The following is a 71,829-nucleotide window of genomic DNA, read 5'->3' on the forward strand; positions in this document are numbered from 1 at the left end:
CACACAGACACACTGTCTCTCACACAGACACACTCCCTCTCACACACAGACACATTCTCTCTCTCTCACAGACACACTCTCTCTCTCACACAGACACACTCTCTCACACAAAGACACATTCTCTCTCTCACTCACACAGGCACTCTCTCACACACACACGGACACACTCACTCTCTCTCACACACACACGGACACACTCTCTCTCTCACACACGCACAGACACACTCTCTCTCTCTCTCTCTCACACACAGACACACTCACTCTCTCTCACACACACACGGACACACTCTCTCTCTCACACAAACACAGACACACTCACTCTCTCACACACAGACACACTCTCTCTCACACACAGACACACTCTCTCTCTCTCAAACACACAGACACACTCTCTCTCACACACACAGACACACACTCTCTCTCTCTCTCAAACACACAGACACACACTCTCTCTCTCACAGACACACTCTCTTTCTCACACAGACACACTCTCACTCTCTCACACAGACACTCCCTCACACAGACACACTCTCTCTCACACACACACAGACACTCTCTCACTCTCTCACACAGACAATTTCTTGCTCTCTCACACAGACACTCTCTCACACAGACACACTATCTCTCTCTCACACACACAGACATACACTCTCTCTCTCACAGACACACTCTCTCCCTCTCACACAGACACTCTCTCCCTCACACACAGACACACTCTCACTCTCTCACACAGACACTCTGTCTCTCACACAGACACTCTCTCTCTCACACACACAGACACTCTCTCTCTCATACAGACACTCTCTCTAACACACAGACATTCTCTCACACAGACACACTCTCTCTCTCTCTCTCTCTCTCTCTCTCTCGTGCGCATGGACTGAGTGAGTGGGCGGAGTCCGAGCGGAAGTGAGTGAGTGTGTGCGGAGCCGCTGCTCCAAAGTTCGCTTGTTCATTTTTCTATCTATTTTTTCTTAAGAAATACGATTTCCTTTAGGTCTTTGGTTTCTGAGAGAGTTCAATTTACTACTGTTTGTTGTGCGCGCGCGCGTGTGCGTGTGTGTGTGTGTGTTTGTGTGTGTGTGTGTTTGTTTGTGTGTGTGTGTTTGTGTGTGCTTGTTTCCGTGGTGTTTTGGGAAACATGGCTGTCCCAGGTACCGGGAAATATGATTCCCTCACGTGGCGGCATGCTATTAAAGTAGCCACTACCGCCAGCGTTGAGGTGTGTCTGTCTGTGGGGGAGAGTGTTGGACACGACAACATTCTGTCTGCGGCCTGGATGAATAGTGCTGTTGTGCTGTTTCTGAAAACGGTGGAGTTAGTAAACGACATGGTGGACAGTGGAGCTGTGATTGATGATGTGTTCCACTTAGTGCTTCCTTTGTCAACCCCGTCAAAAAAAATAATCCTGTCGAATGTTCCTCCTTTTATTAAGGACGAGGTTCTGTCCCAAACTCTATCCCGCTATGGAAAACCGGTCTCTCAGATCAAGAGGATTGCAATTACAAGCAAATCTACTCATGTAAAACATATTGTGTCTTTTAGACAATTTGTGTACATGGTTCTGAAGGACAATAATGATCTGGATCTGACACTCAATGTAAAGGTGGAGGATTTTAATTATGTAATTTATGCCACTACTACTACAATGAAGTGTTTTGGGTGTGGTTTATCTGGTCATCTGGTGAGGGCCTGTCCAGAAAAACAGGTAAATCCCGAAAATAGTGATAATGCTAACGTAGCCGCTGGTAACGAGGTTACTGCTGGAGAGGGTGTTGGGGTGGATGGGGCCCACACACCGGGAGAGGGAACAGCAGCACCCTCTCAGGTGGAGGCACCTGAAGCTGGCCCCTCTCACCAGGGTATCAATGTTCAACCAGGTGAAGAAGAGAAGGCTGAGGGTGAGCCTGAGTTATGTGGTAAGGATACACAGGATAGTACGGTGTCAATAGATAGTGTGGATCCGTCCCTTGGTGATGAAGTTGTGGATGATAGCTCTCATATGGAGACGGAAGAAAATGTGTTCAAGGTACCCCAGAGAAAGAGACGGAGAAATCGCCCTCATGCACAGGCTAAGAGGAAAGATGGCGTAGAGGAGCTGAATTCTGGGGAGGTAGAGAGTGAGAGTGAAGCCTCCGATTGCAGTATAACATGTAGTGTAAATCTAAGTGGCTTTTCGAGCCATGAATATAGCGTGGACAACATCAAGGTGTTTCTGAGAAAGACTAAGCATGCTAGGAATGTAAGGATAGACGAGTTTTCCCGGATGTGGAACAGTTCATTAAATTAAAAAAACAAGGGGGTTTATGGGAGAAGGGGGTTTCACTGATCAGGAGGGATACCGTCTAAAGAAAATCCTTACAAAAGTCAATGTAATGTTAGACAATAACGGTAGTGATAGTCAATCCTAGACATCATGTATGTAAATCTGTTATTTTTCCTCATATTTATGAGTGAGTTTCGAGTTGCTTCGTTGAATTTAAATGGAGCAAGGGAAAGAAATAAAAGATTTTTGTTGTTTGAAACGGTGAAGCAAAAGAAAATTGACGTAATCTTTGCTCAGGAAACCCACACAGACGCTAATAATGCTGCGGACTGGGCCAGGGAGTTTAAAGGGTTATCCTTTTTAAGTCATAAGACATCTACCAGTGGGGCAGTAGCTATTTTATTTTCCAATAATTTTATCCCCTGTTCTTATCAAGTTGATGAAATCATAAAGGGTCGACTGTTAAAGGTTAGAGCTCAATATGAGAATAGGTGGGTCGTTTTTGTTTGTGTTTATGCTCCGACCACCGCCATTGACAGAATGGTATTTTTACGAAACCTAGATAATGTCCTAAAAAATTGTGACTCTGATGATTTTTTGATTCTAGGGGGGGATTTTAACTGTACAGAGCTGGATATGGACAGGAATCATGTAGAGCCCCATATGCCATCACGTAGAAGGCTAGTCGAGTTAATGAATTCCTGTGACCTTGTGGACATTTGGAGAAATTTCCACCACATGCAGAAACAATATACCTGGGTGCACTCCTATAATAATATGCTCTCTATGGCCAGATTGGATAAATTTTATGGTTTTAAACACCAGTTAAGTGCTTTTAGAAGTTGTGCAATTATACCGGTAGGATTTACGGACCATTGTATGGTTCTGTCTACTGTGTATTTAAGTAATGTTGGTTCGAATTTAGCCTATTACCCGAAAACATTTAAAATTCAACTTAGAAGCCAATACTCACATCTACCTCTGAGACCAGTTGGAGATAGAAAAAATACACCAGCCATGAGTGAGAAGAAGCAAGGGTCCAGCTTTATTGTTCCATTCCACCACACGAGATCCACACCGATGAGAATTCTCAGAAGTGATCCCCCCTACCCTGAGCTTAAGCTCCAGTATTTATACTGTATTTACACACTAGATAACCCATAGGTTTCCAGAAAAGGCCTATTTCACTTACCCATAGAATTGAAACCCGGGGTTTTACTTTACCCAGGAAACAAAAACCCAGTGTCTCTATTTACCTAGGTTTTCAAAAACCAGGGTTCTCTTTTACCTAGGTCTTCAAAAACCAGGGTTCTCCCTTACCCAGGTCTTCAGAAACCATGATTCCCATTTCCCTAGGTAGTAAAAATGACGTAAGCAAGACGACTAAACAACCGGGAGGGACCTTGGTCTTATCGTTATCTCGAGGGGGGGGGCAGCCACCCTTATAACTGGCTTTCTTCATGGTTCTCTAAAAATTAAGGCTTTCCTTGCGAGACGAGAATCTTCACCATCTGAATCATGAGTAAGTTATATTTTCCTTTTTTCCCCGTACTTCTCATTTATAATTTATTTTCATATTTGCACTATATTTCTTATTTTATATATATTTATACTACTTGAAAAGCGGTTTACTGTACTTCCAACTTCTTAATATGATTACAGTTCTACTGTCCTGCATATCCTACTATTCTGTTTTTTTATAGAGTTTCTCTATTACTATAAGATATTATTAAAGTTATTCATGTGTGTGTATGAGGAAGAGAGAGTGTGTGTGTATGTATGTTGTGTCTACTTGCCCGCCCTTGACTGTACGAGTGTGTGTGTGTGTGTGTGTGTTTTTAGCACTCCTTAGCTCGTACACTTCTTTTTGACTTTTTTGACTATTACTGATCTTAAATTGCTCGTAATTCCAATTCCTTCTTCTCCCTTATGTTTATTTTATGACATTTTTTATCCACAACAGTAAACTCAAGCATAAGAGTGCGTATTGGCATTTTAACACCAGTTTATTGCAAGACGGTCATTTTAAGGACGTGTTTAAGTATTTTTGGAGTGATTTTAGAACAACAAAGCATTCTTTTAAATCAGTGCAACAGTGGTGGGATTTTGCCAAAACGCATATTAAACAGCTGTGTCAACAAAATACCTCCAGTGTCATGAGAGACACAACTCTACGCATGAAATCCTTGGAGGATGAAATAATGGCGCTAATGGAGCCAATGAAAAACACAGGACGGCAGGTATGCATAGAAAATTTAAGGACAAAGAAGAATTTATTGACCAAATTGCTAGACGTTACCGCACAAGGAGCTCTGGTCAGGTCGCGATTTCAGACTGTAGAGTGTATGGATGCACCGTCAAAATTCTTTTTTAATTTGGAAAAAAAGAATGGTCAAAATAAGATGATACATGGCCTGTTTTCTGATGATGGGACACTTTTAGTGGACCACAGAGAAATTCGAAAGAGAGCAGTCGGGTTCTACAAGGAACTGTACATGACTGAAATCTCCATTGAGCAGGCACATGATAACGTCTTCTTGGAAGATCTCCCTCAGGTGTCAGAGGTAGCACATGCAGACCTCGGAGGGGAGTTGACCCTAGAGGAACTGCTACGAGCCCTCCAGGGTATGGAGAGTGGCAAGGCACCAGGGATCGATGGTCTACCGGCTGAATTTTATAAGTCCTTTTGGCCTGAAATGGGTGCAGACCTACTGGAAGTACTGGGTGACAGTTTAGTCACGGGGCGGCTGCCGCTCAGTTGTCGCAGAGCAGTTTTGACTCTGTTGCCCAAGAAAGGAGATTTACACGACATAAAATCATGGAGACCTGTCTCAGTTCTCTGTGTAGAATACCGGCTGCTCTCCAAGGTATTGGCAAACCGACTTAGTAAAGTCATGGAAGAGGTGATCCATCCGGACCAGACCTACTGTGTGCCGGGTCGATTTATTCACGATAACATTTCGTTCATTAGGGATGTTGTAGAGGTCGGAAGGATTTTTAATTTGGAATGTGGTTTGGTTTTAATTGACCAGGAAAAGGCTTTCGACAGGGTTGAGCATACATACTTATGGAACGTTTTGTCTGCTTTTGGTTTTAATTCGGATTTTATCGAAAAAATAAGAGTTCTGTACCGTGACAGTGAAAGCATACTGAAGGTTAATGGTGACTTGTGTGCTCCTTTTAAAGTTCATAGGGGAATAAGACAAGGATGCCCACTATCTGGCATGTTATATTCCCTTGCGATTGAACCTCTTTTAACTAAACTGAGAACAGAACTACAAGGTATAACAATTCCAAAGTGTGAGGGTGTTTTTAAACTATCAGCATACGCTGATGATGTGGCGATACTTGTTGGCAGCCAGAGGGATGTTGATACGATACGGAAGATCACTGACGATTTTAGAATTGTTTCTTCTGCCAAGGTAAACTGGGAGAAAAGCGTGGCGTTTTTAATCGGGGGATGGTTAGGCGGCATCCCAAACCTCCCAGACCGCTTACTATGGTGCAGAGGTGGTTTTAAGTATTTGGGGGTGTTTTTAGGAGATGAAGGGTTTATGAGGAAAAACTTTGAAGGGACTGTCGAGAAGGTAAAGGGTCGGTTGGAGAAGTGGAATTTTTTAGTTAAAAAAGTGTCCTTTAGGGGGCGGGTACTTATAATTAACAACCTGGTAGCATCATCCCTCTGGCATAGGCTTGCGTGCATCGATCCTCCAATACATGTTTTATCTAAAATCCAGTCAATTTTAGTTAATTTTTTCTGGGATAGTCTACACTGGGTTCCACAGAGTGTTCTGTTTCTCCCCAAGGAGGAAGGGGGACATGGACTGGTGCACCTGCAGAGCAGGACTGCAGCCTTTCGGTTACGTTTTGTGCAAAGGCTGCTACAAGGACCTGTAAATGCAAACTGGAAGGGTGTAGCATGTGCCATTTTACGGACACTTGAAGGGCTGGATTTACATAAACCTCTTTTCTGGATGGACCCGAAAAAGATGGACATCAGGAAACTTCCTGTTTTTTACCGTAATGTTTTTAAAGTGTGGGGACTTTTAACAGTGCAGAGAGTACAATGCTCAAGTTCTCTCTACTGGCTGCTGCAGGAGCCAATCATAAATGGTTCCATTTTAGATGTATCTCAAAGAAAGCCGTTTCCTGCACTTACGGAGGGGTTCCGCAGGGCTGGAGTCGTCACTCTGGGTGACCTACTGACCTTAGCAGGACCGGAGTTTAGGAATGCAGTGGCAGTTGCTGGACACATAAAGATGAGGTCAGTCCGTGTAGTCACGCAGTTCCTTGTGGAATGGAGGTCCCTGTTGACTGAAAAAGTCTTGAAAATGCTGGAGGAATATTCCGGAGGGCTAATTAGTCCCAATGACCAAGATCCTTTACCGGATTTTAGTATCTTGGCGAATGTACGTGAGTGCTCAGGTGTGTTTTTTAAATCTGAAAAACTAAGTGGGTCCCAAGTTACCATCTGGGAAAGAACTGTACAAAATGTTTGTATTATCTCTAAATAAAAAGTTTCTGGACAAAAGAGTCGACACACCTTGGCGTTCAGTTCTACAAATAAAGGAACATGTAAAGCCACAATGGAGGGCTTTGTACAAGTCACCATTAACAAAAAAGTGTGGGGATTTACAGTGGAGGATTTTACACAGTGCAGTGGCTGTTAATTCTTTTATCTGTGTTTTAAACCCTGATGTGAGTTATGAATGTCCTTTCTGTGCTGTGAGAGAATCTGTTTTTCACATGTTTATGCACTGTGTAAGATTGAAGCCTCTTTTTACTGTTTTACAGAGTCTGCTTGGCCATTTTAACGAGAGTTTTACAATCAAAACTTTTATTTTTGGTTTTAAATACTCTAAAAAAAAAAAAAGGTTTAAGTGTCAGTTGATAAATTTTATCATAGGGCAGGCAAAGATGGCCATATATGTCAGCAGGAGAAACAGAATTGAGTCAAATTCAGGGGACAGCATTTTAGTGGTTTTTGTGATTCTGTTAAAATCTAGGATATTAATCGATTTTAAGTTTTACCAAGAGATGAAAGACCTTGTATCATTTGAGAATATATGGTGTCTGGAAGGGGCATTATGTGTGGTTGCAGAAGAAAAAGTGAGATTTCATCAACTTTTACAAGACTGTGTACATACTGGTTGAAACTTGTTTGCTTTTTTTATATTCTTTACTCCCTGTGGGTTTTAAAGGCAACTGGAAGGAGAATTATTTTAATTATCTATATATATATATATATATATATATATATATATATATATATATATATATATATATATATATATATATATATATATATATATATGTGTGTGTGTGTGTGTGTGTGTGTGTGTGTGTGTGTGTGTGTGTGTATATATTTATTTGACTTTTTTTCTTCTAGGGTCATTTGCAATGACTCTGTGGGACCGAAATAGGACGATGTAGCTTTTAAAAGCTTGTAAATAAAAGGCTTTTGAAATTCAATTCTATCTCTCAGACACTCTATCACAGACACTCTCTCTCTATCTCTGACATTCTCTCTCTATCTCTCAGACACTCTCTCTCTATCTCTGACACGATCTCTCTATCTCTGACACTCTCTCCCTCTCCCCCTCTCTGGTGTACGCCGGCAGTGGGTGTGGTTAGCGTGAGAGCTGCGTGTGTGAGAGCGTTTGTCTTTCCTTAGACTCTTTAATCTTTATTCTTTTTTTTCCTCTATTGTTTCTCTCTTTTTGAGTGAGTGTTGCGAGTGAGCGTGGTGAAGTTTGTAAGTTTTCTGATCCCCTTTTTTTTCTTAAGGTGGGGGTTTATTTGTGTGTGTTTGGTGGAGTCGGCGGCTGCCGGCGTGGCCGGTCAGCATGGCGGCAGGTGAACAGTTTAACTTTCACAAACTGACTCGCCGACACGCCATTAAACTGTCTCCACCTGACGGGTGCTCGGTGGAGGAGTGTTATTAAACTGTCTCCACCTGACGGGTGCTCGGTGGAGGAGTGTTATTAAACTGTCTCCACCTGACGGGTGCTCGGTGGAGGAGTGTTATTAAACCGTCTCCACCTGACGGGTGCTCGGTGGAGGAGTGTTATTAAACTGTCTCCACCTGACGGGTGCTCGGTGGAGGAGTGTTATTAAACTGTCTCCACCTGACGGGTGCTCGGTGGAAGAGTGTTATTAAACCGTCTCCACCTGACGGGTGCTCGGTGGAGGAGTGTTATTAAACTGTCTCCACCTGACGGTGCTCGGTGGAGGAGTGTTATTAAACTGTCTCCACCTGACGGGTGCTCGGTGGAGGAGTGTTATTAAACTGTCTCCACCTGACGGGTGCTCGGTGGAGGAGTGTTATTAAACCGTCTCCACCTGACGGGTGCTCGGTGGAGGAGTGTTATTAAACTGTCTCCACCTGACGGGTGCTCGGTGGAGGAGTGTTATTAAACCGTCTCCACCTGATGGGTGCTCGGTGGAGGAGTGTTATTAAACTGTCTCCACCTGACGGAGCTCGGTGGAGGAGTGTTATTAAACCGTCTCCACCTGACGGAGCTCGGTGGAGGAGTGTTATTAAACTGTCTCCACCTGACAGAGCTCGGTGGAGGAGTGTTATTAAACTGTCTCCACCTGACGGAACTCGGTGGAGGAGTGTTATTAAACTGTCTCCACCTGACGGAACTCGGTGCAGGAGTGTTATTAAACTGTCTCCACCTGACGGGTGCTCGGTGGAGGAGTGTTATTAAACTGTCTCCACCTGACGGGTGCTCGGTGGAGGAGTGTTATTAAACCGTCTCCACCTGACGGAGCTCGGTGGAGGAGTGTTATTAAACCGTCTCCAGCTGACGGTGCTCGGTGGAGGAGTGTTATTAAACTGTCTCCACCTGACGGAGCTCGGTGGAGGAGTGTTATTAAACTGTCTCCAGCTGACGGTGCTCGGTGGAGGAGTGTTATTAAACCGTCTCCACCTGACGGGTGCTCGGTGGAGGAGTGTTATTAAACCGTCTCCACCTGACGGGTGCTCGGTGGAGGAGTGTTATTAAACCGTCTCCACCTGACGGAGCTCGGTGGAGGAGAAGTATTAAACCGTCTCCACCTGACGGGTGCTCGGTGGAGGAGAAGTATTAAACCGTCTCCACCTGACGGGTGCTCGGTGGAGGAGTGTTATTAAACTGTCTCCACCTGACGGGTGCTCGGTGGAGGAGTGTTATTAAACCGTCTCCAGCTGACGGTGCTCGGTGGAGGAGTGTTATTAAACTGTCTCCAGCTGACGGTGCTCGGTGGAGGAGTGTTATTAAACCGTCTCCACCTGACGGAACTCGGTGCAGGAGTGTTATTAAACTGTCTCCACCTGACGGAGCTCGGTGGAGGAGTGTTATTAAACTGTCTCCAGCTGACGGTGCTCGGTGGAGGAGTGTTATTAAACCGTCTCCACCTGACGGAGCTCGGTGGAGGAGTGTTATTAAACTGTCTCCACCTGACGGAGCTCGGTGGAGGAGTGTTATTAAACTGTCCCCACCTGACGGAGCTCGGTGGAGGAGTGTTATTAAACTGTCCCCACCTGACGGTGCTCGGTGGAGGAGTGTTATTAAACTGTCCCCACCTGACGGGTGCTCGGTGGAGGAGTGTTATTAAACCGTCTCCACCTGACGGAGCTCGGTGGAGGAGTGTTATTAAACTGTCTCCACCTGACGGAGCTCGGTGGAGGAGTGTTATTAAACTGTCCCCACCTGACGGTGCTCGGTGGAGGAGTGTAGTCTAGCGGTCGGTGAGATTGTTGGTTATGAAAGTATTAAAGCTGCGTCTAGAATGAACAGCGCTGTTGTGATTTTCTAGACAATATGGAGAAAGTAAATCAGCTACTTGTGAACGGAATAGTGATTAAAGGTTCCTATGTATCAGTTTTGTCCCTCGTAAATCCAGCTAAAAAGGTCATTATCTCGAACGTACCCCCGTTTCTAAAAAAAGAGCTTTTGGAAAAAGAGCTGGAGCGATACGGTAAACTAGTGTCTCCGATAAAGATGATTCAAATCAGCTGTAAATCTCCTCACCTTAAACACGTCGTGACTTCCAGGAGACAGGTTCATATGATTCTTAAAAAGAGCGATGAAGAACTGAACTTGGTGTTTAAGTTTAAAATCGATGACTTTGACTACACCGTGCATGTAACGTCAGAAACGATGAAGTGTTTTGGGTGTGGCACTGTAGGACACGTGATCCACTTGTGCCCGGAGAGAGCCGGTGAGAGCCGGCCAGCTGCTCACGCAGAGGAACCGCCGCCCGTTAGAGCCGAAAGCAGGGCCTCGGTACCGGACGAACCGCAGGGAAGTGTGCAGGCCTCGCAGGAGGAAACCCGAGACCATAGCGATCAGGAGAATGAGGTGACGGGGAACTCTGAGGGAGAACAGAATGAACAGGGTGGTTTAGAAGTGGAGGTGAACGTTGGTCACACCGCGACTAGAGTAGCAGAGTCAGTGTTGGCTAATGAGGAGGATGTTTTCATTGACGCTGACCTCCCTAAATTCTCCACCAAGAGGAAGAACCCAGAAAATAAATCAAACACTGAAAAAACTGCAAAAGTGTCAAAGATTAATCCAATGGGCTGTTCATCTCAGTCAGAGGACGGTTTTACAAACACACAAGAGGGTGAAAGTGTGGAAAGTGATGTAGGTGGAGACTCACAGATGGAGGTGGAGGGTGCTTACCCTTCCACTGAAATTCAGTCGTTTTTAGACAGGACAAAAGGCATGTGTTTCGTTAAAGTTGAGGATTTTTTCCCAGATTTAAAATTGTTCCTTGATTCTATTAAAATGTTTATGAAAAACACGGAAAGCACCGACCAACCAACTTTTAGTGAACAAGACGGTTATCGTCTCAAAAAACTGATGACAAAAGTTAGAGAGAAAATAGTGAATGATGGTTAAGTGTCTCGCATTTTGTTTTTCCCTATTTTGTATCAATCTCACATTTCTGTTTGAACGCAGCTTAACATTTGCTATGTGTGACATAAAGCTGGGATCCTTGAATATTAATGGTGCTAGAGAGGATGTGAAGAGAGCGTCCCTTTTCAGCTTGTTTAAGGCCAAGAAGCTAAATGTCATATTCTTACAAGAAACACATAGGACAGCTGATAATGAAACTGCATGGAAGAAGGAATGGGACAGGGAAATATTTCTCAGTCATAAGAGCAGTAACAGCGGTGGAGTTGGCATCTTGTTTTCTAGAGACTTTTTACCCATATCGTGTGTAACTGAGGAAATCATTGAGGGTCGTTTGTTAAGAATATAAGCTGTATTTGAAAATGTCAAATTGAATTTTTTCAATGTATATGCTCCAACTGTAAGCACAGAAAGAGTGTTTTTTAAAAAAACAAACATTTTAAATGCTGTTATTAGTAATTGTGGTGATGACGGATACATGTTCCTGGGTGGTGATTTTAACTGCACTGCAAACGCAGTGCTGGATAGAAACCACCCAGAGCCATATGGAGCCAGTAAGGGATGTCTGGTTAAATTAATCGATGCGAATGATCTATGTGATGTTTGGAGGCTCTTCCACACCACTCAGCGTCAGTATACTTGGGCTCATGTAAAGGATAATTCTTTGTCTTTGGCAATGCTTGATGGATTTTACTGCTTCACACATCAAAGCAACATACTGAGAAGCTGTTTAATACACCCAGTTGGTATTTCAGACCATTCCCTTATACAAGTTTCCATCTTTGTTAAGGATGTGAAATGCAGTGGCGCCTACTGGCATTTTAATGCGTCTCTGCTGTCTGATAATGTTTTTAAGGATGTTCTTGTGTATTATTGGAGAAGTTATACAAAAACGAAGTCTGAATACACTTCTCTACAACAGTGGTGGGACATAGGGAAGGGTAAGATCAAACAGCTGTGCCTACAGTACACTCTGAATGTCACAAGGGACATGACGAGGTCTATGAAAGATTTGGAGAGTGAAATAGTGAAGCTGCCAGATTTGGCAGACTCCACTAGAAAAGGAGAACATTTAAAAATTCTCCAGAGGAAAAAATCAGCTCTATCTAACCTGTTGGGTTTCTCTGCCCAAGGTGCTCTGGTTTGCTCTCGTCATCAAAACGTCGTAAAAATGGATGCACCCGCTCACTTTTTCTTTGGCCTTGAACACAGGAATGGACAGAGGAAGCTAATGCACTCTCTGCGGTCCAGCACCGGGCAGCTGCTACAGGAGTCTGCGGAGATCCGTAAGTGTGCAGTTGCTTTTTATGAGAAGCTTTTCAGGAAAGAGTTCCAAGAGAAACCAGAGGTGGCGCAGTCCTTTTATGAGGGATTAGGGTTAGGGTCTCCGAAGAGGTCAATGCAGAGCTGGAAGCTCAAATCACTGCTGCTGAGCTACTTTCTGTGTCGCAGAGCCTAGAGAGTCGTAAGGCACCCGGTATTGATGGTCTTCCTGTGGACTTTTAGAAAGTGTTCTGGCCTGTGATCGGAAAAGATCTACTGCTTGTTCTCAGAGATAGTTTGAACAAGGGTCGACTACCACTGAGCTGCAGGATAGCAATCCTTACTCTTCTCCCTAAAAAAGGAGATTTACAGGAGATCAAAAATTGGCGACCAGTGGCTCTTCTCAGCACTGACTACAAACTTTTATGAAAGGTGTCGGCCATGAGGCTGAGAGACGTTATGGAGCATGTCGTTCATGTCGATCAGACTTATTGCATACCCAACAGGTTGATATCTGACAACATCATCCTAATTCGTGATGTTTTGGACCTCTCCAAGTCATTGGGCTGTGAATTCTGCTTGATTTCTCTAGATCAGGAAAAGGCCTTTGACAGGGTTGAACATCAGTATTTGTGGCAAATGCTAGATGCGTTCGGGTTCAGCTCGGGTTTTATAAACATGGTGCGAGTCTTGTACAGTGACATTGAGAGTATTTTAAAGATCAACGGTGGTTTAAGCGCTCCATTTAAGGTTCAGAGAGGAGTCAGACAAGGCTGCTCACTATCTGGCATGCTGTACTCCTTGGCCATAGAGCCTCTTCTACACAGATTAAGACGGTTTCTTTCAGGTGTAAACCTTCCTGGATGTGAAACGGTTTTTAAATTATCTGCTTATGCTGATGATGTCGTTGTCATCAGCAAGAAACAAGAAGATACTGACACCCTTGTAGAAAACATTGAAGATTTTGGTGTAGTGTCCTCTGCAAAAATTAACTTGGGAAAAAGTGAAGCCATAACAATCGGCGATGAGTTGAGCAAGAAACTGGTTTTACCTGCTGGGATGAGTTGGAACAAATGTGGTTTTAAATATCTTGATGTTTATCTTGGTGATGATACTTTTGTGAGAAAAAATTGGGACAATGTTTTACAGAAGGTTGAAGGGCGTCTAAATAAATAGAAATGGATCTTACCACACATGTCTTTCAGGGGTTGCACACTTGTGATTAACAACTTGGTGTCATCTATGCTGTGGCACCGCTTAGCATGTTTAGACCCTCCAGCACAACTGCTGGCTAAAATACAAGCAGTATTGGTGGACTTTTTCTGGGACCGTTTGCATTGGGTCCTGCAGAGTGTACTTTTTCTACCCAAAGAGGAAGGAGGGCAGGGACTCCTTCATCTCGCCAGCAGGGGTGCCGCCTTCCGACTACAGTTTATTCAGAGGCTCCTTGTTGGGCCCAGAGACCTTGTCTGGAGACCCTTGACCAGAACCATATTGACCCGAGGCCGGAATTTGGGTCTTGCTGAGTCTTTGTGGCTGATCGACTTGACTTCTCACAAACTTCACAATCTCCCAAAGTTCTACCAAGGACTGTTTACTGTGTGGGGGATGCTCCACAAACAGAGAAGACCAGGCTGTGAGACCCTCTCGTGGCTGCTGAAGGAACCAGTGGTGCATGGGACTCGTTTCAACGTGGAGCGCGTAGCAGGACCCTTTGTGATGCAGTTGTTCTGTTCAGCTGGGATTGTCACGCTAGGACATGTGGTCGAGCGATGTGGACCTGGTTTGATCAACGCTGCAGGCTTAGCCTCTCAAGTGAGAGTTACTTCCACCAGGGTCTTAAGCCAACTGCTCAACACGTGGAAGCACAAACTCACCAAAACGGAACTGTCTCTGCTGAACAACTACTGTAACAGATACTGTCACCCAAATGCTGACGAACCCTTCCCTGAAGTGACTCTCCTTCCTGATTTTAAAGACTGTACAGGACAGCTGTTAGAGTCCAGAGGGACTCTCACAAACAGGTTGGAAGTCATGGGGGGAAATCTTATGTATTCTTTATTTGGAAAAGTGTTAAACAAAAGTAAATTAAGTGGTAGGGCTGATACTCCCTGGAGAGCTCATCTAGGGCTTGACAGTGAGGTCAGACCTGTGTGGAGAGCGCTATATAAACCACCGTCGACAAAAAGGGTTGGAGATTTACAGTGGAGAATTTTACACGGTATCGTGGCAGTAAACGCTTTTATTTCTGTTATTAACCCCAGTGTAAGAGATAACTGTCCTTTTTATTTACAGAGGGAAACGGTCTATCACTGCTTTTCAGAGTGCACCAGACTACACACCTTGTTTCAGCTGTTACAACAAATGTTCACGATGTTTGGAGAAAAGTTTTCCAAGCAGTTGTTTATTTTTGGTTTTAGATACAGTCAGAAGGGGAGAAGGAAATGTCAACTGTTTAACTTTGTACTAGGTCAAGCAAAAATGGCAATTTATCTTAGTAGAAGAAACAAAGTTGAAGAGTCATTAGATTGTGATGCAAACACGGTTTTTGTTAGAATGGTAAAGGCCAGATTAAATATCCACTTTGCATTCTACAGAACTACAAATAACGTAGAGGAGTTCATAAATATATGGTGTCTCAAAAATGTTTTATGTCCAGTAGTGGAGACTGTGTTGGGTTAAATCATGTTTATGTGTTTATATGTATGTATGTGTATGTACATGTGTTTATGTATATGTGTATAAATATATGTATATATGTATGTGTGTATATGTATGTATATATATATATATATATATATATATATATATATATATATATATATATATATACATTAGAGCATCAAGCTGTAAATAACCCTGTTTTCTCACACTCTCTCTCTATCTCTCAGACACGCTCTCACTCTCTAGCTCTGACTCTCTCTCTCTCTCTCTCTCTCTCTCTCTATCTGACACTCTCTATTTCTCACACTCTCTCTCTCTCTCAGGCACTCTTTCTATCTATCAGACACTCTCTCTCTATCTGACACTCTCTTACCCTCTATCTCTCAGACACACACTCTCTATCTATCAGACACTCTCTCACTCTCTATCTCTGACACTCTCTCACTCTCTATCTCTCAGACACTCTCTCTCTCTATCAGACACTCTCTGTCTATCTATCAGACACTCTCTCACTCTCTATCTCTCAGACACTCTCTCTCTCTCTCAATTGCTTCCCACCAGTAAAGAGTGTGAGACATCACAGCGATTACGCTATCAGAAGGAGGGACACGTTCAATCTCAGTCTTTAATTAGATCTCTGGCAACGAAGGGGTGTGTGTGTGTAAAACAATAACATGCATGATGTATATTATGATCAGATCGTATACGTGATTATAAGCAGATTATTCCTCTAATCTTATAAGGGACTAAAAATGGAAACCGAGCTTCGGCACATCAGTAATAATAATAATAAGTGGTATGACGTGATCAGTGGATCGATGAGGCTCTCTCTGAGTCACTCAGCATTTTGTCTTCTCTCCACACCGTCATGTGTCTTTCCTTTTCTCCCGTCCATGGCTCTGAGACGTGCTGACGTTCAGGTCTGGCAGGATGTTCCATGATGGACACCTCCAGGGGAGTCAGGCTGATCGAGTACAAAGTGTTTATATGTGCTAAAGGAAAGATCTGGTGGAAAGTCAGAGTTATAGAGTTATAACGCTGAGAAATGTTTGTAAAGAAAAAACAAATATATATATAAAGGTTTTTATAAGGTTTTCATTTCTTTGATTCACCCTCGTATATTAATGCACTTTTTCTAATATGTTATCGTTCCTATAGTAGCTGATAATCAAGGATGGGGTTGTGTGATGCGTTACCATGACCACCTGTTATTGTTATGCGTATGTACATAATACGGGAATGCTTTAAATGACCATTCCCATAACTTAACATTTTAAAAAATGGTATTATCTAATAACACCAAACCATAAATCTTAAACTTCCATGTAAATAAGCTATAAAAACTATCAACAAAGTCATTAAAAAGTTAGGACATGTTACACTAATGTTTATACAATTCATTACTACAAATACATGACAGGAGCTAAACTGTAAACTGAAACTGAACTGAAACTTTTTTTTCTTAGATCATATCCATTATTCGTTATGAATTCATTTGAATAACATTTCTTTATTTGGATTAATTGGAGAGGGGCGTGGTGGGTTAGTGGTTAGCATGTTGACCTCGCTTCTCTGGGGTTGGGGTCTGGGGTTCGAATCGAGATTTAGTGCTTCAGTGCTGTGGTTCGTGATAAAAGCCTAGTTTATGGTTTCTGAGGCCCTCATTGTATCTGCATTATTATAACGTATTGCACTGGGGAGCTGTTTACCAAACAGTCAGTAAACCCTGCTGGAAGTGTCTTTTTTTTCTTTTATCCCAAATCACTTTCTGTGCGAGGGTGGGTTGAGTGTTCTCAGTCCCGTCTCGGGCTAAACCATCACAGCTCTATTAAAATTGTCATCAAGTCTGAACATTAGAACCCAGCTTCCTTTTTTTTTCTTCAAGAACACACTATGGCCAAAAGTTTGTGGACACCTGACCATCACACCCGTACAGTATACGCTTGTTGAACATCCCATTCCAGATGTATTTCCCCTTGCTGTTACAATAGAGTCCACTCTTCTGGCCAGTAAAGTTCTTCTGCATCAACCTTAACACACTGTGTCTTCATGGAGCTGGGTTTGTGTACAGGGGCGTTGTGATGCTGGAACCGGTTTGGGTCTATTAGTTCCAGTGAAGGGAAATTGTAACGCTACAGCGTACAGAGATGTTCTATACAGCTGTGTGATTTCAGCTGTGTGGCAACAGTTCAGGGAAGAGGCACATATTTAATCTGTATTACGAGTACTGTACAAGTTAGAGGAAGAGAACGTGTAGCTTTACTGTTCATTGGAACTTTATTGTTTATTTGGATCTAAACTCTCCTGTTTCTATACCTTTGGCTTATAGTGTATATGACTGCTCACTGTCATAAACCCATACAAGGAAATAAACAGTAATCATTTTGACTCCAGATCAGGAGTGGATAAAGACATACTGGTGATCTGATCTATATTATATATATACGTACTTTAGATAATGCCTCTCTGAGGGCCATGTTGGAATGTTCCCAAGTCAAAGTACTGTAGAACTCCTCAGCATTAGATCACCTCATTATATTCTTTCCATACCATCATGCTCTTTGCCTGACAAAGCAATTCACATTCTATGTCAAAACATATTTGACAGTTGGGGTCTAATTCTAAAATCACCAGATACCAAATGTACAACAGTTTTGTCTTTCTGCCATCACAAAATAAAAATGTTTAAACCTTAACTAAAGTAGTCACGGGGGTGTGTACATTTTTCACAATACATTAATGGTGGGGATCCTTATAGACTGTGGAACAAACTTTTTTTTACCATTATGGACGAAACACCCATTTCTTTTAAAACATCATCTTAAAATGTCTTTCTACCTCCTAAAAAAACCCTCGGCCTTAAGACACGATCTTTGGAGTTGTTGACGCCCTGCTCAGGGTTAAACAACAACAACGTCTTTACAATATCTTCATGAATAAATTGCCAAACTAACATCTTGGGTTTTTTTTTTCTTGGAGCAGAAGTCAGGTCCTCTCTCATTTCAACAGGTCCTCTTGTTGGTGAATACACAGCAATCCTCTAGGGGTATTAGGATTTCTCGGAGCAGACATTGTAACAGAAAGTTGCAGAGATTCTTCTGTTTTAACTACAACTTTTTAACCATTATTTCAGCACTGAGACGCACGTCTCTCTCCTTAATTCGTTAACATATACACATTTGTAAGCATTCTGGTCAGCAAAACCCCCAGAAATCACATGTCTCTCTCACACACAGACAGACAACTGCCAGGAAAGATCACACATTCAGATCAAACAGTGTTACAGAGGGCCTAAATGTACACGACTTGACTGTCAGCCAGTGGGGACATGGGATGTCAAAGCATAGACAACATCATATGTATTTAACGGCAGTTCTGTGTAAGTATCCTCGTTGGCGAACCATTTTCCAAAATCTTGTTTATAGTTGAAACAAAACGCACGATTCTTTTAAACAGCACTTTTAAACGTTTTACCTCCTAAAGGTTTATGTTTAGAATATATGTAAAAGCATTTTTTTACATTTCTTTGGCCACATCGATGGTTTATCTGTTTCAGGGGTTTTATTTCAGTAAATGTTTATTCAAAGTCACGCCGTTCTCCCCAACACGTAATCAACAGTTGTTTTCATTTATTTCACAAGCAAACATTCTGCTCATATATATTCACATTCAACCATCATGCTTTTCTAACAATGTGTTTACACAAACAAAATAACCCACACAGTAACAAAAACACACGCCCATATTAAACATTGATATTCTTTTCAGACATATTTCACCTAAACCATCCTTAAGCTTCAAAATAAAACAATACCACAAAAGTAAGTTCAGAAACAAACATTCTCTTATACCACAAAAAGGTATACATTTGTGTGTGATTTATTCCGGGAGAAACACGTTTCACAACAGTGTCATTAACATAAACACATTTGTTGGGGGAGATCCCCCACAATACACAAAACACACACCCCCAGGAATAGAAGGACACAACCCAGACATACAGGTGCCAAAAAGACCCACTGATACAGTGGATAGGGTTACCCCCACCACCCCCACCACCCCGGTCATAAATTAGGTGTACCTACAGAACTGTCGGTCAGGAAAAACACAAACCATAAATTAGCCCTCTAGTTCTACCGCCGTGATTGACATTTTGACAGAACGTACTGGCTACGATGAAAACACATGTGTGGGTGTGTTTAGAGAGAGAGAGAGAGATAGAGAGAGAGGCGGGGTTTAGCGAGAGGGAGGTGTCTCAGTTTAACTTCATTACTGCTTAACACAGCGACTGGAAGACATCTCTGGAAAAAACTTATCTCCTAGTTTAAACATCTTTTAATCAGCACTTTAACATTTTTACCTCGTAAGGATCTTTGTTTAGAAGTCGTGTAATACGCGCTATTCTTTTTAAACAGCTCTTTTAACCATTTTTACCTCCTAAAGTTTTTATGTGTTTTTTTGGAAACCTGGTAATACGGATTCTTTTTAAACAGCTCTTTTAATCATTTTTACATCCTAAAGGTTTGTGTTTAGAATGTATGTAATACAAACGATTATTTTAAACAGATTCTTTTTTTTTTTAAAAAAAGACGCTTTAACTCCTAAACTTTTTATTCAAAGGTAAACCGGGATCCCTAAAAACATAATCAACAATTGTTTTCATTTATTTCACAAACAAATATTCTACTCATATATGTACACATTCAAACATCATGCTTTTCTAACAATGTGTTTACACAAACGAAATAACACCACACAGTAACACAGACACATCCCCATATTAAAAACATTCTTTCTTTTCAGACGTATTTCACCCCACCAAAAACCAAACTCATTAACATAAACACCTTTTGTTGGGAGGGGGACTATTCCCCCCCAGCACACACCTCTCCACAACACCCCCAGACACAAAGGAGCCAGATTGACCATCTGATAAACTCCATAGGGTTACCCCCCTCACCACCCCTACAGACCTGTCAGTCAGGGAAGCACAGAGGGTCATAAATTATCACACACAACACTTTGATTGACAGTTTGACAGAAAGTGTATGATATAACTACTGGTTTCAAAATTGACAAGGAGCATCCTAAGGCTCTTGTATATTTGAGCAACATGGACTGTGTCTGCTACCCTTTTTTGGACAGAATTGATAAGGCTTGTAGAGTTCTTTGGGTGCAGGCTCAATATTCAAAACTCAGTCGTGAGTCGGCCGGGAATCGAACCTCGGCCTCACGCGTGGTCGGTCAGAATTTGACCACTGAACCACCAATGCTTATCTTAAAGGATTAAGGACAATGCAGAGTGTGCTTTTCATTAAGTATTGTTCTGATTAAACAGTTTGGTTTCAAAATAGAAAAGGAGCATCCTAAGTCTCTTGTATATTTCAGCAGCATGGAGTTGGTCTAGTTTGGGCAGAAATGATAAGGCTTGTAATGTTCTTCTGATGAAGGCTTAACTTTCAAAAGTCACTTCTGCATTGGCCGGAAATTGAACCCGGGCCTCCCGCTTGGCAGGCGAGATGGAGGCAGTGATGGAGAAGTTTTTAAAAAGGAAAAATGCAAACTCCGAACTGGGCCCTGGACAAGATTGTGACCCAGGTGAAGGGCCTAGTATGAGTGGTGGTAAAAAGAAAGCAAAGACTGTGAGCTCGAGGCAATACAGCGAAAGTTATCTTTCGTTAGGATTTACTTTCACCAGTGATGAGATGACCCCGACTCCATTATGCTTGGTGTGTGGCGAGAAGCAGTCCAATAGCGCCATGGTGCCAAGCAAGCTTAAACGCTATCTCCAAGCGAAACACCCGTCGCTTCAAAACAAGCCGATGGACTATTTTGTTTGCCTGCGTGAAAACACCGAAACAGGCAACATTAATGAGAAAAACCACAAAGGTAAATTAGAAAGCCCTCAAAGCTAGTTGCTGAACTTGTAGCTAAATGAAAAAAGTCCCACACTGTGGCAGAGACGTTAATACTACCTGCCTGCAAAGACACTGTCAACGAGATGCTCGGCCCTGACGCGGTTAAAGACATATCTAAACTCCCGCTCTCAGATAACACAATCGCCAGACGTACTGATGACATGTCTACAGACATCGAAAGCCATGTTTTGGAAAAAATACGCATCAGTAGGAAATTTGCGTTGCAACTCGATGAGTCTACGGATATTCTCAGCTCTTGGCCAATGTGCGTTTTGTGGATGGAGATGCCATTAGAGAAAACTTCCTATTTTGTAAGGCACTGCCAGAAAAAACAACAGGAGAGGAAATTTTTTGGGTCAAATCGGAATATCTTGACCAGGGAGAACTTACGTGGGAAAATTGCACAAGTGTTTGCACTGATGGAGCTGCAGCCATGGTCGGGCACACCTAAGGTTTCGTTAGCAGAGTGAAGGAAAGAAACCCAGATCTTATTGTTACACACTGTTTTCTGCACCGTGAGGCCTTCGTTGCAAAGACTTTACCAGCAGAACTAGTTCCTGTGGTGGATGATGTTGTGTGCATAGGGAACTTTGTAAAGACACCACCTTTGAAAAGGTATATTTGCATCTTTGTGTGAGGAAATGTGAGCGGAGCATAAAGCCGTATTGCTCCATACGGAGGTCCGATGGTTGTAGCGTGACAAGTTGCTGGCCCGTGTGTATGAGCTGCGGGAGGAACTTAAAGTGTTTCTGACAAATGAGAGATCTGATTACTCAAATCTGTTTGCAAGTGATGAGTGGTGTGCAAAGCTGGCATACCTGGCAGATATGTTTCATCATCTGAATGAACCGAACACACGGATGCAAGGCCGAAATGAGAACCTGCTTACAAGCATGGATAAAATAAATGGATTCCATTTAAAGGTGCACCTCTGGCAACAACATGTGCAAAGTGCCAACCTTGAGATGTTCCCACTCACAGAGGAACGGCAAGATCACCCTGCTGCACTGTGCGAGGTAATAGGTAAAGATCTGAAAACTCTTGAGGAGAAGTTGTCATTTTATTTCTCTTCAGCCTCCACTGAATGCCTTGACTGCTGTTGGAAAGGACATGACTTTACAGGAGCAGGAGGAACTAACTGAACTGAAACAAGATCGTGGTTTAAAACTAAGATTTGCTGAACTTCCTTTGGACAGTTTTTGGTTGACTGCTCCCAAGGGGTTCCCCATTCTGGCCAACAAAGTTTTGACATTGCTCCAATTTTCCACAACATATGTGTGTGAGCTGAGCTTTTCAAGCCTAACTGCTATAAAAACTAAAAACAGAGAGAGATTGAGAGCTGTTGAAGAAGAGCTTCGTGTATGCCTTTCTTAAATTCCTGCCAGGATATCGGCTTTGTGTTCATCTAAACAGGCCCAGGTTTCACACTGAGTGAGTATAAATAAATTGAGAAACTATATTGTAATTATATATACTGTATTAGGCTACAGAGTGCCATTCTGTAACATTTTTGTTTGGTGGTGTGCCACAAGATTTTTCCAATATAAAAAATGTGCCATGGTTCAAAAAAGATTGAAAAACACTGCGTTACACTACACAATTTAAGAAGCTACACTTACTTCTGCTTCCATTGTAACACTTTTCAGTTTTGGAGCAACAACAACAGCAACAACAACAACAACAAAAATGTGTTGGAACAAAATGAATCTTATTTTCCATTCCAGGTTGCAGGTATTCGCGGGTGCAATGCAACACTGTTCCATACACAAATAACTCTTTTGAATGTTTAAGTGACTAAAATCAGAAAGCGCTACCAGCATATCTGACAAAGATGACTAATGAACCGATTCTTTAATCACTAGCTGAAAACGACGTTTTGAATTTACACAAACGTCAAATAACAAATACAACATTCTACTTTCTCATGAATATGGTATAGTGCATTGCTTAATCAGCAGTTTTTCTTAGAAAGACAAGATATTTAAATTGAATGAATTTAATGAAACCACACATCAAGCTGTCTTTTCTAACAGAACATTAAATTTAGCATTAGCTCCCAGTTCCAGAAAGTTCTAGCCAGACATTCAGGGGGAAAGAATCAGAACAAAATGCAAAATAAAAAAAAGTAGTGAAAGATGAAAGTGAAGGAATAAACGAGGGGGTTGTGTCTTAGTTGTTGAGTAATTAAAAACTAAAAAAAAATCTGTGAAATTCAGCGTTTTGTCACAACGATGCCAAACGCTCTGCGTCTCCCGACTATTTCTTTGGCATTGTTCCCAAACTGAGAAATCAAGGTTCTTCAGTCATGCTTCCCCCACAATCAAGCTTTGGAGTTGACTCCATATTCACAATGACTATAGAGTCGACTCCAAAGCTTGATTCCTTTGAATCGACTCTATTCCCATTACCTGGTATCTACGAATTGACACCAGGTATTAGGAATCGCCCTGTTAATCATGATAATGATCCTATGTACTTAATACTGTGGGTTGTTCCCCTAACCTTTAATTCGAGATTTGTGCTGAATCGATTCTTGGAACAGACTCACTCAGTGTTGCAATCGATTTCAGAATATTAGCAAGGGTTTGAATCGTTATCATTTCCCTTGCGTCCATTTGTAGGAAGCTGCATTAATCACGATGAACCCAGGCTACGCAGGCAGGACTGAGCTCCGGGACAACCTGGAGGCCGCTTCAATCCAAGTTACTCAAGGATGACGCAGAACTTAAAATAAAATAAACTGATAAATAGTAAAGAACACCAAAGTTTACATTTACTCCAAATATTTCTTTACTATCAAAGGTCATTATCACAGGATGCCTGGCATCAGGCACTAGGAGGAAATTCCAGGACAAATTAGGAAATAGAATTAACTGACATTTGCAAATTCTTTGCAACTAAAAAGCTGTAATCATATACTATATAACTTTTTTTTTTTAAAAACATTTAAAGTATATAACATTAGCACCTTGTAATGTTATACTAGATGAAAAGTAAAGAATCCTGGAACATCTGAACATCCATAATCTGAAAATCTTGAACCTAGTGACAATCGAGTCAATCCAATCTTTCCTGTGTGCGTTTAACGGTATTCTGTCGGACCTCTTTCCTGGTGTGGGCGTCCCCGAGCACGACTACGGCGCGCTTCAGTCAAACATCGAGGCAGCTCTATGCACCCGCTCCCTGCAGCCCTTCTCCAGCATGACCGCCAAGGTGATCCAGCTGTACGAGACCATGCTGGTGCACCAGGGCGTCTTGCTGGTGCGCTACAAGAGGCGGTTAGACCACGGCGTACCGTGCCCTCGCTGACGCACTGCGCACCCTCCACAAGACAGAGGGCTGCGAGGTGAATCCCTTATACAAACCCATCGAGACCGACGTGCTCAACCCGCAGTCAGTGAGCATGGACGAGCTGTATGGTGAAGGTGACCCTCTCACACTGGAGCGGAGTGCCATCAAACCGTCCCTCGGCAGTGACACCGCCAACACGCACAAGTGGGTGGTGAGTGACGTACCTGTGGACGTGCCTGTGGATTGAGAAAATTACCGCCGTGTTGGACAACAACAAGACACTCTGTCTGGCTAACGGTGAAAGGATCAAGCTCACACCTTCTACACACGTTATTCGAGGTGTTACCCATCAGACACAGATAGCACCGGTCCTAAAAACCATCACAAACAAGCACAAGCATGTCATTTCCAAGAAGATTTTTTTTTTACGCATAGTATTTAAATAAATATTATTATAATAACATGCACTACACTACATTATGAATTCTTAACGTATTGTTAACACGTCTTTACTGTGAGCGGGATGATGACCAGACGCAGGCAGGCTCCCGGGTACTCATATCCGTAGACGTACTGATACAGAGCCATTCTGGCCACGCACTTATCCAGATCCACGTCCCAGTATTAGCACAGCTGCTTCTGCTACTTAAAGTTACTGCTCGAGTCCACCTACGTGAACACATACACAAAGACGTGATGTATATACGGTCTCATTGTATACGAATTGGGCATTCTCACTGACGATATAGCGTGGATAGTTTATAATGAGTGTGTTCATACTGTATAAACCTGGGAACTGATTTGCATATGCACTGCTGTCAGAGCTGCAGTTATTTTTAAAAGATTTATTAACAGCTTCTGACCAATCAGATCTGACCACACCCATGATTCCCTTCGCTCTGAAGAGAAGGTGTGTAGCCATCTGTACCCTTTCATTGACGAGCTCTGTGACGATGTCTCTGGCTGTCCATCTACAGTAATGAGAGCTGTGATGATGCTCTGATGTATTTTGGGTAAGTTACCCAAGAGTGGCCAACACATTCAGCCTCTGTATAAACACACACACACACACAGAGTAATACCCGTACATTACCACATATTACACCATACACCATTATGTCATGTAATCAGAGAAGGAAATCTGAACTACAGTTCCCAGCAGCCACTGCATCACAGTCACATGACCACCTGCACCTGGATCATATTCCTGGTAAGCACTTGTGTATTTAGCCACAGTTTTCACTGCACTCTTTGTCTCACGTTTGTCTTTCTTTACCTTTGCCCTGGTGCTGTGTTTTTCTCTTTGGTTTATGTTTAGTCTTTGCCACAGTATTTTGCCCCAATGTCAGTGTCTTTTGTATTTTGTTTAGTTCTTTATTAAACTTGAAAAATCTGCACTTGCATCCATCTCAATCTCCATATCGTGACACAAAAATATAAACATAATATAATATTATATATAAATGTGTGTGGGGGTATATATTAATAGAGAGAAAGGCATTTCTTCTCAGGGGAGAGGGGAGTAATCAATAGGAAGAAGGATCTGAGAGGGAACATGGACAAAATTAATGGAACTTTTTCCTGGTTCGGCCCTAAATTTGGGCCAGATTAAATTTCATCTGTACAAGTTGGACAATAGGGATGGGGAACATAGATCCAGTACCCTTAAACCCAATTAGAACTTCTATTCCAACCATTAAAACCATTTTTTATCTTGAAATCTAGGGGCTTACCCAAACAATAAACTCTAATCACCTAATTTTTAACCAATAAAAACTCCTTTTTCCAATGTTGAAACTTAGGGGCCAACCCTAACCCTGAACTTAACCATCAGAAACAAATAATATGTTCTCTAAACTGATCCTCCAACCCCCAATAATTAACCTCACCTAAAACGTCTTACATTTAGACAGATTTTTTAAAAAGTCTTTAATTTATTTATTCATTTTCATATGGTTCATTTACATGTGATTCATTTACATATGATTCATTTTCATGAGATTCATATTCAAGTGATATATTTTCATGTGATTCATTTACATTGATTCATTTACATGTGATTCATTTTCATGAGATTCATATTCAAGTGATATATTTTCATGTGATTCATTTTCATGAGATTCATGAAAATTCATTTTTTTTAAAGTGGCAGAATTCATTTTTAACACAATATATAGATTAAAAAATATATATAATTTCTTTTCCATTTTTTTTATACAACTGATATTTTCTCATAGAATGTTAAATACATATAGAGAAATATATACAGAATGAAGGACAAGGTTTTGTGCCTGTGCCACCACCCACACCAAGTGGGAGGTGTTGGGTTGGGTTGGGTTGAGTGTTGGGTTGAGTGTTGGGTTGAGTCATCCCCTAACCTAACCCTGCCTGAGCCTTTTTATTAAAGGTGTTTAATTTAGTTTGATGTGGTTTAGTTTGCTAGAATGTGAATTTATCCGTTAGATGTAGGCTAGCTAACTGCGTAGTTAACTAACGTTAGTCAGCTGAGAAGAAAAATATCAGACTTTTTCCTCATCCCCTGCCTGTCCAAACCCTGCCCCCTCTACATCAGATACTGACGATGTTGAGACCAACTCGACCAGTGAAAGTTCTCAAGTGACATTTGAGTCATCCCAGCCCGTTTCAATCGGTGTGCAATCTTTTATAGATGATGACAGCCAAGCGCAGCGAGTTGAGTCTTCTCCCGTCCCTGCGGCCCTCATCCCGACAAGACAGTTTAAATCAGCTTGGCTACAAGAGTTCGCCTGGTTACGTTATGACAAAGGGAAAATGTACTGCACCTTTTGTGCTAAAGCAGGACAAGATATTGCTGGTAAAACAGAGTTCATTACCAGTTCGAGTCATTTTAAAAAAGAAACCGTAAAGAAGCATGCAGACAGTACAAAACATGAGAACGCCAGGGATTGTGTCATTGCTAGGTCTGCCCCTCGTGCCACCCCAATCGTGAAAGCAGTGCAACGTGCTAGTGATAAAGTCGCTGAAAAAGAGATGAGGGAATTGAAAATAAAATTCAATGCAGCCTACATGACTCTGAGCCTGAATAAGCAGGAATTGAATAAAAAAGTGAAAAAAAGAAACAAATGACTGCACATTTAAGTATTTACGGTAATATGATTCAAGATGGGGGCAGCACTGCCACTGTTGGGCCTTGAGCAAGCCCCTTAACCCTCTCTACTCCAGGGGCGCTGTATCATGGCTGACCCTGTGCTCTGACCTTCCTAACAACCTGGGATATGCAAAGAAAAGAATTTCACTGTGCTGTAATGTATATGTGATCAATAAAGACTCATTATTATTATTATTATTATTATTATTATTATTATAATATGACGTACTGAACATTGCACATATTGCACACTGCGTCTACTACTTTTATCTACTATCCACAGTCCAAAGGCCGTGGAGCTAGAAGGCTACGTGTGTGAATGACAAAATATTTTAAAAATAAAATAAAAAATGTATCAATACATGAAATTAGATTACACAATGTAGTTGAGGTTTACATGAATAAGCAGAAATGTAATCATGCTTATCTTTCCTATAGCACAAATGAAAAGCCCTCTCTAGATGAGCAGATTTGTCAAATGAAATTTTTTCCTTCTTATCCACTGCTACAGTAAACTAAAGAGTAGATATTCAAATGACACTGCTAAATATGACTAGCGTTAGCTACGTGTACTAGTGCAAAATAGTCCATCAAATGTATTAGCAGGTGTAGCCTATACACGAGTCCACTATTGGTCATATCACTATTGAGAACATGCCCCAAATTCATTGCTGTAGTAGAATTTAATTGTAAGTGAAATGATAAATTGTAATGTCCTTAGTATTTGTGCAGTCTACAGGTCCTCTAACACTCTGTTAAATGAATAAATGTAAATGTACTATGAGAGAGATAAAAGTAGTAGACACAGAGTGTTTATTTTTTGTCTATATTGCTCATTTCATTCAGTGCTTTAACGTCTATAAATCCTGCAGAGATGTTATGTATGAGATTTGTAATGTAACTCACTGGATTTTACTTACTATTGTTATACAACTTAAAGGCAGTCATTTTTCCTGGTTTAAAAGACTGCATTCTACTGCAGACAATCTAAATGGAAAAACGTAATTTTAAAAATGATTGTCAACGTAACAACTTGTGTTCATAATTATGGTCATTTAGTAAATAACACTTAAATTCCTTTTAAATAATGTGAAAATAAAGTGTGTTTGTGTGTGTCATATTTTTGTTTGGATGTCTGTGTGTAATACACATGGCCATTCCATGTATAGTAACATTTGTGTCAGGAATGGATGGGATCCCGATTTAACATAACTATATATATTTTTATGACCTACCACAGAGTGTTAGAAAGATCACGTGTGCAACGTGTGTGGGGTGGAAAACACATGGCTGTACCATGTATGGTAACGTTTCTGTCACCAATGGATGTGATCCAGATTTAACATAACTATAAATATTTTTATGATCATGACCTTTGATCTAGATATAGAGAGTTAGAATGTGTATCTTTTTGACCTTTGACCTATACCTGTCAAAACTAAGGGTACATTATATACAAACTATTTCTCTCTCAGGAGGACTCGGGCCCAGAGAGCAGCACAGGAGCTGGTAGAGAAAAACAGTTTACAGATGATGATGAGGGGGAGGAAGAGGTCACCCTAGATCAGCCGACTACCTTTATGTTTTCCAAACAGCCACAACATAGTGTTGTGATGCAGGAGAACCAGACCGCAGCGCAGGAGCTACAGGAGGAGAACCCCTCACAGACATGGAGGAGGATGTGGTCGAACAGCCAGGATAATTTTACACCATAGAACAGTTAACCTGGTTCTTGGAGCAGATTTTAGGACAAGATGATGTCGTACTAACAAACTACTTTCCGGATAGAAAAAAATTCATAAAATCTGTGGAGCACACAACAACAGGTGAGAATCTGGGCGTGCTGTCACCAACGAGATGCTTCAGATTGGGGATATGGGCATCAGAGGCAGAGTTTAAGGAGGTGAATGAAGCAGGATCAGGTAACCCACCTACTTCAAACTTTTCAGAACAACCTGAAGAACTGTACACCACAGAACAGTTAAACTGTTTTCTAGACTTAACAAAAGGAAATCGTAACGTCTTGCTAACTAACTACTTCTCGGGCAGGGAAAAAATATAATTCAATCTGCACAACAAGCAATAAAAACTGAAAACCTGGGCGTGCTGTCACCACGGAGACGGTTCAGACTGAGAAAATGGACATCAGCCGCAAGAAAAGCTATAATATGAATAGCACTGTGGACATTTGCACACTATATGACTACAATGGACTTGTAGTAGAACTGAAAGGGTTGGGGTTTTCTGGGTTGAGGGTGGGGGTGGGGGGTCTGAGGGGGTTCTTCTCTCTTCTTGTTTTTAAAAAAATGAAACTAATTATTTTAAAAATGTAGATATGTAAATATACCAAAATTGAATACATTAAAGGTGTCTTAAAGTAAAAAAAAGTCTCTCTCGCTCTGTCTCTCTCTTGCTATCTCTCTCTCTCTCACTCTCTCTGTCTCTCTCTCTCTCTCTCAGGATTGTGGGTAGTGGGAGGAGTCGAGAGTTTTGCGGCACACTTTTGAGAGTTTGTTACTTTTAATCAATTTCTTAGTTCTTTTTTAAGATTCATGTAAAAAAAAAAAAAAAAAGATTAATCTTAGACATAAAACTTCTTTGAGCGCCGACTTCGGTCGGAAAACTTTGACAAATGGGGTGAAGGGGAGATTTCTCACGCTTGACTCTGAGACATGGATTTAAATGTACACCTGATGACTCCGTATCTGTGGAAGATGTGCTGGTTGCAGTCAGTGAACAGGTCGGTGGTCAAATATCCAGTCAGCTTGTAGGATGAATAAAGCTGTTGTTGTTTTTCTCGCCGAGGTTCAGATGGTAGATGACCTGGTTAAATGCGGACTCGCGATTAATGACACGACCTGATTCCACTCGGTCTGAAAAATCCGGATATCAAGCACGTTGTGTCGTTTCGGCGATTTACGAACATGATTCTGAATCAACAACAGGATCCGCTCAATCTGGCTGTAAAGCTGACTAATGAAGGCAAACATTACACAATCTTTATTAGTTTGGATCATATGCTGTGTTTTTTGTGCGGAGAACTAGGACATGTCAGACCGTCTAATCTTCAAACAACTGAGCGACATGCCAGACAAAATAACCATAATAATAATAATAATAATAATAATAATAATAAACTTCATTTTATAAAGCGCCTTTAAAGCAGCTTCTCAAAGCGCTGTACATAAAATCACAGTCAACAGAAAAATAAAACAAATAAAGGTTAATAAGAATAAAAATAAAAACATTAATACTAATAAAAATAATTATTAAACAATCGAAAAAGACATCAGCAGTCGAATGCAAGTTTTAAAAAGTGTGTCTTGAGAAGAGGTTTAAAAATGCCAAAAGTCTGGGCTTCCCTGAGTTCAGGAGGAAGAGAGTTCCAAAGTGAAGGAGCATAGACAGAACCATCTCGTTCCAGATGTTAAAACAGCACCTAAAGGGAATCCTGATGCAGGAGATGTAGAAAATCATGATTACAACGAGGAGGGGGTAAGTCAGGCAAGTAGTGGAGAAACATTGACTCAGATAGTAAATGAACATGATAAACCATCAGAAAAAGAACAGACAGAAATAGAAAGTAATAAAGGAGATGGTGAAAGTGAAGCAGCTGTAGATATTTGTACTCAGATGTCCACCATGAGTTCAGAGTATGCTCACTCTGAAAATGACTCCGATGTTGATCTAGAGAGCATAGAGAGTTGTTCTGATATGGACAACGCTGAAGGAACAGAGTCTCTCAGCGCTAGACTGTACACATTAAAGCAAATTAATGACTTTCTAGATGAGACTAAAGGAGCTCGGAAACCACAAATTGAGACTTTTTTCCCTGATTTAAAGCGCTTTTTGGTGTCGTGTAAAATGGCGATGAATAAAGCAACTGACGAAGAGCTTAGCATTCAGAAGCTTTATCACTTCAGGAAAATAATAACAAAGGTAAAAGGCATGATTAACCATAATGCGAAGAAGGTTTGAATATGTTGTAATGAAGAGAGGAGATAATGAGACCTGTGTTGAGATGTCATTCGTCATTTATTCAATAGTCAGCATTATGGCATCCTTAAACTTAGGATCTTTGAACGTTAATGGATGTCGTGGTGCTGAACAATGATTCGCTTTGTTCGATTTTTTTAGTTGGAAAAAAGCAAGTGTAGTTTTTCTGCAAAAAACACACACAGATATGGACAATCAGGTGCAATGGCTCAGTGAGTGGAAGGGTAAAGCCTTTCTTAGCCATGGTTCAAACGTGAGTGCCAGAGTAGAAGTTCTTATTTCATCGGATTTACAAATTCAAGACAGTAGAGCTGAAGAAATTATACCTGGCAGAATGCAAATTATAGAATTTACGCTTTGAGTTACCGCTCTCTCTTATTAATATTTATGCTCCGAATGATGGGGCAGAAAGAGCTTCTTTTTTAAAAAAATTAAAAGACGTTATTTCAAAAGTTTCACAGAATAGAATAATAATTTTAGCTGGTGATTTTAATTGTACATTCGATTACACTATGGATCGGAATCATGTTGAACCTCATCCAAATTCGTCTGAGACTCTCAAAACCGTTGTTCAGTTTCATAGTCTTGTAAATGTATGGAGAGAAGCTTTCCCTGGCAGTCAACAATATACATGGGTGAAAATGAATTCTAATACAGTTTCCGGTGCACGACTCGATAGATTTTATGTTCAGATGAACGACAGAGGAAGATTTTCCAATAGTGATATTTCGCCAACACCATTTTCGGATCACCACTATATTGCAGTAACTATGACTATAACAGAGTAACTCATACTATAAGATTTGGCGTTTTAATAATAGATTATTGCAAGATAAAGTTTTCATACAATTAGTTGCTCAGTTTTGGGGAGAGTGAAGAGAGAGAAAATCACAGTATAATACTTTAAGCCAGTGGTGGGATTTTGGAAAAGTACAGATCCGGCTCTTGTGCCAACAATACACAAGGAGTCACCTGACTGAACTAGGAAAAGGTTAAGTTTTTGGAACAGCAGATTCTGAAGCTAAGCAGCTCCACTAGTGACGGTGAAGAGACGGAAACTGCAAAAATGCTTGACGAGTACAACATGACTTTGAAAAATTTGTATGAAGAGAGAAGTCATAGTACATCCATACGGGGAAGATATCTTCAGTTAAACAGCATGGATTCTTCAACAACTTTCTTTTTTTCATTGGAAAAGAACATCAGAGAAAAAAAGAATATAAATCATCTTAAATTGTTAAATGGGAAAGAAATAATGGAAAAGAAAGAAATTTTTTCGCAAACTCTATCTTTTTATGAAGAATTATATACTGCACAACCCTGTGACCTTGGAGCAATTAATCTGCTTTCAGATGGACTGCCGCATCTTGGACATGAAGATAAAGCAGAGCTGGAGAAACCTCTGTCCTTTCAGGAGTTAATGGAAGCTGTCCAGCAGCAATCTTCGGGAAAATCACCAGGATTGGATGGCTTGACTTCTGAATTTTATAAAGCCTTCTGGTCCCTCATTGGTCAGGATTTGTATGAGGTGTTTCTTGAAAGCTTTGAGTCAAATATCCTACCCCTCAGTTGTAGAAGAGCTGTAGTGACTCTTTTACCCAAGAAATGAGATCTTGGTTTATTGAAGAACTGGTAACTGGTCTCTCTTTTAGGAACTGATTATAAAATATTGTCTAAAACTCTGACAAATCATCTTTAAAAATCTATAGCGTCCATCATCCATGAAGATCAGTCCTACTGTGTACCCTAGCGATCTATATTTGACGATCGTTTTTTTTGTGCGGGACTTGGAGTACTTAACGGAACTGCATAAATTAGATCTTGGTCTTGTGTGTTTGGACCAAGAAAAAGCCTTTGATAAAGTTAACCATGAATACCTGTTCAAAATACTTGAAAGCTTTGGCTTTGGGAATCAGTTTATTTCATGGATAAGGCTTCTTTATAAAGATGTCTATAGTATGCTGAAAATAAATGAAATTTTGACCAGACCTTTTTCTGTAGGTAGAGGTGTGACACAAGGGTGTAGTTTGTCTGGTCTCTTGTACACGATTTCCATTGAGTCAATGTTGAGGATGCTGAGAGAGAAGCTGCAAGGATTTACAGTTCCAACATCTCACCTTCTTCCATGTGCTTCTTCCGCACGGATCAATTGGGGGAAAAACTGACACTTTATTGTTAGGCCATTGGTCACACCAAAATCCACCTCAGCTTCCACATCAGCGCCCTTGGAATAAAGAGGGGGTTAAGATACTGGGGCTGTTCTTTGGGACTGAACAGCACATGAACAAGAATTGGGAAGGACTTGTAGAAAAAGTGACAGGCAAGCTCCAGAGATGGAAGTGGATTCAAGCCCAGCTTTCCTACAGAGGCAGGGTGCTGGTGGTGAATAATCTAGCCACCTCAATGCTGTGGCATCGTCTAACCGTGTTGGACCCTCAGAAAGAGCTTTTGTCACAACTTCAAAAAGCCTTTGTAGACTTCTTTTGGGGTGGTCATCATTGGCTTCCCCCGGGAGTACTGTGTCTCCCTACAATCGATGGTGGTCAGGGATTAATTCATTTAGCCTCTAAGGTGAAATCCATGAGGTTGCAGACCGCCCAAAAACTGCTTTACTCGTCGGACTCTCTACCATGGATTAGCTTTGGCCTTGCCATTCTACAGGGAAAAAACAAGATGGATTTTGATAAACAAATGTTTCTGATTTCGGGAAATGTGGTAAAAGACATGTTTAAGATAAGGTTTTATGGATCGGTTCTTGAAGCTTGGGGTTGCTTTAAGTCGGAGCGGAAAGAACATTTTGGTTTTGATGAACCACTTCTGCACAGTCCTTGGTTTTCTAAAAAATGCACTATGTCCAACACCGAAATTTCTAACTTTGTTTTAGCTGGGATAACTAAAGTTGGAAACCTGTTTGACTTGTCGAATAGAGAGTGTTTTTCAGTACAGAATCTAACTAGAAAGATTAATTCAATTCAATTCAATTCAATTTTATTTGTATAGCGCTTTTTACAATAGACATTGTCTCAAAGCAGCTTTACAGAAATATCAACATGGTATACAGATATTAAAGGTGCAAATTTATCCCAACTGAGCAAGCCACTGAGTGGCGACGGTGGCAAGGAAAAACTCCCTAAGATGTTTTAAGAGGAAGAAACCTTGAGAGGAACCCGACTCAGAAGGGAACCCATCCTCATCTGGGTAACAACAGATAGTGTGAAAAAGTTCATTATGGATTTATATGAAGTCTGTATGGCCTTAGGAGCAGCCGTAATCACACGAGTTGAAATTCATGTTAGATGCTCTGTTGTCATCGATAGCAAAGTAAGCAGGATAATTGTTAGTGTAAAGAAGATTGTACTGCTATTCCTCCTAAGGCCACATCGACTGGAGGGGAGAAGAGAACATATTTATTCATTCATTTATCTTACACAAAATTTTATTTTCATTAATAGTTTGTTTACGTACACACAGACACACACACACATGCACACGCACACGCACGCACACACACACACACACACACACACACACACACACACACACACACACACACACACAGTCGGGGCCAAAAGTCTGAGAGCACTAGTGGAAAATGTTTCTATTTTGCATTTTTTTTATTATTTAATTTTAGAATTTTCATTCGAAATTGTATTATTGACTGCAACTTCAGTAAAAAGAAAAAAAAAAGTAGAATCTTTAAAATATTTACAAGAGATTCAGAGTTTCTTAATGTTTACAGTTGCAGAATTTAAATATATATATATATATATATATATATATATATATATATATATATATATATATATATATATATATATATCTCCAAAATATTAAACATTTACTTTCTTTGTTTTAAATATTAATAAATTCTAAAACCTATTTATTTCAAAATGTAAGAGAAAAAAAATCCAGATTTTCAATGTGGTCTCAGACATTTGTGTGTGTGTGTATTTCTGTATTCTACTATACTGTATTCTTACCTTGCTGATGGGTCAGAATCGACTGCAATGAGAAAATGCATATCCCTGCGCAAAAATATATATACATTATAGGAACATTTGATAGGTTGTGTTTTTAATCTATAAAAGGTATTGTCTTTTTAAATGATGACAATTTACAAGTGATATTAAATCAATCATAGTGTACTGTAAAACGAGATTTTTAAAAATACTTGAAATCTGTTTGATACTTGAAATCAGAATTTCTTACCTTCTTCGACATAGATCAGAAAGTCCTCTCTTTGACCCTTTAAACTCTGAGCTGTCCACTTGGTGTATCACTAAATGGTTATTTAGTTTATTTAAAAGGCAAATGCACTTTGTGTTCTTCAAATGCAAATAAGTTTGACTCAAACGACAGTCTACAGAAAAGTTTAAAAAAAAACATGAAGCAAAAAGCTTCCATTTACATTTTATACATACATAAATATATACATATATAATATAGGTATAGGTTTTATCCAGCCAGATAACTGATTTATGAATCAATGTCTGATTCATAAAAACTGTTGTACAAATGTGTGACGCAAAAGCAAAAATGTCAGGCTAAAACTGATGTGACGGATCATCCAGCGTTCCCTTTAGTCATCTGATGATACATTTATTATAGATTCTCCTTCAAACATTGTTTAATTGACTTTCAGAGTTAAGAGGTTTTCATTTTTGGCAATGAGACACAGAATCATTACTGTGACAAAACATTAATAACTTCTCCATCTGAACTGTTAAAATGTGCAGATTCATTGTATTTCAATATGAAACTGTTCTCAAAAAATATTAGACACCAGGATAATATTCATTAATAATAGCACCTAATATTCATTAGCATTGAATTTATTAAAACACTGCTATTCTATCACACACCTTTGAATCATGTTAATTTAAATACTATAGTTATAGTACCTGTCAGTGCCAACATCCCCACAAGATTTCATAATGTAATGGGTTTACATTAATACTACATGAATTGATCATGCTCACTTTATATAAATCAATCTTGTAATTAGAAACTTGTGTAAATTAAGCTTAGCATAAGCAGTGAAATCGTGTTTTGATGAGAAATTTAATATTTCTTTGTAAACTATAAATCATATTTTTTCTCAAATCTAGTCTACCGCATGTTCCATGTTTTGTTGAAACATTGTAATTGTAAAACGACACTGGTTATGAGTAAGGAGCTATATAAATTACACATATTATTATTATTATTATTATTAATAATAATAATAATAATAATGTATTTTTTTTATTTATGATATATTTTAACTGTTGAAGCATATGTAATTAAACGGTGATTTCAGTGGTGGTAACACTGTATACAGTGCCTTGAATCCAATTTCAGGTGTTTTGGAGTTCTTAATGATCTGTTTTAGGAAAAATAATATATTGAATACATTTTGCATTAGGCTACTCAAAGCAGCTGGAGTGCCGATCTTATTTGCTTCTGCAGGATGTGTTTGAAAAAGAACTTAACTAATTCATGTGGCAGCTGCGCAATGCATAAAATCATGCAGATACAGGTAAGTATTTCAGTAAGCTTCAGTTAATGTTCACACCAAACATCAGAATCTCAGTGATCTCAGTGATGATGGTATGAATGTTGGTGCCAGACGAGCTGGTTTGAGAATTTTAGAGGCTGATCTGGGATTTTCACAGACAGCAATCTCTTGAGTTTACACAGAATGGTGGAGAAAAACAAACAACTTGTTGATGAGAGAGGACAGAGGAGAATGGACAGACTGGTTCGAGCTGACAGAAAGGCTATGGTAATGATAATTCTTTACAAGTGTGGGGAGCAGAAAACCCTCTTGCAACATACAATACGTCTAGCCAAATGAGGTGGATAAGCTACAACCATATTAATTCCACTCCTGTCTGTGAGCCAAGAACAGGAACCTGAGGCTAGAGTGGGCGTGGACTCACTGGAACTGGACAGTTGAAGCATGGAAAAACATTGCCTGATTTGATGAATCTTGATTTCTGTTGTGACATGTAGATTATAGGGTCAGACATTGGCATCAGCAGCATGAACCTGCATTGTGTCAACAGTCCAGACTGCTGCTGGTGGTATAACGGTGTGTAGAATGTTTTCTTTCTATTATGTGATCCTATGTGAACCTTTGCTTTCAGCATATGGTGTGAACCCCTTGGTCAGAAATAACTGAAACTAAACATTTTCCCTGTTTTTACTGCTGATCAGTCCTGCACATCGGCTTGTAAGAATTTTAGCTCGTTTCTCAGAACAGAACAGCTTCAACTCTGGAATGCTGGTGATGCTGGTCCTTCCACAACATTTCTATTGGATTAAGGTCAGGACATTGACTTGGCAAATTCTGAAACATGAATTTTATTCTCTTTTAACCATCCTTTGGTAGACCCTTATGTGCTTTTTGTGCTTAGGGTTGTTGGCCTGCTGCATGACCCACTTTCTCTTGAGATTCAGTTCACAGACAGATGTCCTGAAACTTTCCTTTAGAATTCACTGTTATAATTCAGAATTCATTGTTCCATCCATTATTGAAAGGTTCTTATAAGTAAGGTTCTTATGCTGGAATGTAGTGTTTGCTTTCTCCAAACATAACACTTCTTATTTAAACCAAAAGGTTATATTTTTCCACACAAAACATTTTTCCAAAAGACTTTTCCACGTAATCATTAGCAAACTGCAGATGGACCGCGATGTTCTTTTTGGAGAGCAGTGGTTTTATCCTTGTAATACTGTAATTCACTCCATTGTTGTTCAGTGTTCTCCTGATGGTGAACTCATGAACATTAACATTAGCCAATGTGAGAGAGGCCTTTGTTTGCTTAGAAGTTACCCTGGGTTCCTTTGTAACCTCAGGGACTTTTACATGTCTCACTCTTGGAGTGATTTTGGTTGGTTTCTAATAAACATACTAGGTTCTCTTTTTTGATTAAATTATAGCTAATAGTAACTAGTGACCTAGACGTATTAGGTGTAATTTATGCACTAGTCAAATATTAACCCCACCCCATCCAGTTAATAGTTATAGTTGAAATGAAGCTATCTGGCAGCCCGATATTCAGGTCTCCCCCTCAGCACTTACTGTAGAACAGCGGTGCTACAGAGGCGCAGACCACATGCCGATTCTCTCTCTCTCTCTCTCTCTCTCTCTCTCTCTCTCTCTCTCTCTCTCTCTCTCTCTCTCTCTCTCTCTCTCTCTCTCTCTCTCTCTCTCTCTCTCTCTCTCTCTCTCTCTCTCTCTCTCAATGTTCCCTAGTTTATAACTTATAACCTTGGTACCCAAAGTTTCCCCCTTTTTAATGTAATTTAGTTCCTTTTAATTTTGTGCCAGATCAACAAAAAATCCTCCAGTATGTTTATCCCTGAAAAGAAAATGAAACAGAACACACGCACGCTGCTTGTATAATAGAAAACAGTTGACCTGTATTAAATGACTCAATGTTTTTAAGTCTGTTTTTACATCTGTTACGCTTCCGCCGGTGGATGGCGCTGTGTCGTCGAAGCACAAAGACTGCTGCAGAGCGCGCGTGCACGAGACTCTGACAGATGGACACGCGCGGCTCGTTTGTTTTGATTTACTTCCTGTCCAGGTATTGGCTTATGTTCGAGGGTGTGTCTTTATTTCTCCAGGTGTCTATGCTTTAGATAATGATGTTGGTTATTTAAACCCCTCGTGCGGCTGCGCACTTCGCGCAGTATTATAGTTTGTAACGTTAGTAGTGTTTAAGGAGTATAGCTTTAGCGCTGTGTTAGAATGCGTGTAGCATGCTAGCGGTCTCAGTTCCATGTTCTGTTTTCGAGTAATGCCTAGACTGTAGTTCCATGGTTGATCCAGCTAGTCCTGTTCAGCATAGACCGCGTTTCTTGTGTTTTGTTAGTTTGTTTATCAATAAAGACGGCGCTCCTGCGCTTACTTCCTGCTAACTGTCCTGTGTCGTTACATCACACTCCTGTCCAGTGAAGTGATTATTTGACAATAATAATAATCATCATCATCATCATCATCATCATTATTATTATTGCAACATAGTACATGCGGTCATACACATTAGGGTTAGTGTGCTACGTGGGCTACACAGTGGTCATTACTAAAGCCATTAATGTACTTTTTGAGTTCTAAATGAATAGTTCAATTCATATCTTGCAGAAACTTTATCTAATTCTAAAGCATCATTGTTATATTTTTTTCTGTCACAGTGAGATGGCAATATTTTGACGGGTGTGGAAGGCCACACTGGGACATTTTGTATTAGTAGTGTAAAACATATGCATTGGCTTACATATTGGTAGACATGCCAATTTAAAAAAGGTACATGTAGGAAACACTTAAGAGACATCTATATGTAACAAAAAAATGTAGGAATGGGATAGGCTGACTTAAACATCTAGTTATCTAGTTGGTGGCTGTGCTCAGGTGGTAGAGCAGGTTGTCTAATTGTAGGGTTGGCGGTTTGATTCCTGGCCCACATGACTTGAAGTGTCCTTGGGCAAGACACTGAACCCCAAGTTGCTCCTGATGTCAAGTTAGCACCTTGCATGGCAGCTCTGCTACCATTGGTGTGAGAATGGGTGAATAGTTACGTCAATATTCGTGTAGGAAAGTTCCTCATATTCAGAGTTGGGCTAGGCAGGTGCTCAAGTTGCTATGATTTAATAAAGCAGCATGTCAGTTACATTTATGTTTTTAAATAAGAAGTCATTCACAGTGCATATACACTATAAAGAAAAGTCACCCACTATTTATTTGATAGCACATTGTGCTATTCTGTGTGTCACATTTTTTATTAAATTAAAGAGACCAGAGTGGGGCGCACGGTGGCTTAGTTCTCAGCACGTTCGTCTCCCACCTCCAGGGTTGGGGGTTTGATTCCCACCACAACCCTGTGTGTGCGTAGTTTGCGTGTTCTCCCTGTGCTGCTCCCCCTGTCCAAGGACATGCATGGTAGGCTGATTGGCATGTCCAAAGTGTCTGTAGTGTATGAATGGGTGTGTGAATGTGTATGTGAGTGTGCCTTGCGATGGACTGGTACCCTGTCCAGTGTGTACCCTGTCCTGTGCCCTATGATCTCTGGGATAGGCTCAAGGTTCCGTGCGACCCTGTATGATAGGAGATATAGAAAATGAAAGGGTGGGTGGATGGAAACCAGAGTGAAATTTCATTATCCTGAGTATCCAGTTACACAAATGGAGAGGTGAGTTTAGAATTGGCTAAATAAATCATACAATCTAGAAACAAACAAGTGGGATATAATCAGTGGTTGATTTTAGACACAATCATTCCTGATATTATTAATAATTCTGCTGTTGGTTTGAGTTGAGCACTGACAATCAAATTAAAAGAAGAAGAATCCAGTATTTAGTGGTTTGTTGTTGTTTTTTTAAACAGTGGAGTGATAAGAAGAAATCCTCAGAGACTGCTACAGTGTCCTCTCAGGAATCCGTGGCTAATCATAGGCTGAAGTGTTTCAGAGACATTCTGGACACTGTGTAATCAGAATTTCTTTATTGAGTCTTAGTTACAGATTATTGAATATGTTGCATGTTAAATAAGATTCTGATAATAACAATGGGAAATGTTGATTTAAGAGAATGGAATGCTCTGAACCTTGATGAGCCATAATAAAAAAAAGTTCACATATTAAACAAATTAGAAAATCCCATAATTGTCACAAATAAATAAATAAATTTAAAGCCCATTAATATTTGGTAATGTGCTGTACTGAGAATCATCATTCTACAAACATTGGAAATTCTCAAGCAGGTAAGTGTTTAAGGGAAGGAACAAAGTTTAAAGTGAACACATATATGCCAGTGAGTAAAACCTCATTCTTACATGATCTCGGCACTTTCTGTGTTTTAAACATGCTTCCAACCATACAAAAATTCATCATGACTGATTGGCTGGGAGGTGACAAGGATTCTGAGTCTTGTTCAGTAAAGCTGATATATCTGCAGTGAAAACTGTAAAGGTGTACTGATGAATGAGTAGTTCTTACAACCAGGATAATCTGAGTGTTTTGTTTTCTACTATATTAACCTAAATTCTCACTATCCCAGAAAAGCTACTGAATATACTTTATCTACTCAATAATATTTGGGAGAGAAACTTAACTAGCATTATTCTACCAGAAAATATAGCTATTGTTTTAAACTCAAACCGAGGTATAACTATGCTAAACCCAGAAATCAAGAGGCATGTTTAATACATCAATCACATAGTACATATAACAGGGTCTGTACAGATGCTTCATAATGAAATTCCAGGATTTTCAAGGACTTTTCAAGCACTGTTTTGTTTTGTTTTCAAGGACTATACAAGAGATGTCATTGAAACATATCCTTCATTTCCAAAAAAAATCTTAATAATAATAATTTTTTTTAAAACAACCATTTTTATATAGCTCCTTTTCCCAGCCATGATGGACTAAATTTGTATTTCCCAGTCATTGCTTCATTTTCACCATAATTTCACCATTTTATCGTATTTTCACTCTGCCTAGTGTCAGCCCTTTATTACATCCTACTCTCTGTGCTCACATGCTGAATTTTAATACAGCCGAATTCCCAATAAAGCTGTTCTCATTTACATATTTTTTCTGTTTCTGAAAGCAGGACCTCGCACTCGCCGGGCAGTACTGGCCATTATCTTCTACGGAAAGTAGCTAAGGTTTGTCCAAAAAATCGATAGATATATTGCTAGATGCTTTAAAAAAAATTAAAAAAAAAGTTGCTAAAGGGGTCTGAGAAGTGGACCGAAGCTGTCCCTGTTAAAATGAATGAGTGAACGGCAGGAGGAGGAGGGGCTGCAGCGGGGAGTCATATTTTGAGTGAAAGGATTGTATTCGTGTTCTTTTGAAAATTGTTATTTTTTATTTATTGACTTTTTATCATTCAAGCACTTTTTAACCACTGTTACATAAAAAATGGCTATTTTCAAGGTTTTCCAGTACTTAAATTTCCAAATGCCAAATTCAAGCACCTTGTACAAACCCTGTGGTAATAATTTTTCATAGCTACATTTCCCAAACAAGCAAACTGAAAAATTTCTAGTACTTCTAATTAATAAACCTATAACATCAGTTAGCTAGTATTTTCAAGTGCTACACCCAAACCTCACACATTTGATGTTTTTTTTCTTTTTGTTCTTTGAACACTTCTTCTTCTTCCGCTTCTTCTTCTTCTTGTTTCAGATATATTTCTGCCACCTGTAAGTCAGAATGACAAAATTCTTGACTGTAATATCACTCAGGTAAAAGAAAGAAATCAATGAATTAATAAATAAGTAACAGTAAACTGATTTTCTGCAAATTTCATGGAACTATCAATAAATTGATAGTTATATAAAGCCCATAAATTCAAAGTTACCTATTTTTTTTCCTTTAAATGCTACATTTCCTCAGTTTACACATTTGATTTGTTTTTTATGTTCTATCATATGGGTTTATGAGATTGCAAATCATTGCATTCTGTTTTTGTTTACATTTTTCACAACGTCCCAACTTTTTTGGAATTGTGGTTGTAGTACTCCCTTTCATTATCCAGGAAAGTGAGATGTTGGTGTTTACAAATGTCAACATGTTTTTGATAATTATTGAGCATCACACCAAAAATTAATTATTGAGGATTGTCACCAAATTTCTGAATCTAGGCCAAACATCCTAGGACTAGTTGGCAAATGTTAAAAGCATTTTTTGCTATGTGCAAAATTTGGTCATACAGAGGGAGCAGAGCTAAGATCAGATAGCTGTTTATGAGGAATTATAAGTCTGATCAGAAAATCAGATAACTGAAAAGTTTCCCATTAAGCTATTGCCACAAAACTTGAATAGAAAGTTCAGGGATGGACCTCCTAGTATCCGATGCAATCTTGCTCAAATTGGCTACCTGGGGCTGCTGTTCATGTTCATAACGGTCAGCGTTAAGTTCAAATAGCTGTTTCTCAGGAACCAAAATTCCAGTTGAGCAGAATTTGCAGTGAGCTTTCTGCTAATCAGTAACTGAATTACTTCAAAAAATGTCTGCCTTCTGCCAGTCGGCTTTCAGCAGGTAGGTTACACAACTAGCATTGAGTTATCATCACAAAATGTGATATGCGTAAGAAAGTTCACATATGGTCTCTTTATTGTTCTATGAATCTTGACAAGAACTGGCCACTGGGGGTGCTATACGCAGGGAGTGTTTGGACCCCACAGATTGCCTCTTATGGCTATATTACTATTATTATTAGCAGTAGAAGTAGTTGTATTATTATTATTGCAGTAGTAGTAGTGATATTTCCTACCGTTTTTTAAGTTTAATTTTCCACCTCTGGTTCCTTAGTCCAACAGATCTGACGCACTGAAGGCTGGACATTGGCAGATATCATCTATGATGATAAAGTACTATTATTTATTTGTTTATTTGTGTATGTATGTATCTACCATACATGTCATAAACACAAACCTTTTGAAGAATTTTGTCCCTCACAGAAGGGTTCATAAGATCCTCACTGCTGTTAAACTTCAATCTCAGAAATGCCCTCTTAGTAACAGGCACTAAAAAAAATTAACAGTATTGATATTTAGCAGCTGTTGTAAAACTTAATTTGACTTCAAATGTATATGAAATTGTGAACTGGATATAAAAGTGTAACCTGGAACCCCATAGACTTCCACTTCACAGAGCGTGAGAGCCTGGATAACATTGGGAATGATGATGTTCACATGACGACCCCTCATGTTGCAGGTGTAATTTGTAGAGGCACCAGCAGGGATGCTAGAGATAACGACACATCTGTGGGGAGAGAGAGAAGAAAGAGAGAGACTTTGACTTTTAAAATATAATTTATTTTACAATTTAAAAAACCTTAACATACAGAACACATTGTTTTAACGACCATTACCAATTGAAAAAGAGATTCTCGCCTCTTATAAGTCACCCCTTTGTTTACACACCATTTCTTCTCAAACATCGGAAGATCACCATTCATTTGGTAAAATTCATACTTTAATCTAATCCTAGACTCAACCAAGGCCTTAAATAATTTAACCATGTTTACTTCTTTCCCTTCCAATCCCATTTTGTCAGCCTTCCAAATGGCTAATTTTGCTTGACCGACCAAAAAATTTGAATAGGTACAGATTTCCTGCCTGTGGCGAGAATATCTACCCCCATAAATAAACCCTGTTTTAGAGAAAATGATCCCCAAACTATGAAACATTGTATCCAATAGATTTAAGAGCGGAGATAATTTACAACATTCACAAAAGACATGAAACACAGTATCGAGTTCATCACACAAAGTACACAGTGGAGACGGTGCAAATTTACATTTAAACAAAAACACTTTTGTTGGTAATGCACAATGTAAAATCCGCCACTGTAAGTCACCAGACTTTTTGGTAGAGGGTTTTTATACAATAACTGCCATGAAGGTTCATTATCTCCCGACGTCATGAAATGAGTCCTCCATTCTGTATGCCTCCTCCCCCTTAGATGTCTGACAAAGTCGGACTTTACACAGGAAATATATGCATTTTGTTTGTTCACCATGGAAAACAGAAGACTTTGCAAGCCTTTAAAGGATAACAACATGTTTACATTGTCTCCATTGTTAATTTGAGCTACCTCTGGAGTTAAGTACACTTCTGGAAAAAAGACCTTTGTGTTACCGCCGGACTTAAACTCGGTTATATAATCCCACAAAGATGTAGGAAAAGATGTTTTCAAATCCTTTAATATGTTCCCGACTATTCTCTCTGATCTACCAGTAATCTTTCTAGTTAGATTCTGTACTGAAAAACACTCTCTATTCGACAAGTCAAATAGGTTTCCAACTTTAGTTGTCCCAGCTAAAACAAAGTTAGAAATTTCAGATTTCACCTTAGAGGCTAAATTAATTAATCCCTGACCGCCATCGATTGTAGGCAGACACAGTACCCCCAGGGGAAGCCAATGATAACCACCCCAAACGAAGTCTACAAAGGCTTTTTGAAGTTGTGACAAAAGCTCTTTCTGAGGGTCCAACACGGTTAGACGATGCCACAGCATTGAGGTGGCTAGATTATTCAACACCAGCACCCTGCCTCTGTAGGAAAGCTGGGCTTGAATTCACTTCCATCTCTGGAGCTTGCCTGTCACTTTTTCTACAAGTCCTTCCCAATTCTTGTTCATGTGTTGTTCAGTCCCAAAGAACAACCCCAGTATCTTAACCCCCTCTTTACTCCAAGGGCGCTGATGTGGAAGCTGAGGTGGATTTTGGTGTGACCAATGGCCTAACAATAAAGTGTCAGTTTTTCCCCAATTGATCCATGCGGAAGAAGCACTCTGAAAGATGTTGAGGCATGAGGTAAGATGTTTAACATCATCTTCAGATCTAATGATCACTGGGATGTCATCTGTATACGAGGTGAGTTTCACCACTGGTGTGTTTGAAAGGTGAGATGTTGGAAGAGTAAATCCTTGCAGCTTCTCTCTCAGCATCCTCAACATTGACTCAATGGAAATCGTGTACAAGAGACCAGACAAACTACACCCTTGTGTCACACCTCTACCTACAGAAAAAGGTCTGGTCAAAATTTCATTTATTTTCAGCATACTATAGACATCTTTATAAAGAAGCCTTATCCATGAAATAAACTGATTCCCAAAGCCAAAGCTTTCAAGTATTTTGAACAGGTATTCATGGTCAACTTTATCAAAGGCTTTTTCTTGGTCCAAACACACAAGACCAAGATCTAATTTATGCAGTTCCGTTAAGTACACCAAGTCCCGCACAAAAAAAAAAGATTGTCAAACATAGATCGCTAGGCTACACAGTAGGACTGATCTTCATGGATGATGGATGCTATAGATTTTTAAAGATGATTTGTCAGAGTTTTAGACAATATTTTATAATCAGTTCCTAAAAGAGAGACCGGTCGCCAGTTCTTCAATATACCAAGATCTCCTTTCTTGGGTAAAAGAGTCACTACAGCTCTTCTACAACTGATGGGTAGGATATTTGACTCAAAGCTTTCGAGAAACACCTCATACAAATCCTGACCAATGAGGGACCAGAAGGCTTTATAAATTTCAGAAGTCAATCCTGGTGATTTTCCCGAAGATTGCTGCTGGACAGCTTCCGTTAACTCCTGACAGGACAAAGGTTTCTCCAGCTCTGCTTTATCTTCATGTCCAAGATGCAGCAGTCCATCTGAAAGCTGATTAATTGCTCCAAGGTCACAGGGTTGTGCAATATATAATTCTTCATAAAACGATAGAGTTTGCGAAAACAGAGTGAAACAGAGCGAGAGAGGAAGAAAGAGAGAGCGATAGAGACAGAGAGAGCGAGAGAGAGAGACAGAGAGTGAAAGAGAGACTTTTTTGACTTTTTACAATCCTTTATTTTTCAAACGTCACACTATACACATTAAGGTCAAAGGTGACTCAATAAATAAATATTTAAAGGAGCATTAAAAAGAAAAAACATAAATAAATAAAACAAATAAGTCAGCGCAGCACCGGATAGTTGTTAAGAACATTATCAGCTAATGCTGGTGTAAAACAAAGTTCTCATAACACCATACTGCCTTGAACATCTCCAAGTCTCCCATACTTCTGTAAAAGTTCAAATCAATCAGAATTCTTCATTTATGTAATATTCTCGGGCTCTCGCGTGGCTTCATCCAAATCTTATGAGATTGCGATCCGATCCTTGAGATGAAATCTGAATTTAGAGCTGTCCGAGCTGCTGCTGCAGTAAATGATTCAACATCACACCGTGATCTTAACTTCCTGTTAGCTTCAGCTGGAATAAACACAGATACGCCATGTGTGTGCGGTCTGCAGCGAGTCTTGGCTTGTCTAGGCTCAGTACTTCTCATCGCGGTGCTCCTCCATCTCCATACCGGAGTGTATTTCTTTAAGTGGATGCCATGGCCCCGTGGAACTCGTCCGGGCAGAGAGCAGGGCTAATTGCTCTCACGTGCTTCCTGCTTTCTGCTTCCAGTGCCTCTGACTTTTGAGATGAGACAATGTGGTCCATCCGGCACTGGAAAATCCTTCTTTTTTTCACAAACTGAGTGAATTAGGAGTTTGAGAAACTCCTAATTCACTCAGTTTGTTTATAGCACCAGGTTTTCCACCATCTGGTGGCTTTCAGCCAATCAGAACATCTTATTCAGCAGGTGTACCAACCTAGCCAGTTGAGTAAAATGGTCAATTCTTGCTGCTGGACTCAGACATCATGACCCCCACTGTATCAACAAACACTAAGACTACATTCTACTGCAGCTCATGGATGGTTTTCCTGCCCAAGTGGAGAGAAGAGAAGATTGCACACAAGACGTGTTCATTGACCATGTCGGCAAACCGCTTTAATTAGCACGGCATCTATCACACATCAACCGTCAGACCAAACAACTTAGTCAGGCTGAGTAACGAATGCACAGTGGCTCCTGCAAGACAGAAGATCAGAAAGTAGGAGACACTGCTGACGGTACAGATGCTAGAGAGGAGGAAAAGCTGTGAAAGTGTGTTTGAGAGCCAGACTGAGACTCCACTGACATCAGCTCCCAGATTTCTACCTCTTTGGCTTTCTCTTGGTTCTCGGATATTGATTGAAATTCCTTGATTTCGAAAGCTTTTACTGAAGTTCCTCAGGCATCAGACATTCCTGCTTCATGTTGATGCTCCTCATTCATTTTATTTTTACTTATTTTTGCCATTCATTTCTGGATTTTTATTTTTTCTGATTTAGTTTCCCCTTCAGACTTTCCCCAGGCTATATCCCCAGGGATATTCCTCAGGCTTGAAAAGATCTTCATCAACTTTCTACTCTTGAGAGGCTCTTCCTCAACTTCTTCAGACTTGAGAGACTCTTCTTCAGCTTTGTAGCAATCTTCCTCACCTTCCTTGGTCTTGAGAGACTCTTCCTTTTCTTCCCCAGGCTTGAAAGGTTCTTCTTGAACTTCCTCAGTTTTGAGAACCAGTTCCTCCAGTTCCTTATTTTTTAAACCTCTCCTTCAACTTCTTCAGACCTGAGACACTTCCTTTCAGTTCAACTTCTTAAGTCTTGAGAAACTCTTCCTCACCTTCTTTGTGTCACGTATTGTGACGGAGCAGAGATAGGACGGATGCAAGTGCAGGATGAACAGTTGTTTATTTGAAAGAGTGACAGGCAGACAAATCCAAAACGTGATCCAAAACGTAATCCGCAAACATGCAAGAGGTCAGGCGATTGGCAAACAGGCATACACTGGGCAAGGCTGGAATCTAGGTCATGGTCACGGAAAACAGGGTCGATAAACAAAACGAGAAATGAACTATGACGAGGAACTGGAAGTGGATAATCCAGCGCGAACTAACTTTAAACATGGAACGTGACTATGCCTACGATACGAACTAAACTAACTCTATGATACTCTCTCGCGTTGTGTGCTGGGAGGCGCGCGGTATATATGTGGACATGATCAGCGTCTAAACCGCTAGCAGCTGAGAGCAATACAGACCCATGTGAAATCCCAGCCAATGACAGAACAGGGAGGAGACATGACAGAAACATAAACAAAACACACGTGTCCAGATGTCACTACGGTCAACAACGGAAAAGCAGGTGCTCGCGCATTCGCACTTAGAGCACGCTGCTTCAAGGGGGAATCATGACACTTTGGTCTTGAGAGACTCTTCCTAAACTTCTTCAGGCTTGAAAGGCTCTTCCTAAACTTCCTCAACTTCTTTATTTTTGAGAACCTCGTCCTCAACTTCAACAAGCGCTATCTTTTTATGAGGAACTGTACAATAGTCAACCATGTGATCCTGAAGCAACTGAAGAACTTCTGAATGGACTACCACAGCTGAGCGAGTGTGAGAGAAACGAACTTGAAAAATCACTGTCCTTAGAAGAGCTCAGTACAGCTGCTCAACAACTGTCAAACGGAAAGTCACCGGGGCTGGATGGATTGACCTCCGAATTTTATAAAACATTCTGGTCCTTGATTGGCCCAGACCTGCACTTTGTCATACTCAGATGTATGGAAACAAAAGTCTTACCCCTCAGCTGTAGGAGAGCTGTAATTACCCTGTTACCCAAAAAAGGAGACCTTGGTAGCTTAAAGAACTGGCGTCCTGTCTCCCTCCTTGGGACAGATTATAAAATCTTTTCAAAGGCATTAACAAAACGCCTTAAAAGATTTTTAGCCACAATACTACATGATGACCAGTCATACTGCATCCCAGAACGCTCAATCTTCAGCAACCTTTTTCTGGTGCGAGACCTGTTGCACCTCACAGAGCTATATAAGGTAGAGATGGGACTAGTGTCACTAGGTCAAGAGAAGGCTTTTGACAGAGTGGATCATGGTTATCTTTTTAAGACCCTAACAGCTTTGGGCATTGGTGGATGCTTCATCTCATGGATTAGGCTGCTGTACACTAATGTGTACAGTATGCTGAAAATAAACAGAACACTAACAAGAACTTTTCCGTGCACAGAGGTGTTCCACAAGGCTGTGGCCTGTCCGGTCTGCTGTACACTCTCCCCATTGAGCCCCTGCTAAGACACCTGCGAGAAAATCTGCAAGGGTTTTCAGTGTTAAGCCCTGACTTATCTGATGTGACCACAGTCAAGCTCACAGCATATGCTGATGATCTGACGGTGATAATCAGGTCAGAGGATGACATCAGTCACGTGTTTTCTGGCCTGGATGTCTTTCAGAGCGCATCATCTGCACGTGTAAACTGGAACAAAACTGATGCCTTGCTTCTAGGTCAATGGCAGGAGGAAAATATACCTCACCTCCCACAGGAGTGTTCATGGAGGGACTGAGAATACTTGGGATGTTCTTTGGCACAGATCGATATATGCAGAAGAACTGGGATGGATTGACCAATAAGGTTCTAGAAAAGCTAAATAGATGGAGATGAATTCAATCACAGCTGTCCTATAGGAGCAGGGTCCTAGTGATAAACAACTTGGCTGCCTCGATGCTATGGCACCGTCTGACAGTATTGGATCCACCTCAAGAACTCTTGCTAAATGCTGAACATTTGGATATGAAAATTGTCTTGAAAAAACAACATGAAAATGGCCCAATTCCACCAGATTTTAATAAAGTTGAGCAGTTCCAGGAGGTTGTTCTAGGTAGCACTAGAGTTAATCTTTCAACTATGGGAGATAACTGTGTCAGAATTGGAGGCTGCTTTGGTGTAGTAATGAATATTCTTCAATGTCAGGAGAAGGTGTATGTAATCTACAGAGAATGTGAGCAAATGGAACCTTTCTTTCACTATCCCATAAACTCAATTCAGATGGGGGTCTATTTAGTAGATAATCTCTCATCTAGCCTGAAATGATTGAGTTGAATGGAAATGTGATGAAGTATGTGAGGCTACCATATCAAGGCCGATTTGTTGCAGTGCGTTTACTGCACATAAAGTGGTAATGTAATTGAGAATAACATACAGCACTGCCGCATCAAAATAATTCATTTTTCAGTTATTTAATTCATGCATTTTTAAAGTCATTTAGACATGAAATTAGACTAGGTGTCTTGGGACATTAGAGAGGTGTTCACCACTGGAATGTTGGATGTCTCTGATCCATGTATTCTTAGGAATGTTTATAGCAATTTAAGTTTTATTAATCTTTGTTTTTTTTCATTGAACAGACAGCTATGAGTCAGATGCAGAAGATCCAGCCCAAAAAAAATGCCAGGCGCAAAATGTAGGTGTAAAATTTTTTGTAATATGTTTTCTGCTTTCTCGTAGTAAAGTGGCTTCAACATTGTATAATTTGCTAAGTGCACTGAAGTGTCACAAATGACTTTATTTAAAAAAGACTTCTAAAGGCCAAGCACTCGACTTTTGAGCTCCTCTTTGAGGGACTCTGAGGAAGATGATGCTTTACAGCAAGATTCCACAGGTCTTCCTGCTCCTCCACCAGTCTATCATTTTGATCGACCCACAGAGGGGACTTCAATATCCTTTACAGAAATGCTGACCAGTAACCACGCCATTTACAGAGTTGGGCAATGTTCAGCTGCAGTGTGATACAGAACAACACATTGAGAAACAGATAGTCTTTGAAGACCTTAAGTAGCTGGGTCGTGTGTGTTTAATTAGGATTTCACATGTGAATGTAAGTGTATCATCCCAAATCTATATGAAATGAAGGGTATAGGTCAGAGGTCTCCAACAAGATCCACAGTCCTGGAGAGTTTAGCTCCAACCCTAATTAAACACACACCACCCAGCTATTTAAGGTCTTCAAAGACTGCTTATCTGTTTCTCAATGTGTTGTTCTTTATCACACTGCAGCTGAACATGGCCCAACTCTGTAAATGACTTCAGTGGCCTCCATGTTTACATGTGACAGCGTGCTGCGGTGATGTGTTTTTTTGTTTGTTTGTTTGTTTTTTGTGCGCATACGGGTCAGTTTAAGACCATGATCAGTTCATGCTGAAATATGACATTGGCCACATTTTAAAAATTAGAATTGAGCAATGAGGCTTGCAGTGTGAATGTAGCCTTTGTGTGCTTGTGGACTCCTTTAACGTCATCATCCACTGCCGAAGTTCAAGTCCACTGCTCAAGAACGCAAATACAGAGGACATAAAAATTCCCAGATGTATTATTCTTGATATTGAGGATGCATTGGATAGTGAGCTGTGCACAAGTTTGAAAATCCCAGAAGTCTTTGGGGCACTATGACACTGGGCAATAGAAGCTGTCGATCAATGTTAGGATTGATTCAAAAGATTTGAAAAATTCATATTGTCAAAATTAGTGTGATATTTAATGTATTTGATGTGATATTTTAACGTCCAAACCCACAACAGCCTCAACAGACTCTATTACACGGATGCCAAAGGACTCCTCAGACCCCTACTCCTGAAGTTACTGTCAGTAAGTATGTCTCAGTTTGTCAGCAGTGTGTGTGGTGCTTGAAAATTTGTGAACTCTTTTGGATTTTCTATAGTTTATGATTGTTGACAGGGAAAAATGTATAGAATAGTTGTAAAGGAAGGTAGTTGCATTTTGGGGCCGCTGGGCTACGGATTTCACAAATGCGGCTGAACGAGACTTTGGTGCATGCTGGTGTATAGTTGTGTTTAAAAGCTACAAGGCAAACTGATCGGTCGTACATCTAAGACATGTGACACGGACATGGATTTGGAACAAATGACACATATCATGTCCTAAAAACCTTAACTAGCTGGCTCGGGTGCCCTAACCTGAAAAACAATTTTAAAAAATTGCAATACACATTTATTTTAAAAACTATTTTATCACAAATAAATCAACATTCATTTTTTTTTTTTTTTAACCTCACCAGCTCCACAAGAGCCTTCAAGATCTGGGTTCCAAGAAACACCTTTCTGTGGAAAGACCTCTACAGCCACCTGTAGTCAGTGCCAGTAATTTGGTGTAGGCCAAAACTAGCAAGTATTTGGACGGTGACACTATTTGGATAATTTTGGCGCTGTATGCCACCACAATGGATTTGAAATGAAACAACTGAGATGCAATTGAACTGCAGACTTTGTTGTGGATAAAAATGACATGAAATAAACACGAGGGAGACCTAGTATGAGTAATATGTAATTTTATTGAAAATTCACAGGACTGGTTGGATTCACACTTTAAGATCTTTAAGAGTAACACACTATGGTTTATTAGTCACAGAGAAATATAAGAGCTGAGGAGGGCAGGCTGAGAAACACACACACTCTCGTACAGTCAAGGGCGGGCGTGCAGACATAACACACACAAAGGCCCCAACGCACACACACATAACAACATGAGACTAAGGTCTCTCTAAAATTGTTTTCTCTCTCTCCCACTTTCAATCCTAATGGTAGTCAGAAAGTCCTCTTTCAAAACATCATGTTAAATTTGATAAACCTTTTTTTAAACATCATGGTAATGTAGCTCTTTTTAAAGCTCTTTTTAACCCTATTGGTATTGAAATCATAGTCTTTTTAAAATATATTGGTTATCTACTGTGTAAATACAGTATAAATACTGGAGCTTGAGCTCCAGGTGTCAGATCACTTCTGAGAATTCTCATCATTGTGGATCTCGTGAGGTGGAAATAAAATCTGGACCCTTGCTTCTTCTCACTTACGGCTGGTGTCTTTTTTTTTTTCTATCTCCAACTGGGTTTAGAGGTGTGAGTATTTGCTTCTATGTTGAATTTTAAGTGTCTTTGGGTAATAGGCTAAATTTGGGCCAGCAACTTTCAGCTTTAATTCAAGGGGTTGAACAAAAATATCATATGAAACGTTTAGGAATTGCAACCATTTTTATACACAGTTCCCTTATTTAAGGGGCTCAAATGTAATTGGACAGATGAACATAATCATAAATAAAATGTTCATTTTTAATACTTTGTCAAGAATACTTTGCAGGCAATGACTGCTTGAAGTCTGGAACCCACAGACATCACCAAATGCTGGGTTTCCTCCTTTGTGATGCTCTGCTAGGCCTTTACTGCAGCTGACTTCAGGTGTTGTATGTTCGTGGTTCTTTCTGCCTTGAATTTTGTCTTCAGCGTGTGAAATGCATGCTCGATCGGGTTGAGATCAGGTGACTGACTTGTCAATTGCAGAATGTTCCACTTCTTTGTTTTAAAAAACTCCTGGGTTGCTTTTGCAGTATGTTTTGGGTCACTGTCCAACTGTAAAGTGAAGAGCCGTCCAATTAATTTCACTGAATTTGGCTGAATCTGAGCAGACAATATATTCACATACACTTGCTTTGATCTTCTGTCACATCACCAATAAATACTAGTGACCCAGTGCCATTGGAAACCATGCATGCCCATGCCATCACACTACCTCCACCGTGTTTTACAGATGATGAGGTATGCTTTGGATCACGAGCTGTTCCAATCATTCTGGTACAGTTTGATCTTAGTTTCATCTGCCCAAAGAATGCTTGGTCTGGCTTGTTTAGATGTTTTTTTTTGGCAAAATCTAATCTGGCCATTCTGTTCTTGAGGCTTATGAATGGTTTGCACCTTGTGGTGAACTCTGTATTTGTTCTTGTGAAGTCGTCTCTTCATTGGAGACTTGGATAATGATACGCCTGCCTCCTGGAGAGTGTTCTTCACTTGGCTGGTGTTGTGGAGTTTTTCTTTACCATGGAAAGGATCCTACGATCATCCACCACTTTTGTTTTCCGTGGACATCCAGGCCTTTCTGTTGCAGAGCTCACCAGTGTGTTCTTTTTTTCTCAGACTGTACCAAACTGTTGATTTGGTCACTCCTAATGTTCCTGCTATCTCTCTGATGGATCTTTTTTTTTTTTTTTTAACAGCCTAAGGATGGCCTGTTTCACTTGCATTGAGAGCTCCTTTGACCGCATGCTGTGTGTTCACAACAACAGCTTCCAAATGTGAATGCCACACCTGGAATCAACTCCAGACCTTTTATCTACTTACAGGCTGCCTGCAGGTCCTTAAAGTCTTATCTCTCTAGATTTCTCCTTTCCTGGAAAGTCATGGAAAGGAAATACTGGATTTTTCTTTCACTGTTGGAGCAAATGGTAATGCAAACAGGATATTTGCTCTGGTCTCCCATCTACCTCTATAGAAGTTTACCCTGCTGTAGTTTACTTAAACCCAGGAATGGATGTATATGCATGAACACAATCTATTATAGCTGATGTATCGTGTAGCATGACTGAAGTGATGTGCAGGTCTTCAAATCTAATACTTTTTAATATCATAGTCAAGAAATTTCCAATAATGTAAGTGCTGATACCTGCAGCTACCCTGTGCTTAACTGATGAAATAGAGAAGGAATAGCCCACACCTGTCCATGAAACAGCTTTTGAGTAAAATGGCCAATTACTTTTGGTCCCTTGAAAAAGAGGGGGCTACATATTAAAGAGCTGTAATTCCTAAACCATTCCTCCAATGTGGATGTGAATACATTTAAATTAAAGATGAGGGACTGCACTTTAAGCCCATATTCATTATTTAACTGTAACTTGAATAAGTGTGTAATAAGCCTCAGCATTTTTATTATAAGCTACAAGCAATCTGCGTCATTACATTTATTCTCAGTGAATATGAAATTACTGCAGATATATTTATCATCCTGGGGAGGGTCTCTGTTTGCACAAAGGACCAATCACAACTGTTGTCTGCATACACAGACGTTATTACAGTTTTTTAGAGGTGCACATCAGGCAACGCAAAGGTCTGACGTAGAAGTATAAATAGCCTTTTTAGCGTGTCTCGAATTGCAGAAGTTGTCAACTGTTTTGCCTCATGTTCATTAGATGCTGTCCGAAAGAACCCGTTAACATCAAGGGCAACAAGTGCTGAGATTGTGACGGTGATGAAAAGGTGGCTGCAGCTGGCTTCAGACCGTGGAGGAGGATGGAAGAGGTGCAACAAACAGTAGCTTGCCCTGACTAGGAACGCATAAACCATTGAAATCAATGAGGAAAAAATTCAGCAGTGATCAGTCTGGAGCTCACGAGTCTGGACGCTCTCTTCGCCCTCTGCCCGGAGCTCCGTCCATGTACTTAAAAAAAAAAAAAAAAAGAGGAAATTTCGGCTGTGCGACATGCGCAGAAATCCTGGCCTGTGTGCCAGAAAAGAAAAGCCACCCCACAGAAGTCTCATATCCCGCCATATGCTTCCTCAGGCGGCAGAAAGCTTTCAGCCACTTCAGCTCCAGCTTGGTGACGGCCAGCTTAGCGAGTCCGAAAGCGGAGGCAGGTTTGTGCTGCTTCACCTGGGAGAAAGGGACAATGAAGGAAAAATATTAAACACCCCCATGTACAACACAGCAGCCCCTGGAAATAAAAGTGAAATACACAGAAGTTACTTACATTGATCAGAAAGAGACCGCCGTCAGCCTTCTCGAGGTTCTCAAACTCCTCAGTCGTGAGGTTCTGCAGGACTCCGGTCCTGTGTCCGCTGACCGAAAAGAAGTGAGCACACAGCAGCCCGATGCAATGGTTGAGCATGTCCGGGTCTGCTGGACGAGCCTTCAGATCAGCGAAGCAGGGACAGCGTCCGACAGTTTGCCGTGCAGGAGCCGTAAGTACTCCCACGCTCTTCTCCGCTCGCACGCCTTGCCTGTGGAGCACGACTCGACCGGACAGATGTCTGCACTCCCACTGCAGCAGTCTTTGGAGACTCGACAACCTTGTGGAGCCAACTCGGCCCTCGGTCAGTCTCTCATCGAGTTAATGGAGGAACTTGGAAACGCGCGTCAGAAATAACTTGGCCGTAGTGACCTTCTACCGCTGGCACAATGATTTCATCCATTCAAGGACTCTCGAGACATTGTCAATGTACTTCAGGTGGGCTGCCAGGGGACTGTCCGTGTTGGCCCACAAAGTGAAGGAAGTGCTCGACGTGTCTCCTCTCCTGCTTGCTGTTGGCCGTGGCTTTGGGGACATCTCTGAGGCCTGTCAAGCCGAGCCGTGTACACTTAACATTGGCTCTGGAAAAAAAAAAGGGGGGGTTGGGCAGGCGGCCGGGGACATGCCGGGCTACTAGTGCTGACAGCCGCTCAAATTCTGCGGAGAGTTTTGCTACTTTTTCGATCAGTTCAGAACATTTGCAACTTTTAGATTTCTTCGCCTCACCGAAAGCTTGCAGTTGTTGTTGAGCAGCTTTATTTTGGCGCCGAGTAGTAACTTCCTGACCGTGTCCCCGGCGAGCTGGTGAAGGTCGAACAGGTGGCAGTCTAGCCGGCGGAAACCTTTCCTGCTGCATGCAGACACCGGGCAGTCCAGAGGATCCGCATATCACCCGCTCGCCGCCGCCAGGTGAAGCCCGCGTTCCTCTGGACCCTGCTGATGAATCTGGGCGAGATGAGCCTGCACGTTGGTGTAGAAACGCCGACAAACTGGACACGCTCTCCTCCGTGACATCTTGCTGCTCTGCAAGCAGTACAGAATGTTTCAGCTATATGCACTTGCTATTAGGGACGTGCCGATGCTTCCGCACACTACCAAGTGTGCTCCGAAAAATTGCCACGTTGTCATAAACAGGGTTCCATTCTTTCCTCACACAGTTCTTTGGCTATCTGCACAGGCAAGTTACCAGACATCGCAGGCTTCGAACAGCCAGTGTGCAGGGAGTCAGAGTTTTTAATTAAGCACTTGAGCACCATTAGGCGGTTCATTTCAGGCTCTCCGTCACATTTTATGTGAATGTGGCCATGACATTTCTCACAGTTGCCTCTGATTTCTATGAATTTCTCTGTGGCTGATGGATAGACCTTGGCTCTTTTAAAGACAAATGTGCAGGGGCTTTTCACTTCTTCCCAAATGTGATGATTTATCACGTGTCCAGATGCTACACTTCAGAATTGTGTATTCCCTTTTTTGTGTTTTCAGAGAACTTGTTTTTGTACTGAATTGTTTCGGGCATGAATTCAATCCATTTCTGAAATGAAACTTCAAGATAAAAAGTCCGGCAATCTTTTGGTCTTGGGGAAAGGGACCTGGCTCAAAATGAGTGTCATCACTACTGCCACTTGTTTCATGATCACTTTCATAAATAAACCCTAAAGCAGTCCAGATGTTGTGTCTAATAATAATGCACCTGTAGTAAATCTACACTAATCAGAATTGTGATAAGTGTTTTATTCATACAACCAACAGAAGTACCTCAATTTACCTGAAAGGAGCTGTCTCGCGCTGTCTGATTCTCAACAGTCATCTCGCTCGGTTTGAATGACGCACCTGCGCACTCAGCCACGCCCACCAGATGACTAAACAGTAGAAATGAATGGAATAGGGATATAAATAAATAGATCAATAAAAAAGATTGCACTTTGCATTCCATATTTTCTCCATCACAGTGATTGCAAATGTTATATTATATTTAGAGCTGCAACAACTAATCGATAATAATCGATTATGAAAATCGTTGGAAACGAATCTCATTTTCGATTAGTTGCTCTGCACGGTGCGTTTACTCATTACATTACTTCTGTACTGAAAACACGCTTCGGAGAGTAAATATTAAAGTAGTGTCCTAAATGAAGTACTGTACACTTACACTATGTACTTACACTACGCACTACTCTCCCGTCTAGTGCAATAGGGGTCCCCTAGTGGTCAGTGGTGTAATTGCAGGGGGTCCTTGGGAAAGTTTGATATATATATATATATATATATATATATATATATATATATATATATATATATATATATATATATATATATATAAAAGGATCAAAACATTCAAATGAGATGTTTTAGAATTAACCAATTTGTTTATTTGCGAGCAGTCACAAATATCACAATCGTTCATTGATGGAATTTACTTTAAATTTATTTACAAATGAAATGATAATTTGCAAAAACCTGAGTGGTAGAGAAGGTCAAGTGTTGCATTGATGGATAAACAAATAAATAAACAAAATATAACTCTAAGAGTCAAATTATATGTCACACCAACAATAAAATGTAAAAAATAAAACATTGAAATGTTTTGATTCAATTTTAAATGTCCAATGTTAACATTATTAATGTTGAATATTAATAAAATAAAGCAACATATATATAAATGACTATAATTGTTGTGGAGCGAGGGGGTCCTTGTGGATTGTTCAAAATAGGCTAGGGTTCCAGAACGCACAAAAGGTTGAGAATCACTGGTCAAGTGTATGAATTTTAGAAAGGTAATATCATCTCAAATGGAATGCAGTAGTGGAGCATGACATCATACACATGTAATGTAATGCCGCTAGCTTTAGCAGATACCCAGGGTCACCGACAATGACTTTCTTCAGTTTACTGTTTACGTCAACGTTACCTTTTATTCCCAAAAGGACTTCAGTCACCATCAGACATCAGACGGAGGAGTAATCATCAAGTGACAGAGGAAGAAAGTGTGCAACCTCCAAGTCCTCTAAGGCAGGGGCACATTTTATATTAAACCACGGAGAAGATTAAACTTTACAAACTGGGGTTTGTGGAGCAGGGAAGCACGACAGTGATGCACGAGCACAAAGTTATGTTTGTATCCAAAATTCTCCACAAAATGTAAGGGGTTGTAGAAACTGGTGCAAGTTGCTTAAAAGTAAAACTCTTCCCACACTTCATTTATCAAAGATAAATGAGATACAGGCTGATTCTGGGTGTGGACCATTATGACTAATTGGGCTTCTAAACACAATATTCAAACGTCACAAAATGTGGTATACATGGACAACAAGACATAGAATAAGCATGTCATGTTTCCTGGATTTCTGGTGCTCTGAGTGCCAACAACAATTTTTTAAAAATATCAGCCATTTATATCAATGAGAATGAGAAAAGAAGGCCATAACACTAATGTTGTCCACCAGAGGGAGCCACATGATAACAAATCCTTTCAGGTAAACCTTTCATAGTTTAAAATCTCTGTATAAATAGTTCAATTGGTCCACTATGCATAAAATTCATTATAGTTTCATAACTTTAATAAAGTCTTAAACCATCTAAGCCTAATCCGTTTGCAAAAGAAATCATGATCTTCAAAATACCTTCATTTTTATATATCCTAAATACTGAAAACATTTGTTAAGTTTCTAGACATGACTGAATGCATTGTTGTCCAATTAAAATGAAGACAATATTATTTGTGCCTTTCCCATGTTGACTCCTGTCTTGGAGTCAGGATCACACTGCTGGTACTGGCAGTGTCCGGCTCTTTAAGAACTCACTTACACATGATGTGTCACTCATTACCATTCTGTTTCTTTCCAACAAAAAGAGCTTTTTAATGCATTAAAACTCGTGTTGTGTTTCGCTAAAAGGGAATGCTGTATCCATGGAATTGTCATTGCCATATCATGGCACATATGGAGAAATGAAGCATTTGTTTTAATTCTATGTTGCTTGTAGCATTTTAAGACGTATTAAGGCACAAGTGAGGTGTAAGAGGCTGTGCTACACCTCGCACAGTCAGCAGAAGACAGCAGCAGTGCACAGCAAGAGTTGCCATGTGGGGGAACTCAGTTACCCAGAATACTCCAGGCTGATTAACTGGGATTGCCTGCACTTGCCAGGCCGGATGCTTAAAGCCAGACTTTGAGGCCACTCTTTGTCATACCTTTGTAGTGGGGAGAAAATTTGCCTCATGTGGGAACTACTGGGGAAGGGAAGTTGGGTCAGAGCCACTCAAATGCCAGGTGCCCCCTCAGGAAATTCTTTGAGGACGGGGCTCACAACCTAGGTAAAATCATCTCCCACCTTCCCTGCTCCACTTTGGTTGCTCTGCTTCCTTACTCAGCTGAGGTCATTACTCCACTGCGTGGTTCCACTGAGGATATCCCCCTACCCCTCTGCTCTGCAGAAGATATCATTATAGCTCATGGCCTCACCACTCTGTCTCTCTGCTCTGCCTCCAATGTCACTACACCACCGCGTAAGGCCTGACATTCAGTGTATTCTACGTTACACCCATACTGTTCCTCATTATCTCAATATCATTAAAAAATGGACTGTTCTGTCTCAGATGAGTGATGAACTTGATTTTGAAGCTGTGTTTCCTGATGTTGGTGTTGCACTTCCACCAAAAAAGTGTTAGTGAACCTAGTAATCATTTCTACATTTGAATATGATCATGAGGCACATGGCTCTCACTTCACTTATTCTACAGGGTTCGGCAGGGATTTGGTTCAACCTACTAAAGAGTGGAGAAGCGGATACCAGAACTTTGCATGCTGAATGCCCAGTTTTTGTGGGCAGTACGTGGGGTAAATTTCCAGTAAGCACCTCTGCAGAAAATGCTTGGCGTATTTGGTTATTTTTATTAATGTACTCAATTTTACTGAAAATTGGAAACAAAATCAGTGCTCACTGATATCCAAGCAACTTCATAAATCTTTTGTAAATATTTCTTTTAATCTTTGATTTAGTTGCCAATAAGTGGCTCTGCTGTCGGGGACAAGAGTTCAGGAGAAGGTGCACTCTGTACAGGTCCGACTGAGACTGAAAATTGAAACTCTACCTAAAGCAAGCTGAAAAGATTTTCAGAACTAAGATATTTGGCATTGATCAAAGGGGCTGATTAGATTTGTACAAATTTTTTGTAATGTGTATATGAAGAATAAAATACAGAATTGATATGAAAGATAAATATATTAGTTTACTATTTTACAATATTGTGTAATCTCTAGATAAAGGTGATTACTGCACTTCCCTGTTTACTGTTTTATCAAAGGCTTGACACAGTCGATCATGAAATATTGCTGCATAGATTAAATAGATTAAATTGGTCTATTAAATCATTTAAAAATTATTGAAGTAATCTCAGAGAGGCTATTCGGGTTAAATAAAGGCTAAATAAATAAATAAAGAAACAAAATGGCTCTTTCCACAGGTGATGGCTAATTCCCTGCTTTTCTTGTAATACTTGATTTAATCTCCCATCCCTTCAGTTCTCTCATCTTCGTGTAATCTCTAATCAAATATCATTTGTTGGAATACCCCCCTCTCATAAAGGGGTCTTCTACTCTCATGTTTAGTTAATCTGTCAAAGAGTTCTAGTCTGTTGTCTGCAAAAATACAACAAAATACAACAAAGATTCATTCTTCTTCCTTCCTGAATTCCTTTCTTAATATCCTTCTGGTGAATGAAAAAACTAAATCCTTTAGTCTAAGACTATTTGTGATGTACACTAATCTAACCTGTTAATATCCCATCTGTGCTAACGAGTGATAATCCCAATAATACAGAACTAAAATAGAGTAAATGAGGTTGAGATCTAGACATGTATTTACAGTTCTCTAGTCTCTTTTATCCCACTATTTTTTATTCAAAACATCCTATTGAATTTGTTTTTTACTGTGTACAACAATAGTGTTTAGTTTAAAGGGTAGACGTGCACGCACCCCTTTGTCCCTTATTAACTTACAACTGCACCACACTCAAAATATCACTCAGACCCTTCATACATGACATTTGAACTTCCTTCACTTTCTGTAAATATCTCTAATCATGAGTAATGCATATGTGTATTTAACTAGTCTAACAAAATTGATCATCTATGAGCTTGGTTTCAATTTAATACAAATTTGTTTCCTTCGCTGAGCGCCATTTGTGAAAGGCGTAAAAAGTTCCATTATAAATGTATCCATTTCATTTAAACTGTATTTGATCCTATAAAGTTGGTGTTAAGTCTACTCATGTCACGAACTACATTTCCCATCCTGCACTGCGGCCCACAAACATCTCTGCCATGCACTGCAAATCCCAGATCACACACCTGCATTAAATTCACAGCACAATCACAGCTACAGTATAAAGACTTTCAATTCACTCACAGATTGTGCAGTATATGCTCCATTCCTCGTGTTTGTGACCATTGCACTGTCTTATTTAAATATTGAGACTTGTGTTTCGTATACATTGTATTACATGTCCATAGCACACCGTATATAATATATATTTGTATATTCACACATTACTTTATTCTATTCAAACAGTCTACGGTTCAGTAAAGAAACAAGTCACTCAAACTACACTGCTGCAAAGAGACTGTAACTGAACTAAACTAATAAACATGTCACTGCAGTGAGACCCACATCAGTACAACAACAGGTCACATCATCAGCAAAAGAAACCACCACGTAACATGCAACACTGTTTGATCCAGACACATGTAATCAATGCAAATCCTAATTCAACATCAACTATTCATCTTATTCTAATGTGAAGGACTCCACACATCTGGAATAGACAGAAAATATGTTACAAAAAGTTTGAAAATAAGTGTAGACTAATATTACCATCAAATCTTACTAATTATTCATCACTGGACATAGGCACTGTTTAAAGAGAAATATACAGCAAATTATTCATCACTGTGCAACACAAATACCTCACGCCAAAAGAGCTTACACTTACACTGCTCAACTTAGAAAAACAGCAGTTACATTATTATTATTATTATTATTATTATTATTATTATTATTATTATTATTATTATTATTATTATTATGTATTTATTTATTTTTTTTGCTTTGAGTTCCTTGCAATCATGACGTGAGTGACCAGTTGGCATGGCAACATCAGGGCACGTAAAGATTTATAGACACATACAGGAATCAAAGATACACAAATTTAGTGATGGTTATTCCAGCTCTTTTCAGTGAGTCAGTTCATTTGGCTCAGCAATAAACTCCCAAACGACTCTTCATTCAGTACGACTAATGGCTTTTATAATTCAGCTAAATTTAGCAATATTTGGACCCATGATTAGTATGTGTGCACATATATCACTTAACTTGTTCAGTGTAGGCTAATTATACTAACCTTTAATTGTACATCATTTTGGATTATGTTTCGCGTAAAAAACTTAAATAATATAAAAACAGACATTATTACCCATGTGTATTAAGTGTTTTATTTAGCTTGATCTATCCAAAACTCAAACCATTCCAAACAAACCACACTCACTACACTGCTGGAGTACAGGTAACAGCAGCGCACCCCCTCACTCACGTACTCCAGTTATAATCGAAGGTTCACATTTCAAATTCCTGTTGGAATCTTTCTGACCATGTTCATGTACAGTTTGTATAAGATTTAGTTCCACTTATTCCTACTGATTATTGTGAAATGTTTAACAGAGGTACAGTATATTTTCAATTCAATTAAATTTTATTTGTATAGCACTCTTTTACAATAGACATTGTCTCAAAGCAGCTTTACAGAAATATCAACACGGTATACAGATATTAAAGGTGTGAATTTATCCCAACTGAGCAAGCCACTGAGTGGCGACGGTGGCAAGGAAAAACTCCCCTAAGATGTTTTAAGAGGAAGAAACCTTGAGAGGAACCGACTCAGAAGGGAACCCATCCTCATCTGGGTAACAACACATATTGTGAAAAAGTTCATTATGGATTATATGAAGTCTGTATGGCGTTAGGAGCAGCCGTAGTCCCCAGCAGTCTGGAATTAGAGAAGATTTGAGCTCCATCCAGAAGCAGAAAGGATCTGGATCTCTAGTATCTCCATAAATTCGTTGTGGGCTCGGCGAAAGGAGAGAGGGAGAAAAAAGATAATTATGACTGCGAAGTAGTAGAACAGAATCTAGTCAGGGTAGGCTTGAGTAAACAAATACGTTTTAAGCCTAGACCTTAAACACTGAGACTGAGATTTTGAGATGTTTACATAACCTTTGAAAAGAAATTGTTGGTTTTAACTTTGCTTTCTGTTTCCATTGCTAGAGTTTTTAGCTTATTTATCTAAATGATCTGGCAGACAGAAAATGGGAGTGAGAAACTTTTGGTAGGTTTAGTATTGAGCCATAAGTTTAAAAAAAATAATAATGTTGCAGTGGCACGAAGCTCAGTAGAATTTTCTGGCATAAGTTTAATTACCCCAAAGTTCTATGATTTTGCTGTAGCAGTGCCATTGATTTGGGACATCCATCCATCCATTTTCTGTACTGCGTATCCTACACAGGGTCGTGGGGGGAGCGTGGAGCCTATCCCAAGGGACTTGGGGCACAAGACAGGGGACAGCCCTGGATAGGGTGCCAACCTGTTGCAGGGCACAATTGCACACACACTCTCACACACTCACACACTACGGATCGTTTGGAAATGCCAATCATCCTACAACACATGTCTTTGAATTGGGGAGGAAACCAGATCACCTGAAGGAAACCCCCGAAGCATGGGGAGAGCATGCAAACTCCATGCATATGATAGTTGTTGTTGTTGTTATTATTATTATTATTATTATTATAATAATCATTATTATTATTATGAGGATCCCGTTGTGTGCTGGAGACACTTTTCCAGCCTGTCTCTCTACCACACCTTAAAGCATCTTAACATCACAGGACAACAAATGAAAAGAACTATCAGGAACACCACAGAGGCTGCTGAGAGAGCTTCAAGAAGGCTCTGGAGGGTGATCAGCAATTTGGACATAGGCCAGGTCCAGGGAGTCTTAGGATTAAAGACCCGAAACACCCAGTGACTCCAGGTTCCATCACTAATGTGTCCAAGAGCACATTGCAAGATGTTTGAAAAAAACATAATATTAATAATAAAATTAATTAATTAATTCCATAAAAATCAGAAAAGTTGACTGGACTAGAAAAACATGCACAATGACCATCCAAGCTGTTTTTTTATTTTATTTTTATTTATTACATTATTTTTGCAGACCCAGCAGATACAGTCAGGTTTCATAAATATTTGGACATTGGCAAAGTTATTGTTTTAAAAATATATATTTTTACCACAGTATATTGGAGGTGGAAATAAACTATCAATATTCATTCTTTCATTCAACTCCAAAATACTGGGTTCGACAGCTAAAATAATAACTTTGTCAAGTAACGAAGAGGAAACATTAGCATTGTCTGTACACCAAAAAAAGAGAACCTCTGTTATGTTAGTATCAGGGTACTGGTATTGCACCTCCCCATAGTCCACCTCCTCTGTATTAAAGGTCATTTTAGATAGCAACTATAGAAAATATAGTAGTTTTAAAAAACAACACCCTACTACACACCCGTCTCCTCGTGCTGCAAGTGCACACTGGTTTTGGCCCTAGTAGGGCGAGTAAGGGAAATTGAACACAGGTTATTGGGAAAAATAAAATGTAAAGCAAGGCAATGCTCCTAAGCATACCTCAAAGTTGTAACGAGTGTAAAGACAACAAGGTAAATCTACTCGAGTGGCCATCAAAAACACCCTGACCTGATTCCCAAAGAAAATTTGTGGACTGAAGTGAAAAAGCATGTCTGAGCAATGAGGCCCTCAAACAGTTCTGTCCAGAGGAATGAGCACAAATTACAGCAAATCATCAGAAGCTTGTGGAAGGCTACCCCAAGTTCAATCAATGAACAGGCAATACCACTAAACACTAACAAAGTGTATCTAATTACTGTAATCATTAAGCATAACTTTTAATAATCTGTCATGTACATATGTTTATAGTTGAATCATTTTCAGACATGGTTTGGTAATTCTAGACAACATGGTTCAGGTTAATTGGGAAAGACTGGAAATACAGTAAGTGAAGAAAGGAAAAGTGAAGGGATTTACAGGAAGAGATGCATGAAACACCTCACACCTATGGTTAAATGATGGGTGGTGGTTAAATGATGGACTGATGGATTTTATCTGTATTAAATGGGTTTTTATGAAACATCATAATAAGCAGGGAAATGACGGTAGACTGGGAAATATAGAAGTTGCTACTACTTATTTGTGGAGGTGGGGTTTGGTTGAACATCAGTTTGTTAATGGATGGGCGGAGCCAGGGAAAAGTGAGTGGTAAGGATCTACACTGTGCAGGATTTTGTAACAGGTGTTCTGTGTTTCAATGAGCAGGATAAAGGGGGAGAGAGGGGACAGACACCACAGGAGACCCACGTGTCTATATCTGTGCATAGTGAAATAAAATTTCTGAAAAGAGACAGAAATATTGAAGGAAAATAAAGAACTGATTTTTGAGCCTGCTTCCCATCTCCTCATTTTCAGTTCCACCCGTATGCAGAGATTTTTACTTAGTGTACTGTGTTCATGTAACCATAGAGATTAAAGCTGTTTATTTTTAAATCCACATCATACCCAATCTTTTATAGAATTCACTGTAAACAGATTATGTTAAAACACACACACAGAGTTAGAAAATGCCATTAAAATGTAAGTAGCATTTATAATTTATTTCTTGCCATACCAGCATACCATAGAATAAAAAAGTAAAATAAATTAGAAAATAAAACCAGCATGAATCTTTAAAATGTATGTACACTAATAAAACTCCTTGTATATTCAGTATTAGGCCTATTAAGTAATGTTCTTATATTTCTCAGTCCACCTTATTCCACTGCTTCTTACGATGTTTCATAAAAACACGCACTGTAATGCACAGAAAATCCATCAGTGCATTATTTAACCATGCAGCCATTATATCCTTTTACTTTCCCTCTCTCCACTTATTGTATTTTATGACTGACAATTAACCTGAGCCATGCTGTCTAGAATGACCAAACCTCTGGTAATTTCCAAACCAAACTAATGATCTGCCTCTTTTGTTACAGTAGCACACCTTATACAGTGGCTTGTACTGATATTTATAACTAGAACACCACCATGAGAGAATTACTATTAACTTTATGACTTTAGCAACACTACAGTTCAAAAGTTTGGAGTCACTCAGAAATTGCCTTGCTTTTGAATAAAATCTGAATTTTTAAAATAACATTGATCAGAAACTACAGTCATTATTATAGCTGGATTTTTAAGGGAATATCTAACATAGGCATGGAAAGGCCCATTTTCACCAACCAGCAACTCCTGTGTTCCTGTGGCACATTGTGTTAGCTAATCTGATTATCATGGTAAAAAGTTCATCATCATTAGAAAACCCTTGTGCAATGATGTTAGCACAGCTGAAAACCATTGTGCGTTAAGAAAGCCTTACAACTGGCCTCTTTCTTTGGGCTACTATGAGACCTGGAGCATCAGCATTTGTGGGTTGATTACAGTCACAAAATGGCCAGAAAGAAACAGCTTTCTTCAGAAACTCATCAGTCTATTGTTGTTTTGAGAAATTAAGGCTGTTCCATGTCAGAAATAGACAAGAAACTGAATATATCTTACAAAGGTGTGTAGTAATCTCTTCACAGAACATGACATGAATGGAAGTTGTTACTTCTATTCATGCAGTCTCCACTGCCAGTGGCTTAGTAGGTGGCTTTGTACTATACCTATTTGCATTAAAGGAATTAGAAATCATTTTATATTACAATATTTTCCCCTTCACATATTGAAGCCATGGATTTCTAATAATCTGACAATTATATGAGTGTACGATATTGACCCATAGAGTAGATACAAGTAAAAAGCAGATGCAGTTTGTCAACTTGCTCATTTATTTATCATCAGTAACCACTTGCATCCGGCTCAGGGTCGAGGAGGATCCAGAGTTTATCCAGGATGAATGGGCAAGAGGCAAGAAATATATCTACATCAGTCCATCACAGGAGACCACGGACACACACAAACACAGAATCACAGACTCATTCCACCCTGGGGCAAGATAGCATAGGAGATTCACCAACCAGTAGGTCTGTGTGGTGGGAGGAAAACCTGGAGGAATCCTGCACAGACGCAGGGAGAAACTGCGTTCCACATAAACAGTAACCTGAGCTCAGGATCGAATCAGGGAACATGGAGCTGTGAGGTAAACTGGTCTACATGAGCCATATTCATACACAATATATGGTAAATCCACTTGGAGGAAGGAGTGGGATGATTCATTCATTAATAATTATTAGGGCTGCAACTAACCATTATTTTCATAATCGATTAGTTGGCCGATTATTTTTTAGATTAATCAGATGGGGCGGGCAAATCTTTCAGTACCATTTCTTCTTATTTGAAATAAAATCCACAACTGAGTTTTACTCAGACTAAAACTTTACACAAGTGTTTGTCCAAAACAGAAAAGAACCCAATACACACACACACACACACACACACACACACACACACACAGAACTATATATTATTCATTAGGATCGTAGTTTAATTCAGTGCTTTTGTGCAGCCATGAAAATAATGCATAAATACTATAAAATAAATTATATAAAATTTTGTGTTTGAATTAGACATTACAGATCTTACTCGCGCTACACACGCTGTATCAGTGCGTCTACACCGCGCGTGATTGCAAACACGGCCTCGTTACTAACACAACCACTCCATTATAATAAACAACAGAATTTACACTGCAAGCGCGCAGATACAGCATATAATTGACAATAAACTTAAATTAAACTAAACCTTTTAAGCAGCGTACACCAGTTTCCCCTGCCTACTTACACACAGTGGATATGAACATAACTTTGTGCTTCGCGGTATTTAATATAAAATGCTCCTGCATTTCTGATTTTCTTCCTCAGTCAAGTGATGATTCTCCTCCATCTGATGGAGACTGACGTCATGTTGGGAATAATAGGTAACGCTGACAGAGAGTAAACTGGAGAAAGTCAGTGTCGGTGTCTCTGAGTGTTTGCTAATGCATAGCATGCGTATGACGTCATGCGTCATCGTGACTTATACTACCGGTTAGTAAAAAAATCGCTAGTGATACATTTGAGATGATATTACCTTTCTAAAATCCACACAGTAGAGTATACAGACAGTAGAGTACACAGGTGCATAGTGTAAGTGTACAGTACTTCATTTGGGACAGAACTTTAGAATTACTCCCCGAAGCGTGTTTTCTGAACAGAAGTAATGTAAGGCAGACCATCTAGTCATAATGACTTTTTTGACTTTTTTTTGACCCAGTGTAAAATGTTAAAGAGCTATCTCTATATCTCTAGATATAACCATATATATCATTTTAGATGTATGTTAGATGGTGGTATGCTGTGTTCAATAGGACTATGTGAGCACAAACAAACACTGAAATCTAAGAATGTTTTTTTTTTTTTAACAGATAATTAGTAAAAATGTGTCCGCACAGGTCTTTTAGATCTTAACATATAAACAGGTATGCAATAATGGAAAAAGGGTATAAATGTAAACATAACACACTATGACTGAGTATTCAGCAAATTAGCTTATACCAAATATGATCATAGCAGTTATAGTGATAGCAGCCAGGTAAAGTGTATATAAAGTGTATATAGTGGACAATAAATTAGATACTATGTTTTTTTTTTATAATACAGTACAGTATAATTCAGCTTGTTCTATTAGTGCAATTTCAACCAATACAGTGAAGTGTCAAAGTTTGTACCCCCTTTTGGTTTCTTTGGACAGAAGGGTGTTAAATGTCCTAAACCCTACAAAATTTGACTGTAAGTAGAAGTTAATTTTATTATCAGACTCAGATATCCATGTTAATATTTTTAATACTGCTCATTACTGTTAAATGACTTGAAAGAATCAACACATCGGATGGTCATGGCAGGACCTTGATTTTGTGGTCAGTAAACCAATTGTGTGTTGATTTTGATGTACGTTTGGATCACTGTCCTGCTGGAAGATCCAACCACGGCACATTTTAATCTTTCTGGCAGAGGCAGTCAGGTTTTATTAATATCTGTTGATATTTGATAGTCCATGATGCCATGTATCCTAACAATATGTCCAGGTCCTCTGGCAGAAAAACAGCCCCAAAACATTAAAGATCCACCACCATAGTTAACTGTATACATGAGGTACTTTTCCATATGGCTAGGGTGAAGTCAGCTAACATGGGCCACTTTTGGTAAATGATTTATAATGCCATTAAATAAGCTATCATGTCTCATCATCATCAAATCATTATCTATAATGATATTTTATAAATTAGCATGGGCCTCTTCAATATAAATTTCTTTTAAAAATATGAAAAAGTATAATTGTTTTAAAATTATGAGGGTTAGAGTATTGGCAGGAACCCTCTTGAGCCACAACACAATGTTCAGGCAAATTGGGCCGGCTGTTCAGTTAAAATGGGCCAATATAAAAAGATAACAGGTAATTTCGACTGAAACCACATTTAATTTTAACAGTAAATTGACACTATTGTGTTCAGTGTGCCATAGCAGCAACACCGTAATATATTTCATTAATAGAAAGCGCATCTCTCCACAGCTTAGTGGTACAATGAGTGCACTGACAGCAGCACACCCAAAGTTCCCGCTGCATTGAATGCTGAAGGACGTCGTGGTCCTCCATTCTCCCCAGCAGTAACCTCTACACAGGTTTACCCACCTCCCCAACCAAACGAGTAGAGTAAAACTGATCTGTAGGCCAAATACATCACAATTCCACAGATGTGATGGAACATTTCTGATTGCAAGTTCCTCCAGCAGGTCTTCATTACTGTGGGAAACCACTTTCCTAACACATACATTGCTGTATGGTTCAAGCTGCTGGTTTGTTTCTGCTCTCCAGGTCCTCCCTCAGTAGAGTAGAGGTGATGGTAAACTAACTGGTTTCTCTTCCATTATTATGTGTAGTTCCTTAGTTAAATCTGTGACCATAGGCACTTCTACTGTGTTCTGCATGTTGTTTAAGTCCTTTCTCCCACTTTTCCTTTAGGGCCAGCCTGTGTTGGGGGAAATGAAAGTCTGGCTTTCCCCTCTTACTGAACCCCTATTTTCCCTTACGGTCCCCCAATAGGAACCAATAACAGGTTGCGTACTCGGTTTAAGAGGTGGAAACGATCAGATTGAAGGATTCAGCCAATGGGGTGAGTGACTTTTTTGGCATTTCTGTTAACATTGATTCAGGGTCTGTGTGAACTCGGTGAATTCTTTCTATATCTTGTTTTGTCCAGGTTACTGGAGCTGTTGAAAACTGAATGTCCAATTCCCTTATTTCAGACAAAATGGTTGCTATTACTTCATCGTAGTGTCTTTAAGATCTCATATTATTGTCCATCCTGTGCTGTGTTTGTTTGACCTTTTACAGTGTGACTGGTTTGGAGAAGGTTTAATGAAAGATGTGAATTTT

At 39.9% G+C, this 71,829-nt stretch overlaps 2 long non-coding RNA genes across 3 annotated transcripts; one reads left to right on the forward strand and one right to left on the reverse strand.

Moving 5' to 3' along the window:
• Window positions 1-41,899: 41,899 nt before the first annotated feature.
• LOC128630051 (uncharacterized) lies at window positions 41,900-58,454 on the reverse strand. Of its 2 annotated transcripts, XR_008394279.1 has the most exons (5): window positions 58,015-58,454; window positions 44,048-44,187; window positions 43,858-43,949; window positions 43,697-43,780; window positions 41,900-42,620 (listed from the first exon to the last, which is right to left on the reverse strand). It is a non-coding gene; the product is annotated as an uncharacterized LOC128630051 (long non-coding RNA). The 2 variants fall into 2 exon arrangements; XR_008394278.1 differs by lacking the exon at window positions 58,015-58,454 and having other exon boundaries at window positions 44,048-44,459.
• LOC128630075 (uncharacterized) lies at window positions 51,948-53,495 on the forward strand. Its single transcript, XR_008394315.1, has 2 exons — window positions 51,948-52,278; window positions 52,709-53,495. It is a non-coding gene; the product is annotated as an uncharacterized LOC128630075 (long non-coding RNA).
• Window positions 58,455-71,829: the final 13,375 nt, after the last annotated feature.

Source organism: Ictalurus punctatus, unplaced genomic scaffold (assembly GCF_001660625.3).
Source record: "Ictalurus punctatus breed USDA103 unplaced genomic scaffold, Coco_2.0 Super-Scaffold_100046, whole genome shotgun sequence".
Lineage (NCBI taxonomy): Eukaryota > Metazoa > Chordata > Actinopteri > Siluriformes > Ictaluridae > Ictalurus > Ictalurus punctatus.